Raw genomic sequence first — 72,089 nt, forward strand, 5'->3', positions numbered from 1 at the left:
AACTTGCTGTCTACCCCAATAAAGATTTTTGCATCTTGATTCTTGTGTCCTCCCATTGCTTTCTTGTACCCTGAAGGTACACCAGGAATCCAGTGCTGCTTGCTGTTCAAACAGTCTTTTAAGATAGTGTTTGGCTTTCATTCCAATTGAGCTCTTCATTACTTGACTACACCCTTAATTGAAATTATTTTCTTACTTATTTCTTAAATCCCTGCAGATTCTAAGTTATCTAGAAAAATCTTAAATCCTATATATAATTATAGCTCTGAAGTCTAGTAAGCTAATTTAGTTCAGTTGCGTAATTCGGCGCTCTGTTAGAAAGAAGTGACAGATTGAGGGGTCTCCCAGGACTGGGATTTGGGGAACCCTTTTTTTTTTGAAAGGTGTAAAAGCTGCTAGCGTCTGGTCTCAATTCAAACCGATGCGTACAGTTCAGTAGTGAATGGGTACCTGGTCAGAAACACCACGCTATCGCTGTCAAACGTGACGCGTCCAGGTAAGGGAATGGCACGCAGAATTAAATCTCCTCCATTCTGTAAGCAAAGTGCTAAAGACTTGCTTACAGAAAGTGAATTTGCAAGGAGGTCCATCTGCGCTCCTCCTGTTCATGGTACCTGCGCTCGGATGGGTCACGCAGTGACGTCAGTGTAGGCGTGGCTAGGTGGGTGTCCGTTCTATACTTTCCCCTCGCTCTGTGACGTGTCTCCCAAAATCGCCCCTGAATTCACAGCTGTGTCACGTTTACTGCACTTAAACTACCAGTTAGTGTAAAGTAGATGTTTTTGGGTATCTATGGCTAAAATGCAGTAACACAGCGTTTACAAAACTTCCTGTTTTAATAATTGGTTTTAAGTCTTGGCTTTGCACCTTCAGATACCATCTCTCTCTCTCTCACACATATACAAGTGAAAAGTTTTGGAACACCTCAATTTTTCCAGTTTTTATTGAAATTTACGCAGTTTAATGTCTCAATGTACTCTGAAATTAAAGCTTAGAACAAATAAACAATTGGAGATAAAAAAAAATACATCATGGAATCTTTTTGTTTAACAAAATTTAATCTAAATTTTTGACTCAAAGTAGCCACCTTTTGCAGATATAACAGCCGAACACACTCGTGGCATTCTTTCTACAATGGAAATCAAATATTGTTCGGAAAGTTCTTCCCAACACTGTTGCAGAAGTTCCCACAAATGTGTTGCACTTGTAGGTTGCTTTGCTTTCACCCTTCTGTCCAGTTCATCCCAAACCAGCTCGATGGGGTTTAAGTCTGGAGACTGTGCTGGCCATTCCATGATTTGAAACCTACCGTCTTGTTCTTTTCTTCTAAGGTAGTTCTGACATAGCCTGGAGGTATGTTTTGGGTCATTATCTTGCTGTAGGATGAACCCCTGACCAACTAGGCGTATACCAGAGGGTATTGCATGGCGCTGCAAAATGCTGTGGTAGTAGTTTTGGTTCAGGGTGCCACTCACTCTGTGCAAGTCGCCGACTCTGGATCCAGCAAAAGAGCCCCAGACCATCACGCTTCCTCCTCCATGTTTGACAGTTGGTGTCACACACCGAGGAACCATCCTTTCGCCTACTCGACGGCGTACAAAAACCCTGCGTAATGAACCGAAGATTTCAAATTTTGATTCATCGGTCCATAAGACCTTCTTCCAGTCTTCAGTAGTCCACTGGCGGTGCTTCATGGCCCAAGCAAGCCTCTTTTTCTTATTTTGCCATCTTAGCAATGGCTTTCTTACTGCCACTCGACATGTCAAACTGCAGCTCGAAGTCTTCTCTTCACAGTTGAAACTGAGACGTGCTTACTTCGACCAGTGTTAAGCTGTGTTTGAAACTGTTGTCCTGTGAGCCGCCTATCACGCAAGCTGTTGACTCTCAGAAACTTGTCTTCTGATTCTGTTGTGGCTTTGGGTCTGCCAGACCTCTTCCTGTCAGAGTTTCTTCTAGTTTCCAAGTGCCTTTTGATGGTGTAGGAAACTGTACGCACTGACACCTTGGCTTTCTTTGCAATTTCTCTAAAGGAAAGACCTACACTTTTAAGGGTTATAATGGTCTGTCTGTTTTCCTTTGTTAATAACCTTTTTCTCGCCATTATGAGAGCAATATACTACTTCCTGCAGTACAACACTGCCCAAATAATGCTTAAGAGGGTGTAGTAACACAGTCTGTTCCAACACTGCTTTTATACAGACAGAGGGTTTGTAAGTAATCAACAAAAGTTGGGACACCTGTAGGAATTGTTAGCATCAACTTTCAAGGCTTAATTTACTTCCATTGCTGCAGAACAGCTGTAAGTTGTTAACCCATTGCTTGTTCCCTGAAAAAGGCCTTTTTGTATAACTCTGAAATGTCCATTATTTTTCAGTTTTTGGTAACCAAAACTTTTTTTTTTAACCTCTGGCAGTTTACCGTTTACCTTTGTACCATTTCAGGTTATTCACTGGACTTGAACTGCTTAAATTTCAATAAAAACTGGAAAAATGGGGGTGTTCTAAAACTTTTGCATGTAGGCCTACACTAAGAGGTCAGACTGAACCTCACCTTGCACTGTTTGATAAATCTTTGCCTTATCTACAAAAAACAAACCCAGAGAGAGAGAGAGAGAGAGAGAGAGAGAGAAAGCAAAAATCTGAAACTTTTAAAACTTACAAACTCTCCAAAAAATGACAATAGGTGGAACTTAGGGATGAATGTCAGATTATTTGGTTGGTTCGATTTGTTTTCTTAATGCAAAACACCAGCGTTAGGACAGACGCACAGTCGCACAGACACACAGACGCACAGACACTGCAATAGGATTTCAAATCCGTGTCCGCTGTTATGAAGTGTGTCGGGTTGCGTGTAGCGGTTGAAACCAGAGTTCTCGCCGTTTGTTTCACGCGGTAACTGTCCTGGAAAAAGGGAAGAAAAAAGTGTTTTATTTTTTTTTTCAAATGAAGACGGTCAGTAAAGCAATGGGGTCAGCGCGGTTTTATAAATTCTTCATCCCGGTGGCTGTGTTCGCTCTTCTACTCTACCTGGCAAGCCTCAGATTGCGTGAGTACGAACCTTTATTATTAATATTATTATTATTATTATTATTATTTTTTAACGTGTTAACACACAAATTGGCTAAATTCTTAAGTTCTCAAAAGCTGTTAATTATTAGGAAGCTCTGTGGTCCAGTGGTTAAAAAAAAGGACTTGTAACCAGGAGGTCCCCGGTTCAAATCCCGGCTGACTCACTGTGTGTGTGTGTGTGACCCTGAGCAAGTCACTTCACCTCCTTGTGCTCCGTATTTCGGGTGAGACGTTGTTGTACGTGTTGTAGGTAGTTCACACACCCAGATTTCTGTAAGTCGTCTTGGATAAAGGTGTCAGCTAAATAATAATAATAATATATCAAGTTGTCATTAGCACGTTTTTTTTTCTTTCCAGAAACGCAGAATTTGTGTTAGCAGATTTGGTATCCTTGACTTTATTAGGCTGTAAATCTGGTGCAGAGGTTGTGCATGCTCTCCAGATGAATGCTGCTGGCATTGCTTTGTAACAGCATTGCGTGTCTCTGCTTTCAGCCTCTTCCACAGATAGTGGTGAAGCGCACAGCACTTATGGAAATCTGTTAAAGAGAATGTAGTTCTGGGATTTTAAAATGGCATCAGAACTACATTTCCCAGTGCCTAGTGCTCCTAATGATGCCAGCAATGACAACCATCTGGGTCAATTGCGATTCAGTACAGAGCTGCATACTAAGCTGTGGAGAAGCTAATCATAATCTACTTCAAACAAAAGATGGAGGCATTGTTGTTAAAAGTCCCATTTCCAGGTATTGAAAATGCCTGCTCTGTCTTCCATTCCTGATTCTGCAGTTTATAAATCCTCCATCCCTGATTCTAACTTCCATGCAGGCGTGTGAGATTGCTGTTTAAAATCTCACAACCTTGCAATCTAAAACACTACAAATAATAACGACTTGAAACTACAGATCATAAAATATCTAACGAGAGTGCATTTCCAAAAATCATAAATAATAAAAAGTTATAACAAACTTGTAACAGCGGGGAACATTTTACAGGAAAGCGCAGAACTGAAACGGGCTTCAAAGCAACATCAAGTTAAACATGAAAAAACTATTTGTATAAACCACAGAGCTATAGAATACTCAATGACAAAATATATGCCTGATTGTACATGGATCGCTTGTATGAGCAGACAGCAGTTTAAAAGGCTGCTCCAGTCATGGTATATATAAGAAATGCAGAAACAAGGACATCTACGGTATTTATTACTGGACTTTTAAAATGAAATCCTTGATTGACAAGACACTGAACATCATTTAAAACAGCATTTAATTCAGGCAGCAAAGCATTTTTAATATAGATTTTATTTGCTTTAGTAGTCTCGTTGTCAATCAACAAATTGATATCAAAAACACAGAACCTATGTTTGTTAATAGAGTACCCGAGAGAGAGAGAGAGAGAGGGCAGTATTAAACACATCCTGAGCAGAAATCATCTCGTTAGGAAGCAATGGTATGCAGCCCATTACATTCCTAAAAGCTCTCTAGTGCCCCCTGCTGGAAACAGTACTGCTTTACACTGCAAGCTGCCTGCATGATAACTGCAGTACACTGTGCTGTGTCTTGAGGTACCGCAGATTCACCGTGGTATCGGAGAAGCTTCCACAGAACCCACTGCAAGAGGCTGAGCAACGCATGAGAAAGGAAAGAGAAACGTGCATTCATAATAACACATCTATTTAATATATTACTAATGTGAGGTAACACAATCCGAATGCTCAACAAGACGATGAATACAAGACGTACTCGTTCATATTTGAGTCTGTGAGCTTTTGATCTGAACAGATTGTGATGAGGGGGGACCCTGTTTATCAAGCAGGTTTATTCTTTTGTTTTCAGAAAATATTTCTGTATTCAGTCTGCAATTCTGAGAATGTTCTCGAGTTCTGAGAGCCTGCAACTGACTTCACTTCTTCACACACTAAGTGCAGGGAGAGGATTACACACCTGTGTGAATTGTATGGTGTCTTTTAAGGTCTCGTAACTGTCTGAATCTCTTCCCACAAACATCACAGTGATGAGGTTTCTCTCCTGTGTGAATGACTTTGTGTTTTTTAAGGTTTCCTATGTGAATGAATGTCTTCCCACACTCAGTGCAGTGATGAGGTTTCTCTCCTGTGTGAATGCTCTGGTGTCTTTTAAGGTCTCCTAACTGTATGAATCTCTTATCACAAACATCACAGTGATGAGGTTTCTCTCCTGTGTGAATGGCTTTGTGTTTTTTAAGGTTTCCTATGTGACTGAATGTCTTCCCACACTCAGTGCAGTGATGAGGTTTCTCTCCTGTGTGAATGCGCTGGTGGATTTTAAGGTCTCCTAACTGTCTGAATCTCTTCCCACAAACATCACAGTGATGAGGTTTCACTCCTGTGTGAATGGCTTTGTGTTTTTTAAGGTTTCCTATGAGACTGAATCTCTTCCCACAAACATCACAGTGATAAGGTTTCTCTCCTATGTTAATGCGCTGGTGTGAATGAAGATTTCCTAACTGTGTGAAACTCTTATCACTGGTCTGTATGTGGGAAGGTTTCTCTCCTGTGTGAATGCGCTGGTGTCTTTTAAGCAGTGATATATGATTGAAACTCTTCCCACAATCAGCCCAGGAACACGTAGTGCCTCCTGTGGGATTTCCCTTGTGAGTTTCAGGAGCGTCTAATTGACAGGAACTCCTCCCACCTTTAATAGAATGAGGTAAGGTCTTCACGTTGCCCTGGGTTTCTGAATTGTTAAAACATGCAGAATGTGCCGTCTCTGTACTCTCCACAGTAAGTGGGTGTCTGTCTTGTAAAGAAGGGATTGTAACTGAGTGAGTTCTCAATGTCTTCACATACTCTTCTTGGGGTGTCGTTTCTCTGTGTTTCTTGCACTGTGGTTCGCCTCTAGTAGAGTTTTTGCACTGGGGTGATAGAGTGGAGTCGTGTTCTCCTTCATCTACTTTAGAAGCTAAAGAAAGAAAGAGAAGAGAGACAAAGGTTATTGTACAGCATTCTTCCACATGTACTGTTCTGCAGGGCTTCATGTCATAAACATGACAATAATAACACAGCAATGCTTACTGTGAGACGCACAAGAGTGAAATGAACCGCTGAGAGCAAACATTACAGTCCCTGGGATAGTTGTAGTGAGATGAGTGTTTAAAAATGATATTGTATTTGAATAAAGTGTAAGAAATAAAATAAGACTGATGAGTCATACAATACGGGGTTCACTCTCATTGTGGCGATGCTGCTGCATACTCTCCACAGAAATGCTCTACTGAAATGTTTCTTCTGGTGACGCTAAGCAACCCGACTGGATCTGACATCACCCAGTGATGGGACATGTGATCCCTGCAGCTCCGTAAAGCTGTGGGAGCAGCACAACTGCAAACAGTCTATCAGAAATGGGGAAAGGCACAGATCTAACACAGGGGTGTCCAAAGCTGGCCCTTCCACTCCTGCTCTTTGTTCCAACCCTGTTCTGAGTTGTTTAATTGAACCAATTAAAGCTCCATCCAGGCACAGGAGCAGCACTTTATAGAAGTGAACCTGTTCAATGAGGAGTGGAATGGACTCCAGGAGCGTGATTGGACAGCGCTGATCTCACAGCATTCTAAAGAGGCGTGGCAGCGGCTGCACATCTAACGTGATTGGACAGCGCTGATCTCACAGCATTCTAAAGAGGCGTGGCAGTGGCTGCACATCTAGCGTTATTGGACAGCGCTGATCTCACAGCATTCTAAAGAGGCGTGGCAGTGGCTGCACATCTAGCAGGTGCCTCAGGAGCAAGCACAGTGATGTCCTTGTTGACATAGTGGATGGGCAGTTCCCCTTGGTTAATATATTAATCTCAAGCACACTTCTGGTGTTCAGTACCAGGTTCTGGATCAATAGGCAGCTCAATGCTGCTTGTTTTGTAGGATTACCTCCAAATCCCAGATCACATCCAGATGGAGAATCATCACACAGGTTGGATCCCAGCTTGTTGTTCTCCTCAAGTGTACAGACATTATTTTCAGTAGGAAGTTCCTCTGGGATGGAGACACATTCCTGTTCTATGAATTCCTCTTTAATAGGAACACACTCCTGTTCAGGGACGTCTTCATCTTTAACACATGGCAGCTCTGTAACCTGTATTAGACTTGCACACCACTCCTGCTCAAAGGACTCCTCTTGTGTGTAAACTGCTTCTATCTTTGGCCCTTCCTGTGCTTCAGATTCGGGGATAGCGTGGCTCTCTATGGGATCTGTGGGAAACAAAATTGTATAAAATTACAACTCTTACTTACTAGCTAGGCTCCTCTACAAAGCCAGCCCCTTGTCAGAATGACTGAATAGATTCAATTCTTTTAGTCTGTCTGCATACGCCTTTTAAACCCGGGATAATTCTGGTTGCTCTTCTTTGCACTCTTTCTAGAGCAGCAGTATCCTTTTTGTAACGCGGTGACCAGAACTGAACAGAATATTCTAGATGTGGTCTTGCTAATGCATTGTAAAGTTTTAACATTACTTCCCTTGATTTAAATTCAACACTTTTCACAATATATCCGAGCATCTTGTTGGGCAGCAGTGTGGCGTAGTGGTTAGGGCTCTGGACTCTTGACCGGAGGGTTGTGGGTTCAATCCCTATGGGACATTGGGTATGGGACACTGCTGCTGTACCCTTGAGCAAGGTACTTTACCTAAATTGCTCCAGTAAAAACCCAACTGTATAAAAGGGTAATTGTATGTAAAAATAATGTGATATCTTGTAATAATTGTAAGTCGCCCTGGATAAGGGCGTCTGCTAAGAAATAAATAATAATAATAATAATAATAATAGCTTCCCCACATTGTCTAGATGAAGCCAGCGGGTCTAAGAGGAGCTATTTCTCTTATTTTATTGATTTATTTTTAATTAAGAGTGTTACTTTACCCTTTTTTAACTCACAAATTAAAACACATTGTCCCTCGCAGCAGGAAACCGCACAACAGCTGAGGACAACAGAGGCAAGTCTCAGCAAAGTGTCTGAGGAATGTCTTTCTGTGAACTCATACTGTATTGTGATAATGGCTGGGATGGAAACTGTCAACACAGAATACAAGTTTCAATGTGTCAAATACAACGAGCAGACAAGGGGCTGCAGCAGGAGAGCTGCTTATTCTCAAAGCACCTTCATGGAAACAAGTGATTTACACAATTCTGACTCTTCAAAGTGCAGCAATATGTTTTTTTGTACAAACTCCACCTGTGTAATAATCATTAATAACAACATTGGAAGCTTACTTGTGCAACGCCATGTGAACTGTATATATACATTCAATCACATCCCTTCTATTCTGTTATACCCTGTATTAGTAAGTGTCTGGCTTTGAAACAATATGAGCGTTCGTTTCCTAATTCTGTTATACCCTGTATTAGTAAGTGTCTGGATTTTAAACAATATGAGCGATCGTTTCCTAATTCTGTTTACCATCAGCTGAACAATGTACTTTATTTACTTATTTTATGATTAGAATATTTCTAACAAACAAACTGCAGCTTCACGCTGTTTTGAGCAAATGATAGATTTTAATAATAGAATAGACACTGTTATAGTATAATATATACTGCACCACTATCCATTCTTAATACACACTGTTATAGTATAATATATACTGCACCACTATCCATTCTTAATAATACACACTGTTATAGTATAATATATACTGCACCACTATCCATTCTTAATACACACTGTTATAGTATAATATATACTGCACCACTATCCATTCTTAATAATACACACTGTTATAGGATAATATATACTGCACCACTATCCATTCTTAATAATACACACTGTTATAGTATAATATATACTGCATCACTATCCATTCTTAATAATACACACTGTTATAGTATAATATATACTGCACCACTATCCATTCTTAATAATACACACTGTTATAGTATAATATATACTGCACCACTATCCATTCTTAATAATACACACTGTTATAGTATAATATATACTGCACCACTATCCATTCTTAATAATACACACTGTTATAGTATAATATATACTGCACCACTATCCATTCTTAATAATACACACTGTTATAGTACAATATATACTGCACCACTATCCATTCTCAATAATACACTGTTATAGGATAATATATACTGGACCACTATCCATTCTTAATACACACTGTTATAGGATAATATATACTGCACCACTATCCATTCTTAATAATACACACTGTTATAGTATAATATATACTGCATCACTATCCATTCTTAATAATACACACTGTTATAGTATAATATATACTGCACCACTATCCATTCTTAATAATACACACTGTTATAGTATAATATATACTGCACCACTATCCATTCTTAATACACACTGTTATAGTATAATATATACTGCACCGCTATCCATTCTTAATAATACACACTGTTATAGTATAATATATACTGTACCACTATCCATTCTTAATAATACACACTGTTATAGGATAATATATACACCACCACTATCCATTCTTAATACACACTGCAATAGTATAATATATACTGCACCACTATCCATTCTTAATAATACACACTGTTATAGTATAATATATACTGCATCACTATCCATTCTTAATAATACACACTGTTATAGTATAATATATACTGCACCACTATCCATTCTTAATAATACACACTGTTATAGTATAATATATACTGCACCACTATCCATTCTCAATAATACACTGTTATAGTATAATATATACTGGACCACTATCCATTCTTAATACACACTGTTATAGGATAATATATACTGCACCGCTATCCATTCTTAATAATCCACACTGTTATAGTATAATATATACTGCATCACTATCCATTCTTAATAATACACACTGTTATAGTATAATATATACTGCACCACTATCCATTCTTAATAATACACACTGTTATAGTATAATATATACAGCACCACTATCCATTCTTAATAATACACACTGTTATAGTATAATATATACTGCACCACTATCCATTCTTAATAATACACACTGTTATAGTATAATATATACTGCACCACTATCCATTCTTAATACACACTGTTATAGTATAATATATACTGCATCACTATCCATTCTTAATAATACACACTGTTATAGTATAATATATACTGCACCACTATCCATTCATAATAATACACACTGTTATAGTATAATATATACCGCACCACTATCCATTCTTAATACACACTGTTATAGTATAATATATACTGCACCACTATCCATTCTTAATAATACACACTGTTATAGTATAATATATACTGCACCACTATCCATTCTTAATAATACACGCTGTTATAGTATAATATATACTGCACCGCTATCCATTCTTAATACACACTGTTATAGGATAATATATACTGCACCGCTATCCATTCTTAATAATCCACACTGTTATAGTATAATATATACTGCATCACTATCCATTCTTAATAATACACACTGTTATAGTATAATATATACTGCACCACTATCCATTCTTAATAATACACACTGTTATAGTATAATATATACTGCACCACTATCCATTCATAATAATACACACTGTTATAGTATAATATATACTGCACCACTATCCATTCTTAATAATACACACTGTAATAGTATAATATATACTGCACCACTATCCATTCTTAATACACACTGTTATAGTATAATATATACTGCACCACTATCCATTCTTAATAATACACACTGTTATAGTATAATATATACTGCACCACTATCCATTCTTAATAATACACACTGTTATAGTATAATATATACTGCACCACTATCCATTCTCAATAATACACACTGTTATAGTATAATATATACTGCATCACTATCCATTCTTAATAATACACACTGTTATAGTATAATATATACTGCACCACTATCCATTCTTAATACACACTGTTATAGTATAATATATACTGCATCACTATCCATTCTTAATAATACACACTGTTATAGTATAATATATACTGCACCACTATCCATTCTTAATACACACTGTTATAGTATAATATATACTGCACCACTATCCATTCTTAATAATACACACTGTTATAGTATAATATATACTGCATCACTATCCATTCTTAATAATACACACTGTTATAGTATAATATATACTGCACCACTATCCATTCTTAATACACACTGTTATAGTATAATATATACTGCACCACTATCCATTCTTAATAATACACACTGTTATAGTATAATATATACTGCACCACTATCCATTCTTAATACACACTGTTATAGGATAATATATACTGCACCACTATCCATTCTTAATAATACACACTGTTATAGTATAATATATACTGCACCACTATCCATTCTTAATACACACTGTTATAGTATAATATATACTGCACCACTATCCATTCTTAATAATACACACTGTTATAGTATAATATATACTGCACCACTATCCATTCTTAATACACACTGTTATAGTATAATATATACTGCACCACTATCCATTCTTAATAATACACACTGTTATAGTATAATATATACTGCACCACTATCCATTCTTAATACACACTGTTATAGTATAATATATACTGCACCACTATCCATTCTTAATAATACACACTGTTATAGTATAATATATACTGCACCACTATCCATTCTTAATAATACACACTGTTATAGTATAATATATACTGCACCACTATCCATTCTTAATACACACTGTTATAGTATAATATATACTGTACCACTATCCATTCTTAATAATACACACTGTTATAGTATAATATATACTGCACCACTATCCATTCTTAATAATACACACTGTTATAGTATAATATATACTGCACCACTATCCATTCTTAATAATACACACTGTTATAGTATAATATATACTGCACCACTATCCATTCTTAATACACACTGTTATAGTATAATATATACTGTACCACTATCCATTCTTAATAATACACACTGTTATAGTATAATATATACTGCACCACTATCCATTCTTAATAATACACACTGTTATAGTATAATATATACTGCACCACTATCCATTCTTAATACACACTGTTATAGTATAATATATACTGCATCACTATCCATTCTTAATAATACACGCTGTTATAGTATAATATATACTGTACCACTATCCATTCTTAATACACACTGTTATAGTATAATATATACTGCACCACTATCCATTCTTAATAATACACACTGTTATAGTATAATATATACTGCACCACTATCCATTCTTAATACACACTGTTATAGTATAATATATACTGCATCACTATCCATTCTTAATAATACACGCTGTTATAGTATAATATATACTGTACCACTATCCATTCTTAATACACACTGTTATAGTATAATATATACTGCACCACTATCCATTCTTAATACACACTGTTATAGTATAATATATACTGCACCACTATCCATTCTTAATACACACTGTTATAGTATAATATATACTGCACCACTATCCATTCTTAATAATACACACTGTTATAGTATAATATATACTGCACCACTATCCATTCTTAATAATACACACTGTTATAGTATAATATATACTGCACCACTATCCATTCTTAATAATACACACTGTTATAGTATAATATATACTGCACCACTATCCATTCTTAATAATACACACTGTTATAGTATAATATATACTGCACCACTATCCATTCTTAATACACACTGTTATAGTATAATATATACTGCACCACTATCCATTCTTAATAATACACTGTTATATTATAATATATACTGCACCGCTATCCATTCTTAATACACACTGTTATAGTATAATATATACTGTACCACTATCCATTCTTAATAATACACACTGTTATAGTATAATATATACTGCACCACTATCCATTCTTAATACACACTGTTATAGTATAATATATACTGCACCACTATCCATTCTTAATAATACACGCTGTTATAGTATAATATATACTGCACCACTATCCATTCTTAATAATACACACTGTTATAGTATAATATATACTGCACCACTATCCATTCTTAATAATACACACTGTTATAGCATAATATATACTGCACCACTATCCATTCTTAATAATACACACTGTTATAGTATAATATATACTGCATCACTATCCATTCTTAATAATACACACTGTTATAGTATAATATATACTGCACCACTATCCATTCTTAATAATACACACTGTTATAGTATAATATATACTGCACCACTATCCATTCTTAATAATACACACTGTTATAGTATAATATATACTGCACCACTATCCATTCTTAATAATACACACTGTTATAGTATAATATATACTGCACCACTATCCATTCTTAATAATACACACTGTTATAGCATAATATATACTGCACCACTATCCATTCTTAATAATACACACTGTTATAGTATAATATATACTGCACCACTATCCATTCTTAATAATACACACTGTTATAGTATAATATATACTGCACCACTATCCATTCTTAATAATACACACTGTTATAGTATAATATATACTGCACCGCTATCCATTCTTAATAATACACACTGTTATAGTATAATATATACTGCACCACTATCCATTCTTAATAATACACACTGTTATAGTATAATATATACTGCACCACTATCCATTCTTAATACACACTGTTATAGTATAATATATACTGCACCACTATCCATTCTTAATACACACTGTTATAGTATAACATATACTGCACCGCTATCCATTCTTAATAATACACACTGTTATAGTATAATATATACTGCACCACTATCCATTCTTAATAATACACACTGTTATAGTATAATATATACTGCATCACTATCCATTCTTAATAATACACACTGTTATAGTATAATATATACTGCACCACTATCCATTCTTAATAATACACACTGTTATAGTATAATATATACTGCACCACTATCCATTCTTAATAATACACACTGTTATAGTATAATATATACTGCACCACTATCCATTCTTAATAATACACACTGTTATAGTATAATATATACTGTACCGCTATCCATTCTTAATAATACACACTGTTATAGTATAATATATACTGCAGCACTATCCATTCTTAATAATACACACTGTTATAGTATAATATATACTGCACCACTATCCATTCTTAATAATACACACTGTTATAGGATAATATATACTGCACCACTATCCATTCTTAATAATACACACTGTTATAGTATAATATATACTGCACCACTATCCATTCTTAATAATACACACTGTTATAGGATAATATATACTGCACCACTATCCATTCTTAATAATACACACTGTTATAGTATAATATATACTGCACCACTATCCATTCTTAATACACACTGTTATAGTATAATATATACTGCACCACTATCCATTCTTAATACACACTGTTATAGTATAATATATACTGCACCACTATCCATTCTTAATAATACACACTGTTATAGTATAATATATACTGTACCGCTATCCATTCTTAATAATACACACTGTTATAGTATAATATATACTGCAGCACTATCCATTCTTAATAATACACACTGTTATAGTATAATATATACTGCACCACTATCCATTCTTAATAATACACACTGTTATAGTATAATATATACTGCACCACTATCCATTCTTAATAATACACGCTGTTATAGTATAATATATACTGCACCACTATCCATTCTTAATACACACTGTTATAGTATAATATATACTGCACCACTATCCATTCTTAATAATACACACTGTTATAGGATAATATATACTGTACCACTATCCATTCTTAATAACCCACACTGTTATAGTATAATATATACTGCACCACTATCCATTCTTAATACACACTGTTATAGGATAATATATACTGCACCACTATCCATTCTTAATAATACACACTGTTATAGTATAATATATACTGCACCACTATCCATTCTTAATAATACACACTGTTATAGTATAATATATACTGCACCGCTATCCATTCTTAATAATACACACTGTTATAGTATAATATATACTGCACCACTATCCATTCTTAATAATACACACTGTTATAGTATAATATATACTGCACCACTATCCATTCTTAATAATACACACTGTTATAGTATAATATATACTGCACCACTATCCATTCTTAATAATACACACTGTTATAGTATAATATATACTGCAGCACTATCCATTCTCAATAATACACTGTTATAGTATAATATATACTGGACCACTATCCATTCTTAATACACACTGTTATAGGATAATATATACTGCACCACTATCCATTCTTAATAATACACACTGTTATAGTATAATATATACTGCACCACTATCCATTCTTAATACACACTGTTATAGTATAATATATACTGCACCACTATCCATTCTTAATAATACACACTGTTATAGTATAATATATACTGCACCACTATCCATTCTTAATAATACACACTGTTATAGTATAATATATACTGCACCACTATCCATTCTTAATACACACTGTTATAGTATAATATATACTGCACCACTATCCATTCTCAATAATACACTGTTATAGTATAATATATACTGCACCACTATCCATTCTTAATAATACACACTGTTATAGTATAATATATACTGCACCACTATCCATTCTTAATAATACACACTGTTATAGTATAATATATACTGCACCACTATCCATTCTTAATAATACACACTGTTATAGTATAATATATACTGCACCACTATCCATTCTTAATACACACTGTTATAGTATAATATATACTGCACCACTATCCATTCTTAATAATACACACTGTTATAGTATAATATATACTGCATCACTATCCATTCTTAATAATACACACTGTTATAGTATAATATATACTGCACCACTATCCATTCTTAATAATACACACTGTTATAGTATAATATATACTGCACCACTATCCATTCTCAATAATACACTGTTATAGTATAATATATACTGGACCACTATCCATTCTTAATACACACTGTTATAGGATAATATATACTGCACCGCTATCCATTCTTAATAATCCACACTGTTATAGGATAATATATACTGCACCGCTATCCATTCTTAATAATACACACTGTTATAGTATAATATATACCGCACCACTATCCATTCATAATAATACACACTGTTATAGTATAATATATACCGCACCACTATCCATTCTTAATAATACACACTGTTATAGGATAATATATACTGCACCACTATCCATTCTTAATACACACTGTTATAGTATAATATATACTGCACCACTATCCATTCTTAATAATACACACTGTTATAGTATAATATATACTGCATCACTATCCATTCTTAATACACACTGTTATAGTATAATATATACTGCACCACTATCCATTCTTAATAATACACACTGTTATAGTATAATATATACTGCACCGCTATCCATTCTTAATACACGCTGTTATAGTATAATATATACTGCACCACTATCCATTCTTAATAATACACACTGTTATAGTATAATATATACTGCACCACTATCCATTCTTAATACACACTGTTATAGTATAATATATACTGCATCACTATCCATTCATAATAATACACACTGTTATAGTATAATATATACCGCACCACTATCCATTCTTAATACACACTGTTATAGTATAATATATACTGCACCACTATCCATTCTTAATACACACTGTTATAGTATAATATATACTGCATCACTATCCATTCATAATAATACACACTGTTATAGTATAATATATACCGCACCACTATCCATTCTTAATACACACTGTTATAGTATAATATATACTGCACCACTATCCATTCTTAATAATACACACTGTTATAGTATAATATATACTGCACCACTATCCATTCTTAATAATACACGCTGTTATAGTATAATATATACTGCACCACTATCCATTCTTAATACACACTGTTATAGTATAATATATACAGCACCACTATCCATTCTTAATAATACACACTGTTATAGTATAATATATACTGCACCACTATCCATTCTTAATAATACACACTGTTATAGTATAATATATACTGCACCACTATCCATTCTTAATACACACTGTTATAGTATAATATATACTGCATCACTATCCATTCTTAATAATACACGCTGTTATAGTATAATATATACTGTACCACTATCCATTCTTAATAATACACACTGTTATAGTATAATATATACTGCACCACTATCCATTCTTAATACACACTGTTATAGTATAATATATACTGCACCACTATCCATTCTTAATAATACACACTGTTATAGTATAATATATACTGCACCACTATCCATTCTTAATAATACACACTGTTATAGTATAATATATACTGCATCACTATCCATTCTTAATAATACACACTGTTATAGTATAATATATACTGCACCACTATCCATTCTTAATAATACACACTGTTATAGTATAATATATACTGCACCACTATCCATTCTCAATAATACACTGTTATAGTATAATATATACTGGACCACTATCCATTCTTAATACACACTGTTATAGGATAATATATACTGCACCGCTATCCATTCTTAATAATCCACACTGTTATAGTATAATATATACTGCATCACTATCCATTCTTAATAATACACACTGTTATAGTATAATATATACTGCACCACTATCCATTCTTAATACACACTGTTATAGTATAATATATACTGCACCACTATCCATTCTTAATAATACACACTGTTATAGTATAATATATACTGCATCACTATCCATTCTTAATAATACACACTGTTATAGTATAATATATACTGCACCACTATCCATTCTTAATAATACACACTGTTATAGTATAATATATACTGCACCACTATCCATTCTCAATAATACACTGTTATAGTATAATATATACTGGACCACTATCCATTCTTAATACACACTGTTATAGGATAATATATACTGCACCGCTATCCATTCTTAATAATCCACACTGTTATAGGATAATATATACTGCACCGCTATCCATTCTTAATAATACACACTGTTATAGTATAATATATACTGCACCACTATCCATTCATAATAATACACACTGTTATAGTATAATATATACCGCACCACTATCCATTCTTAATAATACACACTGTTATAGGATAATATATACTGCACCACTATCCATTCTTAATACACACTGTTATAGTATAATATATACTGCACCACTATCCATTCTTAATAATACACACTGTTATAGTATAATATATACTGCACCGCTATCCATTCTTAATACACGCTGTTATAGTATAATATATAATGCACCACTATCCATTCTTAATAATACACACTGTTATAGTATAATATATACTGCACCACTATCCATTCTTAATAATACACACTGTAATAGTATAATATATACTGCACCACTATCCATTCTTAATAATACACACTGTTATAGTATAATATATACTGCATCACTATCCATTCTTAATAATACACACTGTTATAGTATAATATATACTGCACCACTATCCATTCTTAATACACACTGTTATAGTATAATATATACTGCATCACTATCCATTCATAATAATACACACTGTTATAGTATAATATATACCGCACCACTATCCATTCTTAATACACACTGTTATAGTATAATATATACTGCACCACTATCCATTCTTAATACACACTGTTATAGTATAATATATACTGCATCACTATCCATTCATAATAATACACACTGTTATAGTATAATATATACCGCACCACTATCCATTCTTAATACACACTGTTATAGTATAATATATACTGCACCACTATCCATTCTTAATACACACTGTTATAGTATAATATATACTGCATCACTATCCATTCTTAATAATACACACTGTTATAGTATAATATATACTGCACCACTATCCATTCATAATAATACACACTGTTATAGTATAATATATACCGCACCACTATCCATTCTTAATACACACTGTTATAGTATAATATATACTGCACCACTATCCATTCTTAATAATACACACTGTTATAGTATAATATATACTGCACCACTATCCATTCTTAATAATACACGCTGTTATAGTATAATATATACTGCACCACTATCCATTCTTAATACACACTGTTATAGTATAATATATACAGCACCACTATCCATTCTTAATAATACACACTGTTATAGTATAATATATACTGCACCACTATCCATTCTTAATAATACACACTGTTATAGTATAATATATACTGCACCACTATCCATTCTTAATAATACACACTGTTATAGTATAATATATACTGCACCACTATCCATTCTTAATAATACACACTGTTATAGTATAATATATACTGCACCACTATCCATTCTTAATACACACTGTTATAGTATAATATATACTGCATCACTATCCATTCTTAATAATACACGCTGTTATAGTATAATATATACTGTACCACTATCCATTCTTAATAATACACACTGTTATAGTATAATATATACTGCACCACTATCCATTCTTAATACACACTGTTATAGTATAATATATACTGCACCACTATCCATTCTTAATAATACACACTGTTATAGTATAATATATACTGCACCACTATCCATTCTTAATAATACACACTGTTATAGTATAATATATACTGCATCACTATCCATTCTTAATAATACACACTGTTATAGTATAATATATACTGCACCACTATCCATTCTCAATAATACACTGTTATAGTATAATATATACTGGACCACTATCCATTCTTAATAATACACACTGTTATAGTATAATATATACTGCACCACTATCCATTCTCAATAATACACTGTTATAGTATAATATATACTGGACCACTATCCATTCTTAATAATACACACTGTTATAGTATAATATATACTGCACCACTATCCATTCTCAATAATACACTGTTATAGTATAATATATACTGGACCACTATCCATTCTTAATACACACTGTTATAGGATAATATATACTGCACCGCTATCCATTCTTAATAATACACACTGTTATAGTATAATATATACTGCACCACTATCCATTCTCAATAATACACTGTTATAGTATAATATATACTGGACCACTATCCATTCTTAATACACACTGTTATAGGATAATATATACTGCACCGCTATCCATTCTTAATAATCCACACTGTTATAGTATAATATATACTGCATCACTATCCATTCTTAATAATACACACTGTTATAGTATAATATATACTGCACCACTATCCATTCTCAATAATACACTGTTATAGTATAATATATACTGGACCACTATCCATTCTTAATACACACTGTTATAGTATAATATATACTGCACCACTATCCATTCTTAATAATACACACTGTTATAGTATAATATATACTGCACCACTATCCATTCTCAATAATACACTGTTATAGTATAATATATACTGGACCACTATCCATTCTTAATACACACTGTTATAGGATAATATATACTGCACCGCTATCCATTCTTAATAATCCACACTGTTATAGTATAATATATACTGCATCACTATCCATTCTTAATAATACACACTGTTATAGTATAATATATACTGCACCACTATCCATTCATAATAATACACACTGTTATAGTATAATATATACCGCACCACTATCCATTCTTAATACACACTGTTATAGTATAATATATACTGCACCACTATCCATTCTTAATAATACACACTGTTATAGTATAATATATACTGCACCACTATCCATTCTTAATAATACACGCTGTTATAGTATAATATATACCGCACCACTATCCATTCATAATAATACACACTGTTATAGTATAATATATACCGCACCACTATCCATTCTTAATACACACTGTTATAGTATAATATATACTGCACCACTATCCATTCTTAATAATACACACTGTTATAGTATAATATATACTGCACCACTATCCATTCTTAATAATACACGCTGTTATAGTATAATATATACTGCACCACTACCCATTCTTAATACACACTGTTATAGGATAATATATACTGCACCGCTATCCATTCTTAATAATACACACTGTTATAGTATAATATATACTGCACCACTATCCATTCATAATAATACACACTGTTATAGTATAATATATACCGCACCACTATCCATTCTTAATAATACACACTGTTATAGGATAATATATACTGCACCACTATCCATTCTTAATACACACTGTTATAGTATAATATATACTGCACCACTATCCATTCTTAATAATACACACTGTTATAGTATAATATATACTGCACCACTATCCATTCTTAATACACACTGTTATAGTATAATATATACTGCATCACTATCCATTCATAATAATACACACTGTTATAGTATAATATATACCGCACCACTATCCATTCTTAATACACACTGTTATAGTATAATATATACTGCACCACTATCCATTCTTAATACACACTGTTATAGTATAATATATACTGCATCACTATCCATTCTTAATAATACACACTGTTATAGTATAATATATACTGCACCACTATCCATTCATAATAATACACACTGTTATAGTATAATATATACCGCACCACTATCCATTCTTAATACACACTGTTATAGTATAATATATACTGCACCACTATCCATTCTTAATAATCCACACTGTTATAGTATAATATATACTGCACCACTATCCATTCTTAATACACACTGTTATAGTATAATATATACTGTACCACTATCCATTCTTAATAATACACACTGTTATAGTATAATATATACTGCACCACTATCCATTCTTAATAATACACACTGTTATAGTATAATATATACTGCACCACTATCCATTCTTAATAATACACTGTTATAGTATAATATATACTGCACCGCTATCCATTCTTAATAATACACACTGTTATAGTATAATATATACTGCACCGCTATCCATTCTTAATAATACACACTGTTATAGTATAATATATACTGCACCACTATCCATTCTTAATAATACACACTGTTATAGTATAATATATACTGCACCACTATCCATTCTTAATAATACACACTGTTATAGTATAATATATACTGCACCACTATCCATTCTTAATACACACTGTTATAGTATAATATATACTGCACCACTATCCATTCTTAATAATACACACTGTTATAGTATAATATATACTGCACCACTATCCATTCTTAATAATACACACTGTTATAGTATAATATATACTGCACCACTATCCATTCTTAATAATACACACTGTTATAGTATAATATATACTGCACCGCTATCCATTCTTAATACACACTGTTATAGTATAATATATACTGCACCACTATCCATTCTTAATAATACACACTGTTATAGTATAATATATACTGCACCACTATCCATTCTTAATAATACACACTGTTATAGTATAATATATACTGCACCGCTATCCATTCTTAATACACACTGTTATAGTATAATATATACTGCACCACTATCCATTCTTAATAATACACACTGTTATAGTATAATATATACTGCACCACTATCCATTCTTAATACACACTGTTATAGTATAATATATACTGCACCACTATCCATTCTTAATACACACTGTTATAGTATAATATATACTGCACCACTATCCATTCTTAATAATACACACTGTTGTAGTATAATATATACTGCACCACTATCCATTCTTAATAATACACACTGTTATAGTATAATATATACTGCACCACTATCCATTCTTAATAATACACACTGTTATAGTATAATATATACTGCACCGCTATCCATTCTTAATACACACTGTTATAGTATAATATATACTGCACCACTATCCATTCTTAATAATACACTGTTATAGTATAATATATACTGCACCACTATCCATTCTTAATAATACACGCTGTTATAGTATAATATATACTGCACCACTATCCATTCTTAATACACACTGTTATAGTATAATATATACTGCACCACTATCCATTCTTAATAATACACACTGTTATAGTATAATATATACTGCACCACTATCCATTCTTAATAATACACACTGTTATAGTATAATATATACTGCACCACTATCCATTCTTAATAATACACACTGTTATAGTATAATATATACTGCACCACTATCCATTCTTAATAATACACACTGTTATAGTATAATATATACTGCACCACTATCCATTCTTAATAATACACACTGTTATAGTATAATATATACTGCACCACTATCCATTCTTAATAATACACACTGTTATAGTATAATATATACTGCACCACTATCCATTCTTAATACACACTGTTATAGTATAATATATACTGCACCACTATCCATTCTTAATACACACTGTTATAGTATAATATATACTGCACCACTATCCATTCTTAATAATACACACTGTTATAGTATAATATATACTGCACCGCTATCCATTCTTAATAATACACACTGTTATAGTATAATATATACTGCACCACTATCCATTCTTAATAATACACACTGTTATAGTATAATATATACTGCACCACTATCCATTCTTAATAATACACACTGTTATAGTATAATATATACTGCACCACTATCCATTCTTAATAATACACACTGTTATAGTATAATATATACTGCACCACTATCCATTCTTAATAATACACACTGTTATAGTATAATATATACTGCACCACTATCCATTCTTAATAATACACACTGTTATAGTATAATATATACTGCACCACTATCCATTCTTAATAATACACACTGTTATAGTATAATATATACTGCACCGCTATCCATTCTTAATACACACTGTTATAGTATAATATATACTGCACCGCTATCCATTCTTAATAATACACACTGTTATAGTATAATATATACTGCACCACTATCCATTCTTAATAATACACACTGTTATAGTATAATATATACTGCACCACTATCCATTCTTAATAATACACACTGTTATAGTATAATATATACTGTACCGCTATCCATTCTTAATAATACACACTGTTATAGTATAATATATACTGCACCACTATCCATTCTTAATAATACATGAAGGCAGGGTGCTGCTGCCACCCCCTGTATTGACCCAGTTCGGTCTGGAAAGATCGTTGTAAATGTGTGTGTGGAACAATAAGGAAACAGGACTACATCAAAATAATGAGCCGCGACTGTACCAAAGAAAAACACAGCACTGGAGCTGAAGACAATGCAACCACTGATCTAAAAACAGATGTGCAGTCAAACACGATGCGCTGCTGTGTGTTGATATGAGGTCCCAAATCATTATTCTAAAGCTCTGCAATATGGTCTGCGACTGTCTCAGTGGGACTCTATACAAGACATCACTTTACCTGAAGGACACCATTTGAGCCTCTATAATTACAGACTGGTTAAGACTTACCAATATAGTAGTTTCTTAGTTTCTAGAACACCTATTTAAATATGAATTAGACTAGGTTAGATGCACTACGTTCTTATAATCTATAAAATAACACAATGCCTCAATTAGACTGCTTATACCAATATTAGGACAGAGCTGTGCTATTAACCGCGCTTATAATAATCAAACACTTTAAAACGTGTCTGAAGAGAGATTCGAACCAAGATCTTTCCAGTAGAAGGTGGTTTGAGGTGTTGGATTGACCGAGCAATACCACCCAATAAAACCCATCTTACCTTGAAATATGAAAGGCTGTTTAATGTCTGCATCTGCAGCGTTTATACACCCTCGCACGGCTTTCAGCTCGCTCTCTGATATTTCCAATCTCAGCTTCAGACTTTCATTCTCTCTCTTCACTGCAGACATGTCCTCTTGTAATTCAGTGAATTTGCTGCTCACAGCTTCAGTAATCGCGCACACGACGCTGTCTGCAGCCGCTTTCACTGCGAGCTCGACGGTGGAGGCGAGCTCGTCTTGAAACAACGACACGGAGACACTGACGTCCATCTTCACTGGTTTAGTTTGAGACTGCTCTAGCGGAATCCTCTTTGCATTCAGAAACACCGCCTTCGGTTTGTATTTAGTAAGATATATCTGTTTTTATCGTAGCCTTCCCATTCAAATACATGCATCACACACAGACTTTGCACGCAGCAGCAGCACTTTCTATTCCCGGTACTAAGTCTGAGCACATTCTGCGGAAAACGTGTCCAAATTCAGATCCAGGTCACGCATCCACGGGTTTAAAAGTCTGCAGAGCCGCGCAGCTTCTCAAGAGGTCCTGCGCAGGAGCAGCCGCGGCGCAAAACAAGAGACGAGCGCTGGATGACAAAGAAGTGTGTAGCAACCAGATCCAATCCTCACTCCATGTGCTACTGCCACCTAGTCAGGGGGTGTGAATCACCTTCGAGACATGACATTAATGATCTTATAAATGATTTGTAATACAAATTAAAATGATTTGACTCTTTTTCCACACAGTTATTATACTTTTCAAATATTCAGATATTTATTCTAAAGGTTTAAACATGTAAAAAAAAAAAAATAATAATGCTAAACTGATTTATGAGTTTCTCTGACATATTATCTGGGCAGCAGTGTGGAGTAGTGGTCAGGGCTCTGGACGCTTGACCAGAGGGTCGTGGGTTCAATCCCAGGTGGGGGACACTGCTGCTGTACCCTTGAGCAAGGTGCTTTACCTAGATTGCTTCAGTAAAAACCCAACTGTATAAATGGGTAATTGTATATAAAAATAATGTGATATCTTGTAACAATTTTAAGTTGCCCTGGATAAGGGTGTCTGCTAAGATATTAATAATATCTGATTTCATTATTCATTCAATACATTTAGTTTATTAACCTGCTCTGTCACTCCACTGGGTAGTTATTCATATTATAAAAAGCATTTCATTCAAAGAGCTTTAGTTTTCTAACGCCTCTCAGGTTTTTCTTGTGGAATGGGACGCTTTTTAATCACAATAAGACACCTCAGGACATCTTTTCAAAGCTTCTACGCCAGTCTTTAATTAACTCCTATTTATTTTAAAGAGGTAAACCACCTGTTCATTTTACAAAACTAGAGCCACACAGCTGAGTGATACACTGTATTTCAAGCCCTCTTCAGCACTCTCAATGTGTTTAGTTTTTCATGTTGTAACATTAACATGATGTCTTGTCCTTTTTTAAATCAATAGCAGTTAATTAAAGGCTGGAGGAAGCGCTTTGATAACGCGTCCCCTCGAGTCTCACAGAGCAGCGCACTCCTTGGCGTGTCTCATTGCTGGTGACTCTTCTGCGGCTGTGGACGCGGCTCTGTTGCCTGGTTTAGTTCGCAGCGCAGTCTGAGGAAGAGTCTAAATCTGTGCCGCTGGACAGCAGGGAGGAATACTGTCCTGGATAAAGAATAGGAGACAACCATACAGTTTAAGAGAAACTGAATAAAAGCATGGGGTAGAAATAGCAGAGGTTACTGCCTGGAAGTTTACTCGTAAAGAATGACCTTTCTGCGACCCTGTGCTGTATTTACCAAAAACAAGTTCACACGCCCTGAACCTCCAAGACTAGCGAAGAGAAAGCTATGAAACTGCGAGCATGCCTGCGCCATTGTGGATCTGTTTGTGACAACGGCGCTCAACTTGAATTAACCTGATATACTTCTAAAAAACATTATCAGGGGTATCGCGTTAGTGTTTGAACATCTCATTCGGAAGAAGAGGACGGGAAATATCAATATAATTACACGAAACACAGATTATATATCTGCGTGAAACTCGCAGCATCGACGCTGCTGCCGCCTGATAGAGAAAGGACTATACCAACTCCGGCATGGGGGAGGGGTTACCTGAATTCAAATTGTATTCACTGGGGAAAATATAGAGCTACAAACAGCTCGATTATGATGTTAAAATTGAAAGTCATATTCATTTTTAATTAAAAGATCCCTGGTATCACAATTCCCTTTGCGGTTCATATTAGATGAATTGTCAGACCGCGCTGATCGGTTTGTATTTTGTGATTGGTATATTCCTCGTCCTGTGGGAGACAGACCCGTTCAGACACTGAGGGAGAGCAGAGAGGAGGTGAGAGAGTCTGCATGGAGCTCTACAATGTGTTTATAAACTACAGAGCGCTGTTATATTGTATTATTTTGAAAGGTCCGGGTTGTAGTGTGGTAGGAGCGCGTTGTTTTATCCGTTCAGACACTGAGGGAGAGCAGAGAGGAGGTGAGAGAGTCTGCATGGAGCTCTACAATGTGTTTATAAACTACAGAGCGCTGTTATATTGTATTATTTTGAAAGGTCCGGGTTGTAGTGTGGTAGGAGCGCGTTGTTTTATCCGTTCAGACACTGAGGGAGAGCAGAGAGGAGGTGAGAGAGTCTGCATGGAGCTCTACAATGTGTTTATAAACTACAGAGCGCTGTTATATTGTATTATTTTGAAAGGTCCGGGTTGTAGTGTGGTAGGAGCGCGTTGTTTTATCCGTTCAGACACTGAGGGAGAGCAGAGAGGAGGTGAGAGAGTCTGCATGGAGCTCTACAATGTGTTTATAAACTACAGAGCGCTGTTATATTGTATTATTTTGAAAGGTCCGGGTTGTAGTGTGGTAGGAGCGCGTTGTTTTATCCGTTCAGACACTGAGGGAGAGCAGAGAGGAGGTGAGAGAGTCTGCATGGAGCTCTACAATGTGTTTATAAACTACAGAGCGCTGTTATATTGTATTATTTTGAAAGGTCCGGGTTGTAGTGTGGTAGGAGCGCGTTGTTTTATCCGTTCAGACACTGAGGGAGAGCAGAGAGGAGGTGAGAGAGTCTGCATGGAGCTCTACAATGTGTTTATAAACTACAGAGCGCTGTTATATTGTATTATTTTGAAAGGTCCGGGTTGTAGTGTGGTAGGAGCGCGTTGTTTTATCCGTTCAGACACTGAGGGAGAGCAGAGAGGAGGTGAGAGAGTCTGCATGGAGCTCTACAATGTGTTTATAAACTACAGAGCGCTGTTATATTGTATTATTTTGAAAGGTCCGGGTTGTAGTGTGGTAGGAGCGCGTTGTTTTACCCGTTCAGACACTGAGGGAGAGCAGAGAGGAGGTGAGAGAGTCTGCATGGAGCTCTACAATGTGTTTATAAACTACAGAGCGCTGTTATATTGTATTATTTTGAAAGGTCCGGGTTGTAGTGTGGTAGGAGCGCGTTGTTTTACCCGTTCAGACACTGAGGGAGAGCAGAGAGGAGGTGAGAGAGTCTGCATGGAGCTCTACAATGTGTTTATAAACTACAGAGCGCTGTTATATTGTATTATTTTGAAAGGTCCGGGTTGTAGTGTGGTAGGAGCGCGTTGTTTTATCCGTTCAGACACTGAGGGAGAGCAGAGAGGAGGTGAGAGAGTCTGCATGGAGCTCTACAATGTGTTTATAAACTACAGAGCGCTGTTATATTGTATTATTTTGAAAGGTCCGGGTTGTAGTGTGGTAGGAGCGCGTTGTTTTATCCGTTCAGACACTGAGGGAGAGCAGAGAGGAGGTGAGAGAGTCTGCATGGAGCTCTACAATGTGTTTATAAACTACAGAGCGCTGTTATATTGTATTATTTTGAAAGGTCCGGGTTGTAGTGTGGTAGGAGCGCGTTGTTTTATCCGTTCAGACACTGAGGGAGAGCAGAGAGGAGGTGAGAGAGTCTGCATGGAGCTCTACAATGTGTTTATAAACTACAGAGCGCTGTTATATTGTATTATTTTGAAAGGTCCGGGTTGTAGTGTGGTAGGAGCGCGTTGTTTTATCCGTTCAGACACTGAGGGAGAGCAGAGAGGAGGTGAGAGAGTCTGCATGGAGCTCTACAATGTGTTTATAAACTACAGAGCGCTGTTATATTGTATTATTTTGAAAGGTCCGGGTTGTAGTGTGGTAGGAGCGCGTTGTTTTATCCGTTCAGACACTGAGGGAGAGCAGAGAGGAGGTGAGAGAGTCTGCATGGAGCTCTACAATGTGTTTATAAACTACAGAGCGCTGTTATATTGTATTATTTTGAAAGGTCCGGGTTGTAGTGTGGTAGGAGCGCGTTGTTTTATCCGTTCAGACACTGAGGGAGAGCAGAGAGGAGGTGAGAGAGTCTGCATGGAGCTCTACAATGTGTTTATAAACTACAGAGCGCTGTTATATTGTATTATTTTGAAAGGTCCGGGTTGTAGTGTGGTAGGAGCGCGTTGTTTTATCCGTTCAGACACTGAGGGAGAGCAGAGAGGAGGTGAGAGAGTCTGCATGGAGCTCTACAATGTGTTTATAAACTACAGAGCGCTGTTATATTGTATTATTTTGAAAGGTCCGGGTTGTAGTGTGGTAGGAGCGCGTTGTTTTATCCGTTCAGACACTGAGGGAGAGCAGAGAGGAGGTGAGAGAGTCTGCATGGAGCTCTACAATGTGTTTATAAACTACAGAGCGCTGTTATATTGTATTATTTTGAAAGGTCCGGGTTGTAGTGTGGTAGGAGCGCGTTGTTTTATCCGTTCAGACACTGAGGGAGAGCAGAGAGGAGGTGAGAGAGTCTGCATGGAGCTCTACAATGTGTTTATAAACTACAGAGCGCTGTTATATTGTATTATTTTGAAAGGTCCGGGTTGTAGTGTGGTAGGAGCGCGTTGTTTTATCCGTTCAGACACTGAGGGAGAGCAGAGAGGAGGTGAGAGAGTCTGCATGGAGCTCTACAATGTGTTTATAAACTACAGAGCGCTGTTATATTGTATTATTTTGAAAGGTCCGGGTTGTAGTGTGGTAGGAGCGCGTTGTTTTATCCGTTCAGACACTGAGGGAGAGCAGAGAGGAGGTGAGAGAGTCTGCATGGAGCTCTACAATGTGTTTATAAACTACAGAGCGCTGTTATATTGTATTATTTTGAAAGGTCCGGGTTGTAGTGTGGTAGGAGCGCGTTGTTTTATCCGTTCAGACACTGAGGGAGAGCAGAGAGGAGGTGAGAGAGTCTGCATGGAGCTCTACAATGTGTTTATAAACTACAGAGCGCTGTTATATTGTATTATTTTGAAAGGTCCGGGTTGTAGTGTGGTAGGAGCGCGTTGTTTTATCCGTTCAGACACTGAGGGAGAGCAGAGAGGAGGTGAGAGAGTCTGCATGGAGCTCTACAATGTGTTTATAAACTACAGAGCGCTGTTATATTGTATTATTTTGAAAGGTCCGGGTTGTAGTGTGGTAGGAGCGCGTTGTTTTACCCGTTCAGACACTGAGGGAGAGCAGAGAGGAGGTGAGAGAGTCTGCATGGAGCTCTACAATGTGTTTATAAACTACAGAGCGCTGTTATATTGTATTATTTTGAAAGGTCCGGGTTGTAGTGTGGTAGGAGCGCGTTGTTTTACCCGTTCAGACACTGAGGGAGAGCAGAGAGGAGGTGAGAGAGTCTGCATGGAGCTCTACAATGTGTTTATAAACTACAGAGCGCTGTTATATTGTATTATTTTGAAAGGTCCGGGTTGTAGTGTGGTAGGAGCGCGTTGTTTTATCCGTTCAGACACTGAGGGAGAGCAGAGAGGAGGTGAGAGAGTCTGCATGGAGCTCTACAATGTGTTTATAAACTACAGAGCGCTGTTATATTGTATTATTTTGAAAGGTCCGGGTTGTAGTGTGGTAGGAGCGCGTTGTTTTATCCGTTCAGACACTGAGGGAGAGCAGAGAGGAGGTGAGAGAGTCTGCATGGAGCTCTACAATGTGTTTATAAACTACAGAGCGCTGTTATATTGTATTATTTTGAAAGGTCCGGGTTGTAGTGTGGTAGGAGCGCGTTGTTTTATCCGTTCAGACACTGAGGGAGAGCAGAGAGGAGGTGAGAGAGTCTGCATGGAGCTCTACAATGTGTTTATAAACTACAGAGCGCTGTTATATTGTATTATTTTGAAAGGTCCGGGTTGTAGTGTGGTAGGAGCGCGTTGTTTTATCCGTTCAGACACTGAGGGAGAGCAGAGAGGAGGTGAGAGAGTCTGCATGGAGCTCTACAATGTGTTTATAAACTACAGAGCGCTGTTATATTGTATTATTTTGAAAGGTCCGGGTTGTAGTGTGGTAGGAGCGCGTTGTTTTATCCGTTCAGACACTGAGGGAGAGCAGAGAGGAGGTGAGAGAGTCTGCATGGAGCTCTACAATGTGTTTATAAACTACAGAGCGCTGTTATATTGTATTATTTTGAAAGGTCCGGGTTGTAGTGTGGTAGGAGCGCGTTGTTTTATCCGTTCAGACACTGAGGGAGAGCAGAGAGGAGGTGAGAGAGTCTGCATGGAGCTCTACAATGTGTTTATAAACTACAGAGCGCTGTTATATTGTATTATTTTGAAAGGTCCGGGTTGTAGTGTGGTAGGAGCGCGTTGTTTTACCCGTTCAGACACTGAGGGAGAGCAGAGAGGAGGTGAGAGAGTCTGCATGGAGCTCTACAATGTGTTTATAAACTACAGAGCGCTGTTATATTGTATTATTTTGAAAGGTCCGGGTTGTAGTGTGGTAGGAGCGCGTTGTTTTACCCGTTCAGACACTGAGGGAGAGCAGAGAGGAGGTGAGAGAGTCTGCATGGAGCTCTACAATGTGTTTATAAACTACAGAGCGCTGTTATATTGTATTATTTTGAAAGGTCCGGGTTGTAGTGTGGTAGGAGCGCGTTGTTTTATCCGTTCAGACACTGAGGGAGAGCAGAGAGGAGGTGAGAGAGTCTGCATGGAGCTCTACAATGTGTTTATAAACTACAGAGCGCTGTTATATTGTATTATTTTGAAAGGTCCGGGTTGTAGTGTGGTAGGAGCGCGTTGTTTTATCCGTTCAGACACTGAGGGAGAGCAGAGAGGAGGTGAGAGAGTCTGCATGGAGCTCTACAATGTGTTTATAAACTACAGAGCGCTGTTATATTGTATTATTTTGAAAGGTCCGGGTTGTAGTGTGGTAGGAGCGCGTTGTTTTATCCGTTCAGACACTGAGGGAGAGCAGAGAGGAGGTGAGAGAGTCTGCATGGAGCTCTACAATGTGTTTATAAACTACAGAGCGCTGTTATATTGTATTATTTTGAAAGGTCCGGGTTGTAGTGTGGTAGGAGCGCGTTGTTTTATCCGTTCAGACACTGAGGGAGAGCAGAGAGGAGGTGAGAGAGTCTGCATGGAGCTCTACAATGTGTTTATAAACTACAGAGCGCTGTTATATTGTATTATTTTGAAAGGTCCGGGTTGTAGTGTGGTAGGAGCGCGTTGTTTTATCCGTTCAGACACTGAGGGAGAGCAGAGAGGAGGTGAGAGAGTCTGCATGGAGCTCTACAATGTGTTTATAAACTACAGAGCGCTGTTATATTGTATTATTTTGAAAGGTCCGGGTTGTAGTGTGGTAGGAGCGCGTTGTTTTATCCGTTCAGACACTGAGGGAGAGCAGAGAGGAGGTGAGAGAGTCTGCATGGAGCTCTACAATGTGTTTATAAACTACAGAGCGCTGTTATATTGTATTATTTTGAAAGGTCCGGGTTGTAGTGTGGTAGGAGCGCGTTGTTTTATCCGTTCAGACACTGAGGGAGAGCAGAGAGGAGGTGAGAGAGTCTGCATGGAGCTCTACAATGTGTTTATAAACTACAGAGCGCTGTTATATTGTATTATTTTGAAAGGTCCGGGTTGTAGTGTGGTAGGAGCGCGTTGTTTTATCCGTTCAGACACTGAGGGAGAGCAGAGAGGAGGTGAGAGAGTCTGCATGGAGCTCTACAATGTGTTTATAAACTACAGAGCGCTGTTATATTGTATTATTTTGAAAGGTCCGGGTTGTAGTGTGGTAGGAGCGCGTTGTTTTACCCGTTCAGACACTGAGGGAGAGCAGAGAGGAGGTGAGAGAGTCTGCATGGAGCTCTACAATGTGTTTATAAACTACAGAGCGCTGTTATATTGTATTATTTTGAAAGGTCCGGGTTGTAGTGTGGTAGGAGCGCGTTGTTTTACCCGTTCAGACACTGAGGGAGAGCAGAGAGGAGGTGAGAGAGTCTGCATGGAGCTCTACAATGTGTTTATAAACTACAGAGCGCTGTTATATTGTATTATTTTGAAAGGTCCGGGTTGTAGTGTGGTAGGAGCGCGTTGTTTTATCCGTTCAGACACTGAGGGAGAGCAGAGAGGAGGTGAGAGAGTCTGCATGGAGCTCTACAATGTGTTTATAAACTACAGAGCGCTGTTATATTGTATTATTTTGAAAGGTCCGGGTTGTAGTGTGGTAGGAGCGCGTTGTTTTATCCGTTCAGACACTGAGGGAGAGCAGAGAGGAGGTGAGAGAGTCTGCATGGAGCTCTACAATGTGTTTATAAACTACAGAGCGCTGTTATATTGTATTATTTTGAAAGGTCCGGGTTGTAGTGTGGTAGGAGCGCGTTGTTTTATCCGTTCAGACACTGAGGGAGAGCAGAGAGGAGGTGAGAGAGTCTGCATGGAGCTCTACAATGTGTTTATAAACTACAGAGCGCTGTTATATTGTATTATTTTGAAAGGTCCGGGTTGTAGTGTGGTAGGAGCGCGTTGTTTTATCCGTTCAGACACTGAGGGAGAGCAGAGAGGAGGTGAGAGAGTCTGCATGGAGCTCTACAATGTGTTTATAAACTACAGAGCGCTGTTATATTGTATTATTTTGAAAGGTCCGGGTTGTAGTGTGGTAGGAGCGCGTTGTTTTATCCGTTCAGACACTGAGGGAGAGCAGAGAGGAGGTGAGAGAGTCTGCATGGAGCTCTACAATGTGTTTATAAACTACAGAGCGCTGTTATATTGTATTATTTTGAAAGGTCCGGGTTGTAGTGTGGTAGGAGCGCGTTGTTTTATCCGTTCAGACACTGAGGGAGAGCAGAGAGGAGGTGAGAGAGTCTGCATGGAGCTCTACAATGTGTTTATAAACTACAGAGCGCTGTTATATTGTATTATTTTGAAAGGTCCGGGTTGTAGTGTGGTAGGAGCGCGTTGTTTTATCCGTTCAGACACTGAGGGAGAGCAGAGAGGAGGTGAGAGAGTCTGCATGGAGCTCTACAATGTGTTTATAAACTACAGAGCGCTGTTATATTGTATTATTTTGAAAGGTCCGGGTTGTAGTGTGGTAGGAGCGCGTTGTTTTATCCGTTCAGACACTGAGGGAGAGCAGAGAGGAGGTGAGAGAGTCTGCATGGAGCTCTACAATGTGTTTATAAACTACAGAGCGCTGTTATATTGTATTATTTTGAAAGGTCCGGGTTGTAGTGTGGTAGGAGCGCGTTGTTTTATCCGTTCAGACACTGAGGGAGAGCAGAGAGGAGGTGAGAGAGTCTGCATGGAGCTCTACAATGTGTTTATAAACTACAGAGCGCTGTTATATTGTATTATTTTGAAAGGTCCGGGTTGTAGTGTGGTAGGAGCGCGTTGTTTTATCCGTTCAGACACTGAGGGAGAGCAGAGAGGAGGTGAGAGAGTCTGCATGGAGCTCTACAATGTGTTTATAAACTACAGAGCGCTGTTATATTGTATTATTTTGAAAGGTCCGGGTTGTAGTGTGGTAGGAGCGCGTTGTTTTATCCGTTCAGACACTGAGGGAGAGCAGAGAGGAGGTGAGAGAGTCTGCATGGAGCTCTACAATGTGTTTATAAACTACAGAGCGCTGTTATATTGTATTATTTTGAAAGGTCCGGGTTGTAGTGTGGTAGGAGCGCGTTGTTTTATCCGTTCAGACACTGAGGGAGAGCAGAGAGGAGGTAAGAGAGTCTGCATGGAGCTCTACAATGTGTTTATAAACTACAGAGCGCTGTTATATTGTATTATTTTGAAAGGTCCGGGTTGTAGTGTGGTAGGAGCGCGTTGTTTTTGTGTGTGTGTGTGTTGTATTTGTGAAGCGGCGTGTTTGTTTTTATTCATATCTCTCAGTTGCAGTCTCCGTGCCGCGGGCTCAGTGCTGCTCGAGTGGCGGGTTTCCAGTCAGCTTGTGGTTGTTTTGAAAGCATCTAGCGAGTAAATGTTTTTGGTCGTCTATCTATTTTTTGTCGTTGTTATTTTTTCTATTCATGAGACAGCGTGGAAGTTAGCCTAGCAATTGAGGATGTTATATATAATATATATATATATATATATATATATATATATATATATATATATATATATATATATATATAATATAACATGTTTTTAAAATTAACAAAAGCAATAAGTATCATCTTTTTTTCGGGCTGGGAAGTAACAGCACGCTCGCTTGCAGAAAGCAGAGACACTGCTCTGCACACGTTGGCCGCGTTGTCATGAACACAAGCTATTAAGTCTGTGTTTATCTGATTGATCGCTTCTGCTAAACTGTGTGCGTCTCGTGTAATTTTCGTGTCGCTAATACTTTTGACTCGAGTTGCCAGTTTTGTGTAATGTAATGGCAGGTGACTGTTAAACACGCTTCTTGTGCCATGCTTGTCCATACATTGGTAGTGATAGCCATTGAATTACACTCCTGACTCAAATCCTGTCTAAGCTTTTCCTTTGCTTGTTCGTGATCCAGAGTAATGAATTTGGAGATTGTCTTTCGACAGGGCATTTCATAGCCCGGAGCAAGATTCACAATCAGATTTTTAAACACAGCTCCCTCTACTGTACTAACAGGGCTGATATCTCGTGTGACAGCATCCACTAACAGGCCTGTTATTTCTGTTGCTCTGACGCTTTCTGGATCAACTTTCTTTCCATAATAAGCTGTCACTGAAGGTGTTGCTTCCTTCTGTTTTTTCTTGTGTTCCCGCTGTCGTGTTTTGTCGAATGCTGTCTTAAGTGATCCCGCAGGTTGGTGGTGTTGCCACAGAAGTAGTGATGTCACAGTATCAAATTTTGACGGTATCGTAACCATCAAAAAATATACCACGGTTATTGTCGTACCGTTATTGTCGTACCGTTTAATTCGTTTTTAAATGGCTATTTAAAGAAATACCCTCTAGTCAAGTCATTTTTTAACAAGAAAAATAATTAATTTAAAGTTTTAAAACAAATACAGCACTCTGGTACTACAGTTCTGTCAGGCACTACCTAACTGGAAGTAGTGTTCACTCCAGCGCACACAGGCTCAGCAAAATAATGCTGCTTTTTCATTTCAAATTACTGTGGAGAAACACCAAAATATGAACATGTTCTGGACTCAGTCTGGAACGATAGGGGTTAGTGACCACTGCAACTGAATACCCTCTTCATCTTTATCAGTTTGGACGGCATCCTATTAGTTAAGACAGGGGTTTTCAACCGGGGGTATGCGTACCCCTGGGGTTGCTTGTAAGGGTCATAGTGGGTATGCAGGACAACTCAGAAATGCACAAATAAAAATTAAAGTAAGAGAAAATAATGATCTTGAATTTTTTAACGGTATTATATATTCTCTAAACCACGGTGTATACTTATTTAATCTTTGTTTAGCAGCTCAAAGTGAACGGCTAATGAAAAAAACACACAGAATCTATCACGTCCTCATTTTCCACCTGCACGCATGCGCGATTTCGATAGCGTGGATTTCCACTCTGATATACAGGTGAAGGAGGCGCCTGGTGATTGTGCCTGGAGAGCGCTCTGTGCTGCTCGTGATCTTTGCTGTTTTCAGCGTGTCGTATCAGTGAAGCACAGTCGATTGTGCCTGGAGAGCGCTCTGTGCTGCTTGTGATCTTTGCTGTTTTCAGCGTGTCGTATCAGTGAAGCGTAGTCGATTGTGCCTGGAGAGCGCTCTGTGCTGCTCGTGATCTTTGCTGTTTTCAGCGTGTCGTATCAGTGAAGCGCAGTCGATTGTGCCTGGAGAGCGCTCTGTGCTGCTCGTGATCTTTGCTGTTTTCAGCGTGTCGTATCAGTGAAGCGCAGTCGATTGTGCCTGGAGAGCGCTCTGTGCTGCTCGTGATCTTTGCTGTTTTCAGCGTGTCGTATCAGTGAAGCGCAGTCGATTGTGCCTGGAGAGCGCTCTGTGCTGCTCGTGATCTTTGCTGTTTTCAGCGTGTCGTATCAGTGAAGCGCAGTCGATTGTGCCTGGAGAGCGCTCTGTGCTGCTCGTGATCTTTGCTGTTTTCAGCGTGTCGTATCAGTGAAGCACAGTCGATTGTGCCTGGAGAGCGCTCTGTGCTGCTCATGATCTTTGCTGTTTTCAGCGTGTCGTATCAGTGAAGCACAGTCGATTGTGCCTATTGAGAGCTCTCTGTGCTGCTCGTGATCTTTGCTGTTTTCAGCTTGTCGTATCAGTGAAGCGCAGGCGATTGTGCCTGGAGAGCGCTCTGTGCTGCTCATGATCTTTGCTGTTTTCAGCGTGTCGTATCAGTGAAGCACAGTCGATTGTGCCTATTGAGAGCTCTCTGTGCTGCTCGTGATCTTTGCTGTTTTCAGCTTGTCGTATCAGTGAAGCGCAGGCGATTGTGCCTGGAGAGCGCTCTGTGCTGCTCGTGATCTTTGCTGTTTTCAGCGTGTCGTATCAGTGAAGCACAGTCGATTGTGCCTGGAGAGCGCTCTGTGCTGCTCATGATCTTTGCTGTTTTCAGCGTGTCGTATCAGTGAAGCACAGTCGATTGTGCCTATTGAGAGCTCTCTGTGCTGCTCGTGATCTTTGCTGTTTTCAGCTTGTCGTATCAGTGAAGCGTAGTCGATTGTGCCTGGAGAGCGCTCTGTGCTGCTCGTGATCTTTGCTGTTTTCAGCGTGTCGTATCAGTGAAGCACAGTCGATTGTGCCTGGAGAGCGCTCTGTGCTGCTCGTGATCTTTGCTGTTTTCAGCGTGTCGTATCAGTGAAGCACAGTCGATTGTGCCTGGAGAGCGCTCTGTGCTGCTCGTGATCTTTGCTGTTTTCAGCGTGTCGTATCAGTGAAGCACAGTCGATTGTGCCTGGAGAGCGCTCTGTGCTGCTCGTGATCTTTGCTGTTTTCAGCGTGTCGTATCAGTGAAGCACAGTCGATTGTGCCTGGAGAGCGCTCTGTGCTGCTCGTGATCTTTGCTGTTTTCGGCGTGTCGTATCAGTGAAGCACAGTCGATTGTGCCTGGAGAGCGCTCTGTGCTGCTCGTGATCTTTGCTGTTTTCAGCTTGTCGTATCAGTGAAGCGCAGTCGATTGTGCCTGGAGAGCGCTCTGTGCTGCTTGTGATCTTTGCTGTTTTCAGCGTGTCGTATCAGTGAAGCGCAGTCGATTGTGCCTGGAGAGCGCTCTGTGCTGCTCGTGATCTTTGCTGTTTTCGGCGTGTCGTATCAGTGAAGCGCAGTCGATTGTGCCTGGAGAGCGCTCTGTGCTGCTCGTGATCTTTGCTGTTTTCGGCGTGTCGTATCAGTGAAGCACAGTCGATTGTGCCTGGAGAGCGCTCTGTGCTGCTCGTGATCTTTGCTGTTTTCAGCGTGTCGTATCAGTGAAGCACAGTCGATTGTGCCTGGAGAGCGCTCTGTGCTGCTCGTGATCTTTGCTGTTTTCGGCGTGTCGTATCAGTGAAGCGCAGTCGATTGTGCCTGGAGAGCGCTCTGTGCTGCTCGTGATCTTTGCTGTTTTCAGCGTGTCGTATCAGTGAAGCGCAGTCGATTGTGCCTGGAGAGCGCTCTGTGCTGCTCGTGATCTTTGCTGTTTTCAGCGTGTCGTATCAGTGAAGCGCAGTCGATTGTGCCTGGAGAGCGCTCTGTGCTGCTCGTGATCTTTGCTGTTTTCAGCGTGTCGTATCAGTGAAGCGCAGTCGATTGTGCCTGGAGAGCGCTCTGTGCTGCTCATGATCTTTGCTGTTTTCAGCTTGTCGTATCTGTGAAGCACAGTGTTTCTGCGTTTTTCAGAAGTGTAAATGCTCTGGTAAACGGAAAGAGTCATCGCAGTAATCATACTTTGACGGTTTTTGGTTATTACCACGGCTGCATTTTATTTACAGCAATAGTGACTGATTGAATATGTGTTCGGTGTTTGATACATTTCTTACTTTCAATAGAAAAAACCAAGGAAAACACAAAAGTCAGAAAGTGCAAAGCAACATAAAGTTATAGAGAGTCTCTTTGGATCATTTTTAGCCTAGTAATTAATTAGTTTTATCTTGAAGTTAATGTTTTTGATATTGTAAACATTTTAAACGGCACACATAATTATGCTGAGGTGGGAAGTAAATCGTAACGTGACACACATTTACCGTGCAGACTATTTGGTATTATTTATAATGACTTTTTCCCAATAGAAAGCGAAAAATTCCTAAATACTACCTTTTAATTCTTTGCATCCAAAGACATGTAATTAACAAACGGGAGAAAAAATTGTGAAATGTGTTCACCAGATTATTCTGCCTTTTATTGCAACTGTGGAACCATTCAGTGAGTGAATGGGGTACAGTTTCAAAAAAAGGTCAAAAACCCCTGAGTTAAGAGAAGCAAAGTGTTAGAGTGTGTTTTAGGACATGCAGCGTCCGCCCACTGATCTCTCAGCAGAGTGCAAAACTTAATGATGAGAAGACGGCGCTTGCAATTCTTTTTTTTTTTTGACTGCATGTTAACAGCAACGAACACAAAGCAAAGAAGAAATGTTAAGGTGGGTCTGACACCGCTGCAAAGTAAAGCGGCTAGGGGACTTTTTTAAAATGGGAATATAATTGTATTAATTAATTTGAATACATAAAACCAAAATCCCTATCAACTTGAGGAGACGGCAACATCTTTACAATACCGTTTAAAATAAAAATAAATAAATAAATCAAATGCCTGTAGCATCTTAGACTTTGTTATATAGTAGTAAATCTAGACTTTTTACTGCATTTCTCTTGACCCATACAATAGATAATAGCTGCTGTAACTACTTTGGTAAATTAATAGGAAGGCAGTGATGAAAAGTTACAGTGCCTTGTTCTTGCTGAGTATTTGTGTTTCATTTACTGACAATCACGTTTGCGAGCTATTATTGTTTAGTAGGGCGGTTTATATTAAATATGACGTCACTTATTTATAGCCTACTCGGATAATCTCACGCGTGGCAGTTTTCATAACTTGAGATGTCTGTGTTCATTAGTCAGTTCTAATGAACACAGAGGCTCACCAACAGAGAAACGGTGAATACAAAAACGTGCCCATATCACCTTAAACCGTGTGAACTTGGTAATCATGGTATAGAAACATGATTGCGGTTTCAAAACCGTGGCAGTTTATACCGCGGTTTAATATAAAACCGGTATACTGTGACATCCCTACACAAAGCTCATTAAAACAACACAAACAGCGCGTTTTACCTTTCCATTTTGTACTTTTTGTAAAAAAAAAAAAAAAAAAAAAACTTCCAAACGTCTGACGGCATTATTTTAAATTATATTAAATTGACAATTTAACTAGTGAAATCTTGTCCTGAAATGCGGCCTACCTCTAGCCTCTCCTGTAGTTTTTTTTTTTTTTTTTTTTTGGTCACGCTTACTCTGAAAACGTTCGTGCTGCGTAGTTGGCGGGGAGGTTTTTATTATTATTATTTAAAGGAACCAAAGGAAAAGCAAGGGATAAGAACCGAACAGACCTGTGGATATTAAAGATTGGTGGCATTCCTGATGCTCCTTCCAGATAGAGTCCTGCGCGCTTCCAGATGTTGGTTTTAGGGCTCTCAACAGAATAATTATACCAATTTCAAAGTTAAGTTAATTACATTATATACATTATTAAATGTTGCAAGCACTAATGACAGCGTTACTTACAAAGTAGGTATCCTCATCGTTGATCTTTGTGGTTGTTTGGTTGATGGTATCAAAGCAATTGAAGGAAATGTTTTCTTGAACCTGAAGATGACTTGGAGAACAGATAGCAATACTTAATACTGTATTTTCTGTTTTCAGGACTGCCTTATCCAGGTGAAAGCCAAGGAACAAAGATGGAGTCTGTTTACAAACAGGAGGAGGTTCAGGAATTGGTACCTATCTGCATTAAACAGGAGATGCCTGAACTGGAGCCTGTCCACATTAAAGAAGAGACTGAACTGGAGCCTGTCCACATTAAAGAAGAGACTGAACTGGAGCCTGTCCACATTAAAGAAGAGACTGAACTGGAGCCTGTCCACATGAAAGAAGAGACTGAACTGGAGCCTGTCCACATTAAAGAAGAGACTGAACTGGAGCCTGTCCACATGAAAGAAGAGACTGAACTGGAGCCTGTCCACATTAAAGAAGAAGAGACTGAACTGGAGCCTGTCCACATTAAAGAAGAGACTGAACTGGAGCCTGTCCACATTAAAGAAGAGACTGAACTGGAGCCTGTCCACATTAAAGATGAGTCTATTAAGTTGTTTAAGGATTCAGAAAACATATCCCAGCCAAAGATATCGCATCAGTGTCTTGAATGTGGGAAAAGCTTCAGTCAGTTAGGAAACCTAAAAAGACACCAGCAAATTCACACTGGAGAGAGGCCACATCACTGCACTGACTGTGGGGAGAGTTTTAGTCGTTCAGGAAGCCTAAAAATACACCTGCGAATTCACACTGGCGAGAAGCCATATCACTGTACTGAATGTGGTAAGAGCTTCAGTCACTCAGGAAACATGAAAAATCACCAGCTAATTCATGCAGGAGAGAAACTGTATAGCTGTTCTGACTGTGGGAAGAGTTTCAGTCACTCAGGAAACCTGAAAAAACACCAGCGAATTCACACAGGAGAGAAACTGTATAGCTGTTCTGACTGTGGGAAGAGTTTCATTCAGTCAGTAGACCTGAGAAAACACCTGCGAATTCACACAGGAGAGAAACTGTATCACTGCTCTGACTGTGGGAAGAGTTTCAGTCAGTCAGGAGACCTGAGAACACACCAGCGTATTCACACAGGAGAGAAACCATATCGCTGCTCTGACTGTGGGAAGAGTTTCAGGCAGTCACAGAACCTGAAAATACACCAGCGTATTCACACAGGAGAGAAACCGTACCGCTGCTCTGACTGTGGGAAGAGTTTCAGAAAGTCACAGAATCTGAAAACACACCAGCGTATTCACACAGGAGAGAAACCATATCGCTGCTCTGACTGTGGGAAGAGTTTCAGTCGGTCAGTAACACTGAAAACACACCAGCGAATTCACAGAGGAGAGAAACCGTATTGCTGCTCTGACTGTGGGAAGAGTTTCCGTTTTAAACAAGGCCTTCAAAGCCACCAGCAAATTCACACAGGAGAGAAACCGTACCGCTGCTCTGACTGTGGGAAGAGTTTCTGTCGTAAACAACGCCTTCAAAAACACCAGCGAATTCACAGAAGAGAGAAACCTTAGACTCTGTTCAATGGGACCTTTCACTCATGAGGAAAAAACGTTAACCTTGCATTATGAATCCCTGTGTAATTACTGTGTTATGTGTCACTCTTAATAGCATGCATTTTAAATGGTAAAATTGCACTTCAACTCTCTTGCACTCTGAATGTGTCAGAAAGTGGGTGGAGATGCGGACACGTCACAAGAGGCTTCTCTGCTGTCAGTTTAACTCTGGCTGTCAATACAGTCAGTGCCTGGGGGCAGGAATATGCAGAAAGGAAACTTTTCCACACCTCATCTGATGGACGAGTCAGGAGAAATCAATAACTCAGTGTGGAAATGAGTTTTAGGATTTAACATTTGAACTTCATTAACTTGAAAATAAATAAATTGATGGGAACGAGTATCCTAACCCCGGATGAAGCATCCCAGAGACAAGACTGCAGCGTCCTTACTGGGCAACCGCCTGGAGGATGTGTCTTGTGAATTCATCACGATTCAAAAACGAATGAAAACTGATAGTGTTGCATGACTGTATTATGACATGAATGAGTGAATATTGCGTGACGTGTCTCTTTGCAGTGTGCATTGTCCATGCTTGTGTTTGTGTTGCTTTTGTAAACTGCCCTGAGTAATAGCAGTGTAGCAGGCATGTGTACAGATCTTAGGTACAGAAAGTCAAATTGTGTAATCTGAGTTCTAATGAGACTTGACTGTACAATTAAACCCTGTGCATGCTGATTAACGATTCATTAATTATACAACAAAATACTGAGCAATGTTAAAAACAACACCTATGTCTAAATTGTATTCAAATGAGCACCATTGAATAGCAGCGCTGTGCCTCTCTGAGTGGTTCTCATTGAATAGCAGCGCTGTGCCTCTCTGAGTGGTTCTCATTGAATAGCAGCGCTGTGCCTCTCTGAGTGGTTCTCATTGAATAGCAGCGCTGCGCCTCTCTGGTTCTCATTGAATAGCAGCGCTGTGCCTCTCTGAGTGGTTCTCATTGAATAGCAGCGCTGTGCCTCTCTGAGTGGTTCTCATTGAATAGCAGCGCTGTGCCTCTGAGTGGTTCTCATTGAATAGCAGCGCTGCGCCTCTGAGTGGTTCTCATTGAATAGCAGCGCTGTGCCTCTCTGAGTGGTTCTCATTGAATAGCAGCGCTGTGCCTCTCTGAGTGGTTCTCATTGAATAGCAGCGCTGCGCCTCTCTGAGTGGTTCTCATTGAATAGCAGCGCTGCGCCTCTCTGAGTGGTTCTCATTGAATAGCAGCGCTGCGCCTCTCTGAGTGGTTCTCATTGAATAGCAGCGCTGTGCCTCTCTGAGTGGTTCTCATTGAATAGCAGCGCTGCGCCTCTCTGAGTGGTTCTCATTGAATAGCAGCGCTGTGCCTCTCTGAGTGGTTCTCAGTGAATAGCAGCGCTGTGTCTCTCTGAGTGGTTATCAGTGCTGGATTCTTCATCATGTTGTGGCGCAGCACCCGGGCCGACTCTGCATTCAGAGGATATAGAGGAGGGGCTGGGAAAGGGACTTTTAGGTAGTGAAAATAACATGAAAATAACAGTGTGAGTTACAACTAATCATGCTTTTTATATGTTAAATGATCCCATATACAATAAATGGTAATTTTAGATTATTTTTGTTTGTCATGATTTGTGTTGTTTGACGCTGTAGAGAATTCCTGTTGTTTTCCAAGATGCTGGTTAATCTTTCCCTCTAGTACCAGCTAGCGCACAGCTCCTGGGTATTGCAACACTTCAGCAAGTTTAGAGCTCGGATGCAGTGCTTTAAACCCCACAGTTAACTCCAGGTGAAGAAGATGGAAACCACCCACCCCTCCCTCTACAAACGTAGAGTCAAATGAAACTTTTAAATTTCAAAATACATAATATTTATTACCATTACCCACTTGCTGAGCTGCTCTGCAAGGACACTTTTTTGTTATGTGGTACTGGTATAAATAAATAATAAACAAGAAAAATCTTTAAAGTCTTCAGTTTCCAAACGGTGAGTTAGCTGGAAATACTGCTTTACAAGTTTACGTGAACCGGTTAGAAAAAATATAACTCCATTGACAATAATTCAAATGTGTTGCGTTCCTAAAAACAATATTGCACCGTGGTTTGTTTCATCCTGTCACCTCTTCTTTCCCCTTAGTAGTAGTAGAAAGTTGATCTGGTTGGCCAGCTGTAAAGAAATATCGATCTTTTCTATTGGTTACAAGTAGCTGCCTCGAGCTTGATGCAACCAATGAGCTCAAGCAATGGGAACTTGAATTGTTTATAGCTAAGCACCCAGCAAGTCGGGAAACTCCTCAGACTGAAGCGCTGTTGGCTATCAGGGAGTTGAATTTAAAAAAAAAAAAATGTTACTGTAGCACTCTGGCTATTGAACACAACTCCGGACAAGGGACAGAAAAAGATATTACATTTCTTTACGCCTTTAAGGTAATTCAGCTAGTCATGAATCTGAAATCAAACCGGAACGTTACTTTAAATATTTTTTTAGATTTAGACAAAGTTTAAATACTATTTTTTTAATATATATTAAAGATGACATTACCATGTTTTTCTCCCAAATTACCTTACATGTGTTTTAAAGTGGACATTTAAAAATATTTCCAGAAAATACTATCACAAATTATATATAAAATGTATAAAGATAATTGCAAAATAAAATACGCACTGTAAATCTCATGGTATTTGTATGTGTGTATTTTTCAGGGAAAGAATGTTCTCCTCCTCCCAACAAACAGTGCCCAGCAGCTGCTTGCCAGGACAAGAGCTCAGGTTAGTTAGTCTAGATGAGGATAAAAGTAACTGTGTCATTTACTAAAATGTTTTCTAAAATAAGTGTATAATAAAAATAAACAAAAGAAAAATAAACGTTTGTCTTTGCAGAATTAAATGCTGAGTAGCCACCATCCAAATGACATATATAAACACACACATAAACACACACACTTGGACAGATGCAAAGAGATATGAGCTTTTTATGCAGACATGGCAGCCTAATGAGAAATATAAATTCCCAAAGCAGAAAACATCCGATAACAAAGTGAGGTCATTCAGAAGGGAATGGTTCATACAGTATACTTGGTTGCTTTATTCAGCAGTTGATGATGGGAGTCTATTGCAAATACTGTGTGCTTTTTGGCAGAACAGGGAAAAATGCAGAGAAACTAGAACGGTTCTACCCATGTCCTTTAAAAAGATGGGGATCAGCAGTTACAAAACTCAAAGAACACCAAGAAAAAGCACAATTCCACAAAGCAGCAGTAAAGTTTGGTAATGATTTCATATCTGTTATGCAACTTCACTTAAATGTTTCATGGTACAATTAATTTCATGGGAGAAAGTCATCTATCTAATGAGGTGCAGTGTTTTTTTATTGTACTATATATAATACAATAAATATATAGAATCTGTATGAATATAGATATCTGTTACTAATATCTAGTCCTTTGAAGTAGATCTAGAGAATGTTAAAGAGAAAGGAAGGGGGAAAACAAACTTAATTAACATCCCAGCATCTGAAGTCTCAGTTTAAGATTTGAAATGTCATTTTACAAAGAACATTCAATTACAACTAGGAATTTCTCACACAACCTTTTATATACAGAGATACTGGAAAACGTACAGGAACTCAAACTATTTTAAACAATGAATTTCTTTATCATATACTGTACTCACTGACACTGGCGCAGCAATACATTTACAGCTCAAATTACATTTAAAAATATCATATATGTTATTGACAGCTTTGTTTAATGTGGTGGGTTCATATCACACATACAAGTGTTCAGTGAAAAAGCTTGGTATATATTTCCAATGTGTCCCTTCTAAGTAGAATGACCCTGTAACTGTCCTAAATCCTCACAGCATGATGAGTGAGATTCATTTCCAATTCAGGGGCAGGAGTGGAGCTGAATCCCAGGGCTCTCCAGGTCATTCTGAAAGAATGGGTCTGTCTCCTTCAGTTTGACACGCTCCCCTTCTCAGTGTCTCTGGATTCAGGCTGGCTCTCACTCCTGGGGACCCCCTTCATTTACTGCAGGGTGAGAGATAGAGAGACAAGGAATCAGACAGCTCTCCACACACTCAACAAGCAGGGTGGAGAGGTGAGGGACTAGGATGGAGGGAGGCTGGCTCTAGTGGTCAGAGATAAATGACCTAGAGGGAGGGAGGCTGGCTCTAGTGGTCAGAGCTAAAGGACCTAGAGGGAGGGAGGGAGTTTGGCTCTATGGTTAGTTTAGGAATTGGGAGAGAGGGAGGGAGACTGTCCTTGGTGCTTAGAGAAGAGGGACTGGGAGGGAGGGATGAAAAAGTCAATAAAGTAAAGCTTACCTTCCTTTTCTTCTTTGGGAGGACTGTGGCATACATGACCTCTGCATTATCTGCAGTGGGCTTGCCTGTGAAATGCACCCTGATTAATAGAGGGAGGAGACACAGAGAGGAGGGGTTCTAGATACTCTCCAGCAGTGCTTACAGTTTAGATTACAATACCTCAGGGCTGTTAGCTGCTGGGGGGATACAGACCGGCTATTGAGTTAAAGAGAGTTACATTCATAAAAGTGCAGTCATTTCCAGGTGCTTGTTATAACACTGATGAAGGCATTCCCTGCTTGCTTGAGTTTCTTATAGTTTTTGATGGAGTGTCTGCAGTTAAAGTTGGATAAGATGTTCCACTGTGAAGGTTGAATATCCCTGGCCACAGTGTATAATGATATCACAGTGTGTCAGTATCAGTGTTAAAGCATGACCTCGATTCATCTTAGTTATGTGTGCTGTGGCATTCCCTTGCTTTCATGAGTTCAAGTTTAACACATAATGTTGTTTTAATATTATATTATGGAATTTAAGGACCATCTTAGTAAGTGTTATCTTTTCTAATCTAATCTATTTTTCTTATTTAGAATTACTTTGTATAATTTTATGTTCTATCCTGGTGAATTTTAAAACTGTGTGTCCTCAATAGAGCTCTCATAGTCATGTCTAAATCCTAAATTCAGAGCAGAGTGTAACAGAGAATGTGTTCTCCTGCATCACACTGCCCCTAATGGATGCAAGAAATACCACACAGAGCAAATGAGGTTCTGTATCTCAGATCTATCATGAGAGAGAGAGAGAGAGAGAGAGAGAGAGAGAGGGAGGGGGGAGAGAGAGAGAGAGAGAGAGAGAGAGGAGAGAGAGAGAGAGAGAGAGAGAGAGAGAGAGAGAGAGAGAGAGAGAGAGAGAGAGAGAGGGGGGAGAGAGAGAGAGAGAGAGATTGTTGCAATGGAAAGAGCTTTCAGAGATTCTCACCTGCACTTATTTTCACAGCTGAGTACACAGTGTCAGTCTCAGCAGGTTTGACTGGTAAAATAAACACACTGTTAATACAAACAGGACAGTAAACCCATTGGATCAATAGCTCCCAGTGTTTTAGCAGACAGGGCCCCCCTTGGTGTTCAGGGGTTCCCCACAGACTGCGGGGGGTCTTCTGGTTTCAGAGCAGCTCAGCTCCGCAGTCCTCTTGCTCACCAAAGAGCTCAGAGGAGACACTCTTACACCATGAGAGCCAGGGGCAGCTGGACATGTGAACTGATATAGAAAACAAGCAGAAGACACTCACACCTGTCAAGGGTTCCAATCACTGATCGTTTAGGGAAGTGTGAGAGGGATGTTCAGCTTGGGAATTCAGAGACACAATTTACAGAGATTCTTACCTTTCTTTGTATTGTTGTGTTTGCTGGTGTCAATCTCACTGTAAACGATGTCTTCAGAATCTGGAGGGACATTTAAAAAATATATATTATCTTCAGTGTTGGTTTCATGCAATTTTAGAAATGAATGTCGATTCCTAGCTTCACTGTTATTATTGTGTGTGAATAATGTGTTGGTGTCTCCTCTGTGTGTCAGTAACTCACCAGGTTGCTGTGCTTGGCTGGAGAGCTCTACTCCCCCTGCTGCTTGGTCCTGGTTCTGATCCGAGCGTTCCCTGTGACAGTAGTGAGATACACCAGGCTTGATCAGTTTCACTTCAGTAATGATTCCACACTCCCCTCCTCTCCATGTGTCACTGAAGACAAGCATGATTTTTTGTATCACCAAATTATTAAAAAATACTGACAATATTGTGAAATGGCAAATAGCTTCAGATACCATTGTAACAGTTTATCTTGCTGTTAGATTGGAATGATGTTTGTAATTGTTCTGAGTAGTGCTGATAGTCACTGCTGAAGATTTGTATTGTTTCTGTGCTATGAGCTGGGAAAGTGCTTTAACTTGTCATTTCTGCTGCACTCTTGAGCTTCCTCATTCCCATAATACTGTCTCCATGGCTACCAGCAGCACCCATTTAGTTTGAACCTTCCCTGTGTGTTAGAATGGATGCTTCTGCAATTGATTCTCTTGTGTTTGTGTTCTACCCAGACGTGTCATTTCCTGTCCAGTCTGTGTTGTGCTGAGGGATCGAGGGACACTACTGCTAGTCATGGACCCCATTACCAGAATAAAGAAGTGTTTGTGAAGGTGGAAGAGAAGCTGGGGTTGAACCCTCAAGTCATGAGAAATGCTTGTCAGTGCTGTAGTGGATGAGGACCCTGTCTGTACACATACTTGTGCTGACTTACCTCCTCTTACCACCGGTGATACACGGGGAACCTGCAAATGAATAACACTGTTTCAGCTTGTTTATGTACTGCAAGTGTACAAACATGCTAAATATCATGGGATTATTAGCTGTGCATATACAATTATAATATATTTATTTTTAAAATGCATTATCTTTAAAAACAGGCTTCTCAAAATATGATGGTAGTTATTTTTCACTAGAGGATGAAGGAAGAAGCCAGAGTATGTGCTGTGACAGGACAAGTGAAACATGTAATAAAACACTGGAGTCTCACCTCTGATCTTGTGATAGAGGAGAAGCAGAGTGAACACAATGAGAAGAATCACAAAGAAGCCGACACTGAAGCCAGCAGCAGCAGCAGCGCTGTGCCAGGACGCTGGGGGAGGAAGGTACAGGGTCAGTGTGTGCTAGTGAGCTCCATACACCTTGACTGACAGGGCTGACTCTGCACAATGGGACTGGAACTGTTATGTACATGAGTTACTCCTGATCATGCTGCTTCAAGAGCTGCAATGAAGAAGCAGCCACTCTGCCACTCTGAGGACTGGGGTTGGTTTGATAAACCTCACCCATTCACAATAAGACACAGCTGGGTTTAATAGAATGTTACAGAACCAAAGAATGCCATGGCTGATGCAATGCAGGGTGATTCCACAGCTCCTAAAATCCAACTGTATCTTATCAAGACAGGCAGCAGGCTGATCAAATCAATGCTTTAATTTCTTGTAAGTTTAATATTAACCAGGCAGCCCCTGCACACACACACTGCACACAGATCAGAAACACTCACAGTTCATTATTTTATATATTGTGACAACACAATGGTGTAACTCAATTACACACTGCTGGTAATTAATGGCAGTGCAGTTCTATGCTCTCTGTCAGTGCTATCCCTGTACATAGATTGTGTTCTTACTTTGCACTTCAATGTGTAGCTCCTGGCTGCTCTTCTTCACTCCCTGTGACTCCACAGCACACGTGTAGCTCCCAGTGTGGCTCTTCTCAGTGCTGGCTATGCTGTACAGTGCAGAGTCAGTGCTGTTAGTCACAGGCTCCCCGTCTCTCACAATGGTGTAGTGGAGTTGAGGGCGGGGGGTTTTGTTCACTGCTGCCTCACAGGTCAGGTTAAGAGCCTCTCCCTCCTTCACTGTGGCTCCTGGAGATGCTGTCAGAGTCACCCTGGAGAACAGAGCTACGAAAAGATGACATGAAGACAGGTTAGTGATTCTGAAGCTGTCTGACCAAGATATTCAAACCAATCAGAACCAGCGTCTTCCATATAGTGGGATTCCCTCAGAGCCCCCAGCTCCTTAGAGAGACAGAGGCAGTGCTGGAGTATAGAGGCTCCTTCGAGAGACAGAGGCAGTGCTGGAGTATAGAGGCTCCTTAGAGAGACAGAGGCAGTGCTGGAGTATAGAGGCTCCTTAGAGAGACAGAGGCAGCGCTGGAGTATAGAGGCTCCTTAGAGAGACAGAGGCAGCGCTGGAGTATAGAGGCTCCTTAGAGAGACAGAGGCAGTGCTGGATTATAGAGGCTCCTTAGAGAGACAGAGGCAGTGCTGGAGTATAGAGGCTCCTTAGAGAGACAGAGACAGTGCTGGAGTATAGAGGCTCCTTAGAGAGACAGAGGCAGTGCTGGAGTATAGAGGTTCCTTAGAGAGACAGAGGCAGCGCTGGAGTATAGAGGCTCCTTAGAGAGACAGAGGCAGTGCTGGAGTATAGAGGCTCCTTAGAGAGACAGAGGCAGTGCTGGATTATAGAGGCTCCTTAGAGAGACAGAGGCAGTGCTGGAGTATAGAGGCTCCTTAGAGAGACAGAGGCAGCGCTGGAGTATAGAGGCTCCTTAGAGAGACAGAGACAGTGCTGGAGTATAGAGGCTCCTTAGAGAGACAGAGGCAGTGCTGGGGTATAGAGGATCCTTAGAGAGACAGAGGCAGCGCTGGAGTATAGAGGCTCCTTAGAGAGACAGAGGCAGTGCTAGAGTATAGAGGCTCCTTAGAGACAGAGGCAGTGCTGGAGTATAGAGGTTCCTTAGAGAGACAGAGGCAACGCTGGGGTATAGAGGATCCTTATTTTTTTACTTATAAAAGTAACACCAAATGTTTCAGTCAAGACAGGAACAAGCTATAAACACACCATTGAAACATCCCACAGCATCCTGCCCCCTCCCCTCCCTAGGTTCTAAACCCTTAGATATATCTGCATTGATAATCTGCAAGTCATTCAAACACTGCTATGAAGCATAATGAGTTGAGTCCTCACTCACAACAGTGTTAGTCATGAGTTTAAACCACACTCTCAAATCATTAATACATATTTTTTTCTTGGTATTGAAAAATGAGCAACGAGATTATTATTTTTAAAATGGACAACATTTACTGTAAATAGATATGTTTTGTCACATCACTGTTCTATATAACATCGCACAGTGTGGGAGAGTGGTACATGGGGAGTATATCAGTCTCTGTATTAGAAGGATCGTTTTCCCATGGTTTATGTCGGTGTTGATGTCTGGGGACTGTAATGGGGTGCAATTACTGTAGTGAACCACTAGAGGTCATCACCACATTAGAAAGATACTTACCTGTGTTAATGATATAATAAGGTAGAATTAACAAACCACTGAGAACAGGTGTTTTATTTAGTCGTTGATAGTTGTAATTAGCTGAATATTTAAACCTCGAGGGAACAGAGGGCAACGAAGGAGTTAGGAGTTGCTACATTTTCTGGAAAATCAATCAATCAATCAATCAATCAATCAATCAATCAGTGTGTACTTAAAGGGATTGTTTTGAGAATTTGTGTGTAAAGCTGTCCCGTTCTAATATCCTGTACTAATAGAAGGATTTTGTTTTGTTTGTTCACTTTTCCTGGAATTGTTTAATAAAACTTTGCTTTGATTTATTTTCGAATCGTATTGTTCTTTCATCATTTCCACACTGCCAGCCACGCTCCACAATCACTACAAGTGCAAAACAGACAGGAATATTTACAGCAGCTGACAAACAGGTACAAAAGAGAATCCGAAAGAAATGAGACTGATACTGAGATTAGGATAACGAGTGATCCTAATGGAGGCCCATCTTATAATTGCTTACGGTTGCAAACTAGGGTGTCCACCTGGCTCCAGATTTACCGGACACTTTGAGACAGAACGGGATTTCAAACGTGTCCCTCAACTGAAAACAATTAATGTGTAAATGAACCATTCGAGCTGGGCTTGGAGCTCCAGCTGCCGCCCTTGCTTCGGCACGCCTGAAAAGGGGCTCATTTGCATATGCCGGAGCAAAGGACTATGGGAAGTCACTCACGCAGTTGCGAGTACCCGTTCTTCTATTTCTTTACAAAAATGTATAAAGTGTAAGTGTGTTAGATTTTAGAGTGTTGTGTCTGTTGTTGCTCCTGTTACCCCCTTATATCTAGTGTGTGAAATGTAGGTCAGTCACCGTTGTGTCGCTGTTAGTCCGTGTGTGCCCCCTCCCCTCTGTGCTCCCTGTGGGTGATTGGTTTTTCCATTGTTTCAGTTTTTAGAGATGTGCTGTCCTTTGAAGGGTCCAGGTTAAAACAACTGCATATATGGACGATGTGTCACTAATTTGCACCAACACATTGTTGGTACCTCGGATTAGTAATATCCCTGAGAAGTACTGCGTGGCGATGGGGGCAGGGATTAATAAGTACAAGAGCGAAGTCGTGTCTAAAAATTGGCAGGTAGATAGGGAACTATCGGACATGTACCCTGTCAAAAAGGACAAAATCAAGATTCTGGGCCTCATTTTCGAGAACAATAGCTCGGGGGCCCAGAGCTGGACGGCGGCCATTAACCAGGTCGGTAAAAAGATTGGAGGATGGAGCACAAGATCCTTAACAATGACGGGTAGAGTATTAATAACCAAGTCTATACTGTTCCCCATCCTCTTATGTAGGAAAAATCTTTCCCCCAGACAGGACCACCAAAACAGTGGTGAACCACATTACCCACCGCTTTATCTGGGGCAGCACGATGGAGAGGGTAAAGCGAGCCACCATGAGTAAAGCTGACAAGAAGGGAGGTAAGGGGGTCCCGGACGTTGTGCAGCTCACCCGAGTGCAGGAGCTCACGCAAACTATCAAGAACATCCAGGCCCTGCACAGGAAGGTATGTTACATGAATCGTTTCTATTTTGCCACCTGTCTCAGGGCCTTGGACCTCTGCACTGACAACACCGTGTCGTACTCCTGGGACCCCCCCATTGTATTATAGAACCTTAAGGGACACTATATATAAATTGGGCTTAGATAAAGCAAAATTGGCCTCCTGGGAATACAAGGCTGTAACTAAATATCTTGCCGGTTCCCAGGAAATTGAAAAAGTAGTTACTTTCTCCCTCACCCAAAGCCAAAAAATCTGGGAGAATGTGTCTCACAGCTGCCTCAGTAATGTCCAGAAGGATGTAGCATGGAACACTGTCCAGAGTTCACTCCCCACTCGAGCGTTCATGTTCAGGAGGGGACTAGCCCAAGTAGAAACATGCCCCTATGCAAAGTGCCGCAAGAGAGAAACACCAGCCCATATCTTCTGGGAGTGTGATGTGGCTGGCAGTGTCTGGCTCTCTGTCTCTGTCTTCCTAAACAGGTTTGCTGACACGGCCAAGATGACCGCTGAGACTGTGCTCTATGGGCCTGCGGGAGGAATCGCTACCAGCACAGCTAAGTGCGTTTGGCGTGTCATCAATGTTGTCAAGCAGATCCTGTGGGAGGGCCGTAACATCTGTGTCTGTCACAAGCAGGAGCTAGACACTATCACCACGACCAGAAGGGCACAAACTATTATCAAGGACTTTGTAATTCTGGACATCCGGACGCTCGGGAAGGGGAAGGACAAGGCCTGCGCGGATTGGAGGATCGTCGGACTCCAGGACGTGAAGATGGAATAGCATCAAAAACTGGAAATGATAGCTCTTAGGAGGGGGACTACGGGGCACCGCTAAGCCTTTTATTTATTTTGTCATGCCAGCATTCCGTCCTTTTTAGCTGGCATGACCGTTTTTGAACGGTGCCCTGGTTTTATGTAGTCTTTTTGTTTCAGTTTTATGGACTTTTGTTTGATTTATTTTGAATGTTTTATTTGATTTGGTTTTGTTTTGTTTTTTATGTATCTTAAAGATTTTTAATGCAAACTATTAAAAGTTAAATTTTAAGTGTTTTAAAATTTTAGAATTTTAACACACGGTTTAACACACTTTCCCTTTGCCCCTGTCTCTTTTAGTTTTATAGTTTATTGTTCTTTTTTATGTTCACCTTTGAACTTTTTTTAAGAGAGCACTCCCCGGCCCTCACAAGCACTGTTTTTTTATAGATGGTTCTTTTTTTCCAGTCACTTTTAAAGCAGCACAGGTTTTATCACGTTGGTTTTAATCTGTGTCTGTTTTAACCTTGTACAAAGCACGATTGTCTTGGTGTTTTTAAATGTATTTCAGATGCTTTTAAAACAAAATGTATGTCTGTATGCATGAATGTCATCATTAAAAGAAATGTAAAATGAATGTAAAAAGAATGGGTGTAAATGTAAAAAATGTAAAATCTCAATAAAAGAGTATCATCTGCTTCAAATAGTCTCTTCCATTGAACCCATGCAGGCACAAATGCTACAATATTTTTCGATTTTAATAATTAAATTCTCATTGATGTCGATTTTGTTTTATTTCTGTGGTAGGTCTGATGTCTGCGTGAACAAGACACTGACAGTCTGACAGCCACTACCTTTGACCTTATTTCTGATTGGTCCATTGCGACGCGAACAGCGCGTAGCAAAATACAAATAAAACAGATGTATTTCTAGATTTGCTCGCTTCATTCATGCCGCTTGCTTCGCTTGCGTTGTGCATTACTCAGTTTAAATCAATAGTTTTCATTATTCTTGCTCGCGTCCGGTGTGCGTAGCTCTTTCAACATGCAAGCCCACGCCCATTGACGTGTTTGATTTGGCATTGCATGTTGCAGAGCTGCGCTTACACTCCGACTTTTAAGAATGTGTTTGTTAACATTTATGTATTTAGATTTTTTATTTACAGAACTGCTCCTTTAATCATAGTCACACCCCCCTTAGTGACTCTCAATGGCCCACCAGGGAGGCGTGCCTCCCAGTTTGAGCACCACTGCTCTAGGCTAAGATCTCTTTCTGCATTATTACAGCTTCTACACTACTCAGAGTATGAGAGTTACTCAGACCAGGAAGAGCTTTCATATCAGAAAACTTTGCTAGGACCTGTTACTTCAGCACCTGAGTTGTGTTGAGAACATTAACACAGGTGGAATAGACTCCAGTGTGAATGTATCTGTGAGACATTACAGACAGAGAAGGGGGTGAGGACTCTCTCTGTTAGAATGAACCTACCTCTCACTGACACCTGCACCTCTGCAGAGTCACATTAACACAGCTGGAATAGACTCCAGTGTGAATGTATCTGTGAGACATTACAGACAGAGAAGGGGGTGAGGACTCTCTCTGTTAGAATGAACCTACCTCTCACTGTCACCCGCACCTCTGCAGAGACACCAGAATAAGTGGAGGAGTCCCACCACTCTGCTCTGCACTTGTAGGACCCCTCGTCACTCTTTGAAACACGAGCCACACTCAGCTCTGTGCCAACCTGGGACTGGAACTCTTCATTATCCTTATAAAAGACAACCCTGGTAGCTGTATAACTCCAGACACGACACCTCAGAGTCAGAGAGTCTCCCTCCAACACAGGCTGGGGGGGAGTCTGCAGGAACACCCATTGATCTGAAAAGACAGAAAGAGTTCAGATCAGCAGGGCTGAGAGACGGGTCAGGATTGAGGAGTCTGCAGGATCACCCATTGATCTGAAAAGACAGAAAGAGTTCAGATCAGCAGGGCTGAGAGACGGGTCAGGATTGAGGAGTCTGCAGGATCACCCATTGATATGAAAAGACAGAAAGAGTTCAGATCAGCAGGGCTGAGAGACGGGTCAGGATTGAGGAGTCTGCAGGATCACCCATTGATCTGAAAAGACAGAAAGAGTTCAGATCAGCAGGGCTGAGAGACGGGTCAGGATTGAGGAGTCTGCAGGATCACCCATTGATCTGAAAAGACAGATTGAGGAGTCTGCAGGATTGAGGAGTCCTCAGTTTTACACACACATGTTTGTAATGCTGTTTTATCTCATCCTGTTATAATTTATGATTCCCTGTTATGAGCTATATAAACTTCCTACAGGGTGGAGAACAAATATATTAGGAAACAATTTCCCAAGTGTAGATCTAAGGCTCTTTGAACCCCAAAGGACTGAACATAAGACATGAATATGAAGTCCTGTAACATGGTCTGTCACTTTGTAGGAGCTCATATGGAATCTTTCTGTGTGTGTGGGGTGTGTGTGTGTGGGGGCGGGTGTATGTGTGTGTGTGGGGGTGGGTGTATGTGTGTGCGAGTGTGGGGAGGGGTGTGGGGGGGGAGTGTGTATGAGTGTGTGGGGGGGGTGTGTGTGGGGGTGAGTGTGTGGGGGGTATGGTTGTGTGTGTGTGTGCGCGTGTGTGTGTGTGGGGGGGGTGTGTATGCGTGTGTGTGTGTCTGTGTGCGCGCGTGTGTGTGTGTGGGGGGGGGGAAGGGGGTGTATGTGTATGTGTGTGTGTGGGGGGGGAGGTATGTGTGTGTGTGTGTGTGTGACGGAGGGGTAGGGGGGTGGTGGGAAGGTGTCCTAGGTTTGCTATTAAATCATTTGAAACCTATTTATGCCCATTTGCCCAGCTGCTATCAGAAAACAGCCACAATTCATACTGACTGGAGATCCAGAGACAGCTTTATTCAAATCAGCAAGCCGATCAGTATTATTATTATTATTATTATTATTATTATTATTTATTTATTAGCAGACGCCCTTATCCAGGGCGACTTACAATCGTAAGCAAATACATAAGCAAATAGATCAGTAGCTTACAATACCCTCTCAGCCAATCCGAGTGCAGGATTATTCAACAGGGTCTGAATATTATTGTAACAGGGCGAGGAGCCCTGTATGTATTTATTTGTTTATTTTTAGATCGGGGTCTCCCCCTCCGCCCCTGTGCAGTGTGTTATTTTGTATTTGTTTTGTTTTATGATTATTATTATTATTATTTATTTCTAAGCAGACGCCCTTGTCCAGGGCGACTTTCAATCGTAAGCAAATACATTTCAAGTGTTACAATACAAGTAATACAATAAGAGCAAGAAATACAATAACTTTGGTTCAAGCAAGTACAAGTGTGACAAAACACAATTCAATAATACAGCAGATAACAGTGATAGTTGCATCAAGATATGATTAACTACAAAATACTACAGATTAAACACTTGGCAGATTACAGTATTCTAAAGTACAGGATTAAATGCAGTAAAATAAGGGGCAGATAAGAGCAAACAAAGCGCATTTAAGGAAGGGTGATAGTGTCCCAGGGGAAAAACAGAGGAGTTCTACAGGTGCTGTCTGAAGAGGTGAGTCTTAAGGAGGCGCCGGAATGTGGTCAGGGACTGGGCGGTCCTGACATCTGTAGGAAGGTCATTCCACCACTGCGGAGCAAGGGTGGAGAAGGAGCGGGCTCTGGAGGCAGGGGAGCGTAGCGGAGGTAAAGCTAGTCTTCTAGTGCAGGCGGAGCGGAGAGGTCGAGTGGGGGTGTAGGGAGAGATGAGGGTCTGGAGGTAGCTGGGTACAGTCTGGTCAAGGCATCTGTAGGCTAGTACAAGAGTCTTGAACTGGATGCGAGCAGTGATCGGGAGCCAGTGGAGAGAGCGGAGTAGTGGAGTAGCGTGTGAGAAGTGAGGCAGAGAGAACACCAGGCGGGCAGCAGAGTTCTGGATGAGCTGGAGCGGGCGGGTGGCGGACGCAGGGAGGCCAGCCAGGAGGGAGTTGCAGTAGTCTAGGCGGGAGAGTACCAGGGCCTGGACCAGGAGCTGGGTGGCATAGTTGGTGAGGAAGGGTCGGATTCTTCGGATGTTGCTCAGGAAGAATCGGCAAGTGCGTGCCAGAGCGGAGATGTGCTGGGAATAAGAGAGGCAGGGGTCCAGGGTGACGGCGAAGCACTGTGTGTTTTGTTTTTGTTTTAAAAATACCTCGTGGGAATGCGTGACTGTCAGCTAGTTCTTATTGAATTAGCTGGCAGTCACGCATAATAATTGTACCCGTGCAGATTGTGGCCGAGGGGTATTAGAGTAATTGCCAGCTAGTTAAACCCTCGGCCACGGTATATAAGCCTGCAGCTCTCTGCGCTCGGGGTGGGTGTTAGAGCGGAGAGAGCGAGAGAAGAACGAAACTAGAACGAAACTAGAACGAAACTAAAAATTAAATATAGGAACAGTGAGGCAATCTGCCCAGCTTGACCTATTTTAATGTTCGTGATTTGTTTTATTTAAAATAATTATTTTGCTCTGCGAGCACAGTTTTTTCTGTTTAAAACTTTTATTTTGTTTTTGTATTGTTTGAATAAAACGGCGCACCGCGTCTTTAATTTTGAAACTGCAGTTTGGTGTCAGAGTTCTTCCCTTCCTGCTTCTGCCGTGACGTCACCGCCCAGCCACCCTGTCACAATTATCTATAATGACAATGAATGTAAATGACTTACTGGACACAGTTAGGTTGACAGCATTACTGCGCTCCTGTCCTGATGCAGATTCACACCAGGACACTCCACTGTGGTGATGCCGAGCTTTACTGATTGTGCAGCTGTCTCCATATCTACTGCTGTATTGCTTACTGCACCCTGCCTCTTCACGCCCATCTCTGTACTGTTTAAACCTCCAGTCAGCAAAGCCCCCCTCCACCTCACAGCTCAGGGTGACTGTCTCTCCTGTGAATATCTGTGCCCAGGCAGGCTTCAGGGTCAGGACAGCCTTGGGATAGCCCTCTGAAACAGACAACAGGATAGGATTAGGACACATTCCCCTACAATCAGTTAGGAGAGAGATTCCAGCCCCCCAGCAGCATCACTCTACTTGTGATACAGTAGGAATAGCAGCAGTGTGACCCATTGCAGGCTCTACTTGTGATACAGGAGGAATAGCAGCAGTGTGACCCATTGCAGGCTCTACTTGTGATACAGTAGGAATAGCAGCAGTGTGACCCATTGCAGGCTCTACTTGTGATACAGCAGGAATAGCAGCAGTGTGACCCATTGCAGGCTCTACTTGTGATACAGTAGGAATAGCAGCAGTGTGACCCATTGCAGGCTCTACTTGTGATACAGTAGGAATAGCAGCAGTGTGACCCATTGCAGGCTCTACTTGTGATACAGTAGGAATAGCAGCAGTGTGACCCATTGCAGGCTCTACTTGTGATACAGTAGGAATAGCAGCAGTGTGACCCATTGCAGGCTCTACTTGTGTGTTTTGAGTGAAAGGAATTCATGAGGAATCTCTCAATATGATAATGGAAGTCTGGTTAAAATTTCCAGTCGGGCAGCAATTAGTCCAGTTTACTGTAGCAGAATTATTCCTGTAAAACTTTTTGTTTTGTAAATATTTTTAATGATTCTGTAATCCTGTTTAAGATAGTGGGAAGATTACTGTTCTTAAAAGGCATCCAAATATTCTGTCTCTAACAGTGTTCTATCACTCAGTATAGATTAATACACATTATATTGCTTACAGTGTATAAGGGGTCTGTATTAAGGGCATTGCTCTGTATTCAGCTGGGTTAATAAACTCACCAGACACAGTCAGTGTAACAGGATCACTGTGTTAATAAACTCACCAGACACAGTCAGTGTAACAGGATCACTGTGTTAATAAACTCACCAGACACAGTCAGTGTAACAGGATCGCTGTGTTAATAAACTCACCAGACACAGCCAGTGTAACAAGATCACTGTGTTAATAAACTCACCAGACACAGTCAGTGTAACAGGATCACTGTGTTAATAAACTCACCAGACACAGTCAGTGTAACAAGATCACTGTGTTAATAAACTCACCAGACACAGTCAGTGTAACAGGATCACTGTGTTAATAAACTCACCAGACACAGTCAGTGTAACAGGATCGCTGTGTTAATAAACTCACCAGACACAGTCAGTGTAACAGGATCACTGTGTTAATAAACTCACCAGACACAGTCAGTGTAACAGGATCACTGTGTTAATAAACTCACCAGACACAGTCAGTGTAACAGGATCACTGTGTTAATAAACTCACCAGACACAGTCAGTGTAACAGGATCGCTGTGTTAATAAACTCACCAGACACAGTTACTGTCACTTCATCACTGAGCTGTGAGTAGAGTGGCTGATCTTCTCTTTGTCCTCGACAGCAGTACTGGCCTTGGTCAGATACAGCAGCTGCAGTGATTGTGTAGCTGTCACCAGTTATACTGCGTCCAGCAGTCTGGAGCACTGGAGTGTCCTCACTGTCTTTGTACCAGAGATATTTCCAGCCAGCAGAACCCCCCTCAACCCCACACCTCAGAGTGACTGTCTCCCCGGTGAATATCTCTGGGAATGGAGGCTCCAGGGTGAGTGTAGTCTGGGGCAGCTCTGGAGGAACAGAGAAGATGACAGAATTAGGATCTCTATTGCAGAGAGACAGAGAGAGAGAGAGAGAGAGATAGAGAGATAGAGAGAGAGAGAGAGAGAGAGAGAGAGAGAGAGAGAGAGATACTGTTAGTGTGCAGTATCAGTGGAGTGACCAGCATATGACATTTCAACAGAAGGTTGAAATTACTGACAAATATAAAAAAATACAAATGGTTAGAAGTGCTGATTCTATTCTGTAAATATATGAAATATTCTGATATTTCAATTCATTGTAGCTGAACTGCAGTATCAAGTGGCAACTGAGTCACCACCAGGGGGCAGCACTGCACTCACTACCCTGTGAGAGGGATTCATTTTTAAATATCTAATATGACAGACCACAGTCAATCCGGATTTCAATGTGCATTTCTGACTGAAGCAGACAACAAATGAATACTAACCAGCGTTTTTAACCCCATCTTCTTATTACCTTTACTGACATTATCACAGGTCCCTCTTTTATTGTGATGGAATGTTTGGCTCCTCCCCTGTTTTTTACATTAATGTGAGTTCAACCACAACACATGAAGTACAGGAAGCAGCAGAAACATTATCTGTCGTGATGTCTTTGAAATATCTGCATGTTCCAAACTGAAGTCTAAGAGACTAGAAACAATACAAGCTCTTCTACAAAAGAACATGAGAAAATCACTGCCTGTCTGGTGACTGGAAACCCTAACAATTGTTCTTACTCATTTAAACTGAGTTACATTCATTACTGTGTTGTTTCAAATGGATGTATTCATCAAGAAGCACTTATGTAGTTGAATTGGTCAGCAGTCAGCCAATGTAATATTCTCATTTAAAAGCGTTCCAGCAATACCACACACAGCCTATAGGTGGAGCACAGCATGGCACTGTAATGGCCAGTGTTTGATGGAGTCATTTATTTATTTATTTATTTATTTTAACCAAGTTAAATTGTTATACTGGACAGAAGAAAAGGAAAGCTGATTTCAGCTGATTTTTATTTTTTTTATTTTTATAGATGATCAGGAGGCAGAATGAGAATCTTTACCAGTCTCTTCACTTTGTGACTGCATTGCCACAGCCTATTTTCAACACACACACCTAACATGAAAAGTGTCATTTCTCAAACCAGCTTCATGCTTTTCAACCATGAATTGTAAATCCTGTTTTTAAACTGTGTTCACATTGTAAGCTGTTCTCTTACCTTCATACTGTCTGGAGCAGCTCACTACAGTCAGCACTGAAAAACACAAGAGAGACAGTCAGGGACTAGACCCTTATAAAAGCACCACAGTCATGTTGCTGTTTCCAATGCTTTTACCATTGTTATACCGTGCTCATCAGTTATAGGTGCCTGCCATACATACATGTAACATGTGCTAACATAGGGAGAAGTAAGAGACAGCGCCATCTAGTGATCGCACACTTTTGATCAGGTTTCCTTCTCTTGTTTTGTTAGTAACACACTGCTGTGCACTGCTTGGTGCTGGTGTATATAATAATATAAAGACACTCTAATCTAGCCTATATTAAATATGTATATGACAGGCAGCTCCTGAACTCATAGTCAAAGCACCTTAACACAGACTTACCAAATAATACAAACACAAGATTTGAGTCATTTCAATAAGAACCCTGTGAATGATTGTAAAGGTGAGGGAAGAGTAAAAACAGAGCAAGACAATGTCACTTAATAACAATCCTTCATTAACTTGGACACACGCACGGGGTTTAGTAAACTGACAGATCTGTAGCTGTAGTTCAGTATTCATACTGATTCCAGTGTTCATAGTGAAGAGAAGAAAGCAGACTTGAGTTGTGAATTCAATTCAATAATGGGTGTGATAAGTGTAACAGGGAGAAGGCTGGGCACACACTGTCGACCACACACCCCGCAGGTGAGCATCTTAACCCCTATGCAAAAGAGCCAGGCTCCTCTGCATGTGTGCTTATAGAGCGTGTAACCTCATCTCACCAGCAGGGGTCAGAATCCACAATGGCAGTGCATCACACAACACAGCCCGTTACACTGGCAGCATGATTATCTATTAGTTTATTAATTGTGATCCATCAGGGTGAATGATTATATTATTTTGGAACAGAGGTATATGTCTAATGGTACATAAACGCTATTTTTAAATTCTAATCAAATTAAATCAATAAATACAGTAGAAACATGTTCTAGCAGTATCATGCATTGTAACATTTCAATTGAAATGACAAGCATTGACACAGACCTGTGAAAAACAAGACATTAAAAGACAGCAGACCACAGGACATGCTCTTACCCCACAGTGTTCAACACTGACAAACCCTTTCTAAGATACAGACTTTATAACTGATGTGGAATCAACTTACACTACAGGAATGGTTAGTATATTATAGCATGATCACAATGAATCACCAGTCCCCCTTATCCTCTCAGTCCTGAATGCTACAGTAGTGTGGTAGGGTGTGTGGGTGATTCACTGATACACTACAGGAATGGCTAGTATATTATAGCATGATCACAATGAATCACCAGTCCCCCTTATCCTCTCAGTCCTGAATGTTACAGTAGTGTGGTAGGGTGTGTGGGTGATTCACTGATACACTACAGGAATGGTTAGTATATTATAGCAGGATCACAATGAATCACCAGCCCCTCCTTATCCTCTCAGTCCTGAATGTTACAGTAGTGTGGTAGGGTGTGTGGGTGATTCACTGATACACTACAGGAATGGTTAGTATATTATAGCAGGATCACAATGAATCACCAGCCCCTCCTTATCCTCTCAGTCCTGAATGTTACAGTAGTGTGGTAGGGTGTGTGGGTGATTCACTGATACACTACAGGAATGGTTAGTATATTATAGCATGATCACAATGAATCACCAGTCCCCCTTATCCTCTCAGTCCTGAATGTTACAGTAGTGTGGTAGGGTGTGTGGGTGATTCACTGATACACTACAGGAATGGTTAGTATATTATAGCATGATCACAATGAATCACCAGTCCCCCTTATCCTCTCAGTCCTGAATGTTACAGTAGTAAAACTGATATAAATACAACATACAAGATAAAGCATGTTTTATACACAAGATGAATCAGCATGTAGGAACCACCTCAACTTATGCTTTTCAATACTATAAACCTTAGAGAACGATTTTAACACTATTTCTAACTGATTTCTTACTGCATAAAAATCAGCTGCCATATAATAAACAAAGTGATGTCTGTTTGTAAAATAAAATACAATAAAGATACACAGAGCAGCTTCATGAATATCAAACAGACTGAAAAGGGTCAGAACAATCTTTTACTCCATATAAATGTTCATGGAGGGCAGATGTTGCAATCAACATTATTAACTAGCAATACAAAGTATATTAGTAGGATTTTACATTCAGCTGTCCGAAATCCATAGATAACACAGGAGACCCACAATCACTGGGTAATGAAATGAAAAAGAAAATACTTTGATCTTCTGGGAACGAGCCATTACTAATGTAAAGTTTATATTTCACCTCCCAGCAGAGCTAAATGTGAACGAGCCATTACTAATGTAAAGTTTGTATTTCACCTCCCAGCAGAGCTAAATGTGAACGAGCCATTACTAATGTAAAGTTTGTATTTCACCTCCTAGCAGAGCTAAATGTGAACGAGTCATTACTAATGTAAAGTTTGTATTTCACCTCCTAGCAGTGCTAAATGTGAACGAGCCATTACTAATGTAAAGCTTGTATTTCACCTCCTAGCAGAGCTAAATGTGAACGAGCCATTACTAATGTAAAGTTTGTATTTCAACTCCTAGCAGAGCTAAATGTGAACGAGTCATTACTAATGTAAAGTTTGTATTTCACCTCCTAGCAGAGCTAAATGTGAACGAGCCATTACTAATGTAAAGTTTGTATTTCACCTCCTAGCAGTGCTAAATGTGAACGAGCCATTACTAATGTAAAGCTTGTATTTCACCTCCTAGCAGAGCTAAATGTGAACGAGCCATTACTAATGTAAAGTTTGTATTTCACCTCCTAGCAGAGCTAAATGTGAATGAGCCATTACTAATGTAAAGTTTGTATTTCACCTCCTAGCAGTGCTAAATGTGAACGAGCCATTACTAATGTAAAGTTTGTATTTCACCTCCTAGCAGTGCTAAATGTGAACGAGCCATTACTAATGTAAAGCTTGTATTTCACCTCCTAGCAGAGCTAAATGTGAACGAGCCATTACTAATGTAAAGTTTGTATTTCACCTCCTAGCAGAGCTAAATGTGAACGAGCCATTACTAATGTAAAGTTTGTATTTCACCTCCTAGCAGTGCTAAATGTGAACGAGCCATTACTAATGTAAAGCTTGTATTTCACCTCCTAGCAGAGCTAAATGTGAACGAGCCATTACTAATGTAAAGTTTGTATTTCACCTCCTAGCAGAGCTAAATGTGAACGAGCCATTACTAATGTAAAGTTTGTATTTCACCTCCTAGCAGTGCTAAATGTGAACGAGCCATTACTAATGTAAAGCTTGTATTTCACCTCCTAGCAGAGCTAAATGTGAACGAGCCATTACTAATGTAAAGTTTGTATTTCACCTCCTAGCAGAGCTAAATGTGAATGAGCCATTACTAATGTAAAGTTTGTATTTAATCTCCCAGCAGAGCTAAATGTTTGTTTAACTCCCCCTCCCCCCTTTTTTTTTTTGTGGCCTGTGAAGCAAATATCAAATTCAGTGCATATTTCTTCAATAGAATGTGACACATGTTGCTAAAGCTGATAACATCCTGGTAAAGAAAGAAATAACACTGAATAAATCAAGCGCTCGTGTGCTCGCTTCCTGTGCTCAGTTTAACACTTTGTTTCAACAGGAAGTGTCAGTGAGCTGCTGCAGCTACAGTTCAGACCAGTTCAAAGGGCCTCAGCAGCATCAGCATACATCACTGTGAGAGGACTTTCTGTACCACTATATTAAATTGATATAATATATATATATATATATATATATATATATATATATATATATATATATATATATTGTAAGATAGCGGGTTGTGAGAGACAGCAGGGAGGGGGTTAAAACCTCCCTGCGAGAGAGAAAACATGTGAGAATGCACCTTTTTGTTTGATTTGTGTTGCTTTATTGTTTCATTTAATTTTCTAATTGATTTGCTAATTGTTTTATTGTTTAGTTTAATTGTTTTATTATTAATGATCATCCGCACCTGGGCGTTATGGGAGAATTAGACCCAGGTGCGGGGTTTAAAAGGAGAGCAGGCAGTCTGCTCGAGGCTGCTGAGTAGAAGGAGGCAGAAGAGGTGCTCTGTCTCTGAGTAGCCAGAGAGAAAAAGTAAGTGCGGTGTCAAACTGGTGTGTTGAAGTTTGTGGTTTTGAAAGGACGGGAAAACAGCTTAGCTGTCCCGTGTTAGGAAGGGTGTTCCTGAGAGCTGAGTTAGTGCTCCAAGAGGAGTTAGGTGTTTGCTTTTGTATTTGTTTTATTTTGTGTTCATTAAAAAACCGCGCAAGAAAATCCATTTCAGTGTCCTTGGTCGTATTTTTAAAGGGGCAACAAACCTGAGTGGGTGAGCTGTATTACTATATATATATATATATATATATATATATATATATATATATATATATATATATATATTCAATGAAATACAGGAGCACTGGTATCCAGGCTCCTAAAATAGATTGTATGTGGCAATCAGTTTAGCAACCTTCAAATCCTTGCACACATGTTTTTATTCTTTAAAATGCTTCCCTGTCCTTTACCATGCTGTGTCATTCATGTGCGTGCTTCTCTGTCCTTTACCGTGCTGTGTCATCCATGTGCGTGCTTCTGTCCTTTACCGTGCTGTGTCATCCATGTGCGTGCTTCTCTGTCCTTTACCGTGCTGTGTCATCCATGTGCGTGCTTCTGTCCTTTACCGTGCTGTGTCATCCATGTGCGTGCTTCTCTGTCCTTTACCGTGCTGTGTCATTCATGTGCGTGCTTCTCTGTCCTTTACCGTGCTGTGTCATCCATGTGCGTGCTTCTGTCCTTTACCGTGCTGTGTCATCCATGTGCGTGCTTCTGTCCTTTACCGTGCTGTGTCATCCATGTGCGTGCTTCTCTGTCCTTTACCGTGCTGTGTCATCCATGTGCGTGCTTCTGTCCTTTACCATGCTGTGTCATCCATGTGCGTGCTTCTGTCCTTTACCATGCTGTGTCATCCATGTGCGTGCTTCTCTGTCCTTTACCATGCTGTGTCATCCATGTGCGTGCTTCTGTCCTTTACCGTGCTGTGTCATCCATGTGCGTGCTTCTCTGTCCTTTACCATGCTGTGTCATCCATGTGCGTGCTTCTGTCCTTTACCATGCTGTGTCATCCATGTGCGTGCTTCTGTCCTTTACCGTGCTGTGTCATCCATGTGCGTGCTTCTGTCCTTTACCATGCTGTGTCATCCATGTGCGTGCTTCTGTCCTTTACCATGCTGTGTCATCCATGTGCGTGCTTCTCTGTCCTTTACCATGCTGTGTCATCCATGTGCGTGCTTCTGTCCTTTACCATGCTGTGTCATCCATGTGCGTGCTTCTGTCCTTTACCATGCTGTGTCATCCATGTGCGTGCTTCTGTCCTTTACCATGCTGTGTCATCCATGTGCGTGCTTCTCTGTCCTTTACCATGCTGTGTCATCCATGTGCGTGCTTCTGTCCTTTACCATGCTGTGTCATCCATGTGCGTGCTTCTGTCCTTTACCATGCTGTGTCATCCATGTGCGTGCTTCTCTGTCCTTTACCATGCTGTGTCATCCATGTGCGTGCTTCTCTGTCCTTTACTGTGCTGTGTCATGTCCTTGCACACATGTTTTTAATTTTTAGCATGCTTCCCTGTCCTTTACCGTGCTGTGTCTTGTGTGTTCCATACATTTGATTCACCTGCATTGACTTGGTTTTCTACACTTTATATATATATATATATATATATCCTACATTTTAAATAGACTTTTTATTCATGTACCTTTTGATACCGTTTTCAGTTTAACACAATACAATTTCAGTTCATATGCTTTAACTATGAACAGCTAATGGTCCATGATCACTCAATTAAACTGTTCTGTATCTATGCAGCATGCAGTGTCGGCAGCCTAACTGCAAGCACAGTCTGATCCGCCAGTTTGAAATGTGCTCCATAAAGACGTGACATTTATACTTCAATATGTTGTGTGTAATAAAAAGGCATCTTTCTTTTTGTACAGGGATCCATTTACATATTTATCTGACAATGAGTTCCACATATCACATGAGTTTATGCAGCTATACTTTTAGGATTGAGATCATTAAAAACAAACTATATGAACAGAATTTAGATATTTTATTCAACTTCATGTAGTCAAAGAAACTACAAAATGATATCGCAGAAGGCTACTGGAAGTCTATAACACTAGTACAGTGTTTCATGTTAGATTTCGAAATGTCACATTTTTCAATGTGTCCGTTTTTTGTTAAGTATATGGAAAGCTACAAAGCGGTATGTAATTTAATATATTAACTTAACATTATTTAACAAGTTTCAATTGACTTTATGAAGCACAATGTGTTAATTCTATAGGGTGATGCAACACTTTTGGTCGAAGCTGCAGGTCAGTCCTCATTATCGGTCTAACTTGTTCCAATCAGTTAAACCAATTCCCGGGGTGATCTGTTTGGGACGCTGCAATCAGAATTAAGTTAGTACAGCGATGCAGGATTTTCTAGTCTGCATTTTAAATCCCTGGGACGCTGCAATCAGGATTAAGTTAGTACAGCGATGCAGGATTTTCAGTCTGCATTTTAAATCCCTGGTGCTCTGCAATCTGGATTAAGTTAGTACAGCGATGCAGGATTTTCTAGTCTGCATTTTAAATCTCTGGTGCGCTGCTATCAGGATTAAGTTAGTACAGCGATGCAGGATTTTCTAGTCTGCATTTTAAATCCCTGGTGCGCTGCAATCAGGATTAAGTTAGTACAGCGATGCAGGATTTTCTAGTCTGCATTTTAAATCCCTGGTGCGCTGCTATCAGGATTAAGTTAGTACAGCGATGCAGGATTTTCAGTCTGCATTTTAAATCTCTGGTGCGCTGCTATCAGGATTAAGTTGGTATAGCGATGCAGGATTTTCTAGTCTGCATTTTAAATCCCTGGTGTGCTGCAATCAGGATTAAGTTAGTACAGATATGCATGATTTTCTAGTCTGCATTTTAAATCCCTGGTGCGCTGCAATTGACCCAGAGGGTTTGCAGTTGAAATGCCGCTCAGGGGTCCAGGTTGTATTATTTATTTGTATTTGCTTACGATTGTAAGTCGCCCTGGATAAGGGCGTCTGCTAAGAAATAAATAATAATGATAATAATAATGGTTGACTGGTGCACCATTACTCCACTCCCAGCCACTGAACTCTGTAGCTCCTTCAAAGTGATTGTTGGCCTCTCTATGGCTTCTCTCACAAGTCTCCTTGTTTGAGCGCTGAGTTTTGAGGGACGGCCTTTTCTTGGCAGTGCCTGGGTGGTGTATGCAGCTTCCCCTTCCTGATTATTGATCCAACTGTGCTCACTGGATATCCAAACACTTGGATATTATTTTGTACCCTTTCCCTAATCTGTGCATTTGTATTACTTTATCTCTAACTTCTGTAGAATGCTCTTTGGTCTTCATTTTCCTTCAGAGTCACAGCCTGACCAATGATCCTTCAACAGTGAGGTTTTTATCCAGAAAATGTGACAGAGCCCTCTCCTTCTCCACCCTCGCTCCGCAGTGGTGGAATGCCCTTCCTACAGATGTCAGGACTGCCCTGTCCCTGACCACATTCCGGCGCCTCCTTAAGACTCACCTCTTCAAACAGCACCTGTAGAACTCCTCTGTTTTTCCCCTGGGACACTATCACCCTTCCTTAAATGTGCTTTACTTGCTCTTATCTGCCCCCTATTTTACTGCATTTAATCCTGTACTTCAGAGTACTGTAATCTGCCAAGTGTTTAATCTGTAGTATTTGGTATTTAATCATATCTTGATGTAACTATCACTGTCACTGTTATCTGCTGTATTATTGAATTGTATTTTGTCACACTTGTACTTGCTTGAACTAGTCATTTTATTTATCTTGCTCTTATTGTATTATTACTTGTATTGTAACACTTGAAATGTATTTGCTTACGATTGTAAGTCGTCCTGGATAAAGGCGTCTGCTAAGAAATAAATAATAATAATAATAATAATTTACAGTCAGCTGCAGTGGTTGGTGGTTGCCACTAGAGTACCAGCAATGGTAGCCCTAGTGCAGCAGGATGTATACACACAGGTACATCAATACAAAAATACAAAACACTGTACAAAAACAAAGCTAATAAACAAAAGGTGTCCAAGCTCGGGCCGTGTGCTTCTCCCACTGAAAGGGAGGTCCCGCAGCAGGATCCTTCTCCCTGAACAAACTGAATAAAACCAGAGGGGATTAGAATTCCCTGAAATGAATCCCTTTTCTATATACATCTGATCCACGTTCAACACACGGTGATCAGTGGTAAATCAAGAAATCCCACCAAACCCTATTTATAATGAAACCAAACCCATATTCTACAGCCCTGCCACAGGTATGCTTTACAATACTCTCTGTAATGTACCTGGCTTGCACACTCTGCTTTTACCATGACATTTCCACAAGACACCGCCTCAAAATAGATTTTGAATTAGTCTTCAAACCCGGAATCTTTCACTCTAACTGTCCCCAAACCAGGTGGATAATCAGCAGCATGTTTAATAAAGTACCAGCAATAATACTTACATATCAGTGCAGCGAGTTCACAAGCCTGCATTCTGTCTGGAGACGCTTTCAGAAAGCTGAGCTCAGTGTAGAAACTTCACAGTTTTTTAAGCTGTAAACTTACAGGTTCCTCCCACTGTGCCTGTTTATTAAATGAACACAAACCTCTTTCTAATATGTCTGATTCTGTCATCTGATAGAACATTAGCCACGTGATCTCATTTCACAGAATATTTATTTTTACACTTAGCATCTAACAACTTCCTCATTATATTTAAGAAGTTAAAATTACGATAAGCAACTAGCTGCTGGAAAACAGAAACACTTTAATCAAAACTGGTGAAAGCAGCACTGTTCAAATTAGTGGATTGAAACACTTCTCTGCACATAGTGCTGAGGGGATGGAATGGGTTTCCTGTTCAAATGAGTGGATTGAAACACTTCTCTGCACATAGTGCTGAGGGGATGGAATGGGTTTCCTGTTCAAATGAGTGGATTGAAGCACTTCTCTACACACAGTGCTGAGGGGATGGAATGGGTTTCCTGTTCAAATGAGTGGATTGAAGCACTTCTCTACACACAGTGCTGAGGGGATGGAATGGGTTTCCATGTTATGTTGAGTGGATTGAAGCACTTCTCTACACACAGTGCTGAGGGGATGGAATGGGTTTCCTGTTCAAATGAGTGGATTGAAGCACTTCTCTACACACAGTGCTGAGGGGATGGAATGGGTTTCCTGTTCAAATGAGTGGATTGAAGCACTTCTCTACACACAGTGCTGAGGGGATGGAATGGGTTTCCTGTTCAAATGAGTGGATTGAAGCACTTCTCTACACACAGTGCTGAGGGGATGGAATGGGTTTCCTGTTCAAATGAGTGGATTGAAGCACTTCTCTACACACAGTGCTGAGGGGATGGAATGGGTTTCCTGTTCAAATGAGTGGATTGAAGCACTTCTCTACACACAGTGCTGAGGGGATGGAATGGGTTTCCTGTTCAAATGAGTGGATTGAAGCACTTCTCTACACACAGTGCTGAGGGGATGGGATGGGTTTCCTGTTCAAATGAGTGGATTGAAGCACTTCTCTACACACAGTGCTGAGGGGATGGAATGGGTTTCCTGTTCAAATGAGTGGATTGAAGCACTTCTCTACACACAGTGCTGAGGGGATGGAATGGGTTTCCTGTTCAAATGAGTGGATTGAAGCACTTCTCTACACACAGTGCTGAGGGGATGGAATGGGTTTCCTGTTCAAATGAGTGGATTGAAGCACTTCTCTACACACAGTGCTGAGGGGATGGGATGGGTTTCCTGTTCAAATGAGTGGATTGAAGCACTTCTCTACACACAGTGCTGAGGGGATGGAATGGGTTTCCTGTTCAAATGAGTGGATTGAAGCACTTCTCTACACACAGTGCTGAGGGGATGGAATGGGTTTCCTGTTCAAATGAGGGGATTGAAGCACTTCTCTACACACAGTGCTGAGGGGATGGAATGGGTTTCCTGTTCAAATGAGTGGATTGAAGCACTTCTCTACACACAGTGCTGAGGGGATGGAATGGGTTTCCATGTTGTTGGTTCTGAATCACTGGGATCCTTTAAGACCTGATAATATATTGGGATCAACCAGCTAGTAGGGACTGGAGGAGCACTGATGGGCTGAATGGCCTCCTCTTATTTTCTTATAAATGTTTTAAATACAGGTTGAAAAAACTTGTACTGGCAAATGGAATAATACACACACACACACACACACACACGGACACACACACACAAAGACACACTGACACCCCTGCCACGCACACACACACACTCACACACACACTGACACACACACATTCTGCCCCCAGAGCAGAGACACACAGAACACCACACTTGTAGGTTTTCATTCAGCAGGAGAATAGTTAGAGTGAAGCCCTGCTTCAATGTTCCCCTCAGATTTTCACATGAATTATTTTTCATTATACCACAGCTTTA

The 72,089-nt window shown here is 39.6% G+C and overlaps 3 protein-coding genes and 1 pseudogene across 4 annotated transcripts; 2 read left to right on the plus strand and 2 right to left on the minus strand.

Moving 5' to 3' along the window:
• The window catches only part of LOC117407778 (uncharacterized), an 11,761-nt pseudogene extending 11,722 nt beyond the window's left edge, over positions 1-39 (plus strand).
• A 3,677-nt stretch (positions 40-3,716) lies between these two features.
• On the minus strand, positions 3,717-25,461 carry LOC131721243 (zinc finger protein 626-like). The gene is made up of 3 exons (XM_059014701.1): positions 24,809-25,461; positions 6,971-7,291; positions 3,717-6,009 (listed from the first exon to the last, which is right to left on the minus strand). Exons 1-3 carry the CDS (start codon positions 25,077-25,079, stop codon positions 5,006-5,008), a joined length of 1,596 nt encoding a protein of 531 aa, XP_058870684.1. The 5' UTR covers positions 25,080-25,461; the 3' UTR covers positions 3,717-5,005.
• An 887-nt stretch (positions 25,462-26,348) lies between these two features.
• On the plus strand, positions 26,349-43,141 carry LOC117404831 (zinc finger protein OZF-like). 2 transcript variants are annotated; one of them, XM_059014709.1, is made up of 2 exons: positions 26,349-27,151; positions 40,839-43,141. In XM_059014709.1, exon 2 carries the CDS (start codon positions 40,874-40,876, stop codon positions 42,248-42,250), a length of 1,377 nt encoding a protein of 458 aa, XP_058870692.1. In that variant the 5' UTR covers positions 26,349-27,151; positions 40,839-40,873; the 3' UTR covers positions 42,251-43,141. The 2 variants fall into 2 exon arrangements, with proteins under 2 accessions (XP_058870692.1, XP_058870691.1); XM_059014708.1 differs by lacking the exon at positions 26,349-27,151 and adding an exon at positions 38,755-39,559.
• A 2,704-nt stretch (positions 43,142-45,845) lies between these two features.
• Positions 45,846-58,759, minus strand: LOC117965853 (Fc receptor-like A). The gene is made up of 11 exons (XM_059014513.1): positions 58,576-58,759; positions 55,356-55,609; positions 51,980-52,022; positions 49,761-50,081; positions 49,119-49,220; positions 48,843-48,873; positions 48,138-48,208; positions 47,937-47,996; positions 47,533-47,583; positions 46,576-46,640; positions 45,846-46,279 (listed from the first exon to the last, which is right to left on the minus strand). The coding sequence occupies exons 1-11, from the start codon at positions 58,757-58,759 to the stop codon at positions 46,277-46,279; spliced, it is 1,185 nt and encodes a 394-aa protein (XP_058870496.1). The 3' UTR covers positions 45,846-46,276.
• Between the last annotated feature and the right edge of the window lie 13,330 nt (positions 58,760-72,089).

This window comes from Acipenser ruthenus, chromosome 48 (assembly GCF_902713425.1).
Source record: "Acipenser ruthenus chromosome 48, fAciRut3.2 maternal haplotype, whole genome shotgun sequence".
NCBI lineage: Eukaryota > Metazoa > Chordata > Actinopteri > Acipenseriformes > Acipenseridae > Acipenser > Acipenser ruthenus.

What these genes read in the sequence shown, in the direction of transcription:
- LOC131721243 (XM_059014701.1), bottom strand. Translation starts at nt 25,079, where the DNA reads ATGGACGTCAGTGTCTCCGTGTCGTTGTTTCAAGACGAGCTCGCCTCC. An exon ending in ACAGCCTTTCATATTTCAAG is followed by an intron (nt 7,292 to 24,808) that starts GTAAGATGGGTT and finishes TGTTTCCCACAG; the next exon opens with ATCCCATAGAGAGCCACGCT. An exon ending in ATGTGATCTGGGATTTGGAG is followed by an intron (nt 6,010 to 6,970) that starts GTAATCCTACAA and finishes TTCTTTCTTTAG; the next exon opens with CTTCTAAAGTAGATGAAGGA.
- LOC117404831 (XM_059014709.1), top strand. Translation starts at nt 40,874, where the DNA reads ATGGAGTCTGTTTACAAACAGGAGGAGGTTCAGGAATTGGTACCTATC.
- LOC117965853 (XM_059014513.1), bottom strand. Translation starts at nt 58,759, where the DNA reads ATGTGTCCTAATCCTATCCTGTTGTCTGTTTCAGAGGGCTATCCCAAG. An exon ending in CCTCTATCACAAGATCAGAG is followed by an intron (nt 48,874 to 49,118) that starts GTGAGACTCCAG and finishes ATTCATTTGCAG; the next exon opens with GTTCCCCGTGTATCACCGGT. An exon ending in CAGCCAAGCACAGCAACCTG is followed by an intron (nt 47,997 to 48,137) that starts GTGAGTTACTGA and finishes ATGTCCCTCCAG; the next exon opens with ATTCTGAAGACATCGTTTAC.